This window comes from Aptenodytes patagonicus, chromosome 19 (genome assembly GCF_965638725.1).
Source record: "Aptenodytes patagonicus chromosome 19, bAptPat1.pri.cur, whole genome shotgun sequence".
Classification (NCBI taxonomy): Eukaryota; Metazoa; Chordata; class Aves; order Sphenisciformes; family Spheniscidae; genus Aptenodytes; species Aptenodytes patagonicus.
The window spans coordinates 8,131,232-8,202,248 of NC_134967.1; the positions used below are offsets into that span (position 1 = coordinate 8,131,232).

The 71,017-nt window shown below is 41.3% G+C and overlaps 3 protein-coding genes across 7 annotated transcripts in view; 1 reads left to right on the plus strand and 2 right to left on the minus strand.

Moving 5' to 3' along the window:
- The first annotated feature begins 425 nt into the window (after positions 1-425).
- On the plus strand, positions 426-14,605 carry TNFRSF14 (TNF receptor superfamily member 14). 3 transcript variants are annotated; one of them, XR_012996852.1, is made up of 12 exons: positions 426-524; positions 777-882; positions 1,377-1,502; positions 5,790-5,945; positions 6,366-6,456; positions 7,009-7,166; positions 7,483-7,499; positions 8,097-9,036; positions 11,841-11,938; positions 12,509-13,010; positions 13,200-13,307; positions 14,296-14,605. XR_012996852.1 is itself a non-coding variant. In XM_076356280.1 (8 exons), exons 1-8 carry the CDS (start codon positions 426-428, stop codon positions 8,199-8,201), a joined length of 858 nt encoding a protein of 285 aa, XP_076212395.1. In that variant the 3' UTR covers positions 8,202-9,895. The 3 variants fall into 3 exon arrangements, 1 of the variants encoding a protein (XP_076212395.1); XR_012996854.1 differs by lacking the exons at positions 11,841-11,938; positions 12,509-13,010; positions 13,200-13,307; positions 14,296-14,605 and adding an exon at positions 9,435-9,895; XM_076356280.1 differs by lacking the exons at positions 11,841-11,938; positions 12,509-13,010; positions 13,200-13,307; positions 14,296-14,605 and having other exon boundaries at positions 8,097-9,895.
- A 3,006-nt stretch (positions 14,606-17,611) lies between these two features.
- On the minus strand, positions 17,612-55,680 carry MMEL1 (membrane metalloendopeptidase like 1). Of its 3 annotated transcripts, none has more exons than XM_076356278.1 (23): positions 55,616-55,680; positions 47,475-47,638; positions 39,314-39,373; positions 38,300-38,461; positions 37,803-37,883; positions 37,213-37,308; positions 36,484-36,602; positions 35,707-35,772; positions 33,283-33,417; positions 32,571-32,660; positions 32,170-32,306; positions 31,571-31,664; positions 31,205-31,333; positions 30,824-30,922; positions 30,065-30,148; positions 29,681-29,784; positions 26,624-26,682; positions 24,381-24,500; positions 23,137-23,270; positions 22,499-22,564; positions 20,098-20,193; positions 19,084-19,160; positions 17,612-18,652 (listed from the first exon to the last, which is right to left on the minus strand). In XM_076356278.1, the coding sequence occupies exons 2-23, from the start codon at positions 47,626-47,628 to the stop codon at positions 18,553-18,555; spliced, it is 2,262 nt and encodes a 753-aa protein (XP_076212393.1). In that variant the 5' UTR covers positions 47,629-47,638; positions 55,616-55,680; the 3' UTR covers positions 17,612-18,552. The 3 variants fall into 3 exon arrangements, with proteins under 3 accessions (XP_076212393.1, XP_076212394.1, XP_076212392.1); XM_076356279.1 differs by lacking the exon at positions 55,616-55,680 and adding an exon at positions 47,776-48,301 and having other exon boundaries at positions 17,612-18,204; XM_076356277.1 differs by lacking the exon at positions 55,616-55,680 and adding an exon at positions 47,776-48,301.
- An 11,125-nt stretch (positions 55,681-66,805) lies between these two features.
- Positions 66,806-71,017, minus strand: part of TTC34 (tetratricopeptide repeat domain 34) — a 16,232-nt gene continuing 12,020 nt past the window's right edge. The window contains exon 8 of the mRNA XM_076356384.1: positions 66,806-67,324. Coding sequence (XP_076212499.1) covers positions 66,806-67,324 — 519 coding nt within the window. The remainder of the gene's footprint in view (positions 67,325-71,017) is intronic.

The following is a 71,017-nucleotide window of genomic DNA, read 5'->3' on the forward strand; positions in this document are numbered from 1 at the left end:
TTCACGTACGGAGACGCAGACGCGGGCCCTGAGCCAGGTTCTGAGATGTTTACCGACTCTCGGGCCCGGCGCTCTCCCGGCCAAAACCCGCGCTGGTCTCCCCAGCCGGGAGACGAGGAAAGCGGCGCCGCGAGAACGGGGCAGCCGCCGGCTCCTGCCCCGCTCAGCGTTTCCTCTCCCGCCTCCGTTTGCCGGGGTCGGGGGCCCGGGACCCGCGACCCGGCGGCGGCGGAGCCGCGGGCCGCCGCCCGGAGCGAAGCAGCGCCCGGCCCGCCCAGCCCGCGGCTTCCCCTTCCTCCCCTTTCCCCGTCGGGGCAGAGGTAATCTCGCTGCGCGGCCCGGCCCTCTCTTTCCCTTTCGCTTTCGCCCGTGGGTCCGGTGGCCGCTGGAGGCCCGGCCAGACCCGGCCCGGCCCGGCCCGCTGCATGGGGCGGCGGCCCCGGGCCGCGCCGCCCGTGGGGAGGCCGCTGAGGCGCCGCGGAGCCCCGCGCCCCCGGGACCCTGCCCGGCGGACGATGCGCCTGGTGAGTGGGGGCCCGCGCGGTCGGGCCGGCTCCCCGCTGGTTATCCGCCCGGCGGGGCCTCGCCCCGGGTCGGGGGCGCGGTGCCGCCGCTGTCCCGGGCGGGGCCGGACAGGGAGCGGCCCCGGCCCCGGCCCGGCCCTGCGGGCGGGGTCGCTCGGCAGGAATCCCCTGTGCGAGATGGCGATGCTTTCGAGAGGCGAGCGTCTTGTGAGCAAGCTGTGAAATGGAAATCCGTTCTTGTCGTGCCTAAAGGTTTTTGCCGTTGTGCTGGTCATGCAGCTGGATCGCGTGGATGCCTTGGACTGTGGGTTGGGAGAGTATCCCATAGGTGCCGAGTGCTGCCCAATGTGCGCTGCTGGTAGGTAACTGTGGGCTGCTCGCTCGCCATGTCAGCTGCGGAGGAAGGCTCCCTCCCTCCCTCAGCATGGCAGCGGGTCACGGGGGTGACCCACCTTCTCTGCTGTAGCCGGCTATGCTCCCTGCACCCTGACAGGAGTCTTGCAACTCACAGTTGTGAGCATCACGCCAGAATGTCCTCTTCTAGCCTGCACTCACACCCCACTTAGAACAGCGCAAGGGCCTGTCGCTTTCTTTGGAGCCTCCAGAGTGGAAGCAACACTTGCCAGAATCTCTCTGCTGTGGTATTTGGTAATTTCACAGTTTCCAAGGACTTTCATTTCGGGTCCTGGTTTCTGTTTTAGGATTATCTCTGCAATTGCTATTAGGATACTTCTGAGGTCCTTGTAGTTTATTTATAGCAGTTATGGGTGGTTTAATGCCAGTGTCAGTCCCTGGCCAGGTAAGCTTTGCTAATGGAGCCACTTCTGTGGGGGGGTTGTTTCTGGTTTTTAGGATTTCGGGTTTTCAAGCATTGCACTGCAGATTCCAGCACGACATGCATACCTTGTGTTGAGGATACATACACAGATCATCCCAATGGTTTAGAACACTGCAGGAAATGTAAACTGTGTGATAAAGGTAAGTAGGATGCTAAAGAACCAGTTAAAATGGATTTTTCATGCCTTTCGTGGATACATTCTCCCCTTCTCCTTTCTTGCCTCATTTGCTTGATGAATTGGTTAGAGTATGAAGAACAGTGAGGCTCATCTCACTGTGCAGACCTCAGAATGCTATCTGCTGGGTGATGGAAGGGGAAAACTCGCGTAGATCTTCAGCTGGCACCGGTGCAAGTTTGATCTGCAGCCTCTCTCTTAATGTCTCTTAACACGCCTCGCAGAGGCGATCAGCTCCGGTGCAGGCGCGTCCCGCAGCGGAGCGGGGGATCACGGCGTACAGGGGGGTTTCCTGAGCTGGGGAAACCCCAGGGGAGCGCAGGGACCCGCCGGGAGCTGGCAGCTCTCACGAGGGCAGCTGACGAGGCGTGGGTGGGGACAGCCCCCCCCAGTCCCACAAAAGGCAGCCCCAGGGAGCACTAGCGACCCGGAGCGCTGCGAACAGGACGGGCAAACAGGGCGTGGCGCGGCAGCTCGTGCAGGAGGGTGCCTCTTCAAAGGGGCATTCCTCTGGCCGAGTGGGAGACTTGGAGTACACATAACCCAGCAACCCAGCGCCGTTCTGTGAGCATCTGCACAGGTCAAGGTCACTCATCCTACCTGACCCTCAAGGCAGAATGGTGGGCACTCATCCGAGAGCAAAGGCTGCAGCTCCAGCTGGGGGGTCTGCACCATCTACCCCAGTGGTGGCCGATGCCTCCACCCAGTTGGAGCTGCTGAAGGGAGAGGCTGCAGCGCAGACCTCAGGCTGCAGGACGTGCCTGGACCTTTCTCCTGGGGCAGGGACAGGGGGCAGACCTGCCTGCAGAAGGTGTGCCCAGGTGGAGGACCTCCTGCCGCAGGTGGCTGAGGTGCAGGAGGCGGTGAGAAGACTGCGTAACATCAGGGAGGCTGAGGAGTTAAATAGCTGGTTCCAAGCGTAGTCTGCAGTGGACCCACAGCCAACGGCCGAACAGCCAAAAACTCCCCCACTGGCATACGCAGAAGGGAGCGGGGGGGCCAATAATGCAGAAGAATGGACGGTTGCAACGGCGAGGACCAGCAGGAGGAAGAGACTTCCCCGAAGCCTGAGGTGCCCTTGCAGAACCGCTTCACCGCTCTGCAGACTGAAGAGGAAAGACCCGTCACACCAGGAGAGACGCTGGAGCTGAGTAATGCAGCCCGATCTGCGCCCTGTATAACAACAACCAGCGCCACTAAGAAAAGGCGACGGGTGACAGCAGTAGGCAACTCTCTTCTGAGAGGTACGGAGACACCCATTTGCCAACCGGTCACACTCTCTAGAGAGGTGTGCTGCTTACCGGGGGCTCGTATTGGGGATGTCACCGAGAGGCTACCAAGCCTCATACAGTCCACTGACTATTATCCACTGCTGTTGTTTCACGTGGGTACCACTGACACAGCCAGGAGCAGTCTGAGGACTATCAAGAAGGACTACAGAGTCCTGGGACCGGCGGTAAGGGACTCTGGAGCACAGGTAGTTTCTTCATCAGTCCTCCCGGTCAAAGGGAGGGGGTTTGAAAGGGCCAGTTGAATCTGGCAAATCACAAATGGTTACGGGACTGGTGCCACAGCCAGGGGTTCGGCTACTTAGACCATTTGACTCGCTTTGAGAAACCTGGTCTACTAGGGGCTGATGGGGTCCATCTGTCAGAGAAGGGGAAGAGGTGGGGGATGGCCACCGTTACTCCTGATCCTTAGGGCAGACGAGGAGGGCACACAGCAAGCTCACTACCCTGGACTTCAAGAGAGCAGACTTTGGCCTCTTCAGGGATCTGCTTGGTAGAGTGCCATGGGACAAAGCCCTGGAGGGAAGAGGGGCCCAAGAAAGCTGGGTCACCTCCTCCAAGCTCAGGAGTGATGCGTCCCAACAAAGAGGAAGTCAGGCAAAAACACCAGGAGGCCTGCATGGATGAACAAGGAGCTCCTGGACAAACTCCAACACAAAAAGGTAGCCTACAGAGGGTAGAAGCAAGGACAGGTAGCCTGGGAGGAATACAGAGAAGTTGTCTGAGCAGCCAGGGACCAGGTTAGGAAAGCTAAAGCCCTGATAGAATTAAATCTGGTCAAGGGCAACAAGAAAAGCTTCTATAGTTATGTTGGTGATAAAAGGAAGACTAGGGAAGATGTGGGCCCTCCCGGGAGACCTGGTTACCCAGGATAGGGAGAAGGCTGAGGTACTCAATGGCTTTTTTGCCTCAGTCTTCACCGGCAAGTGCTCAAGCCACACTGCCTAAGTTGCAGAAGGCAAAGGTGGGGACTGGGAGAATGAAGAACTGCCCACTGTAGGAGAAGATCAGGTTCGAGACCATCTAAGGAACCTGAAGGTGCAGAAGTCCATGGGACGTGATGAGATGCATCTGCGGGTCCTGAGGGAACTGGCAGATGAAGTTGCTAAGCCACTATCCATCATATTTGAGAAGTCAAGGCAGTCCGGTGAAGTTCCCACTGACTGGAAAAGGGGAAACATAACCCCCATTTTTAAAAAGGGAAAAAAGGAAGACCTGGGGAACTACAGGCCCGTCAGTCTCACCTCTGCCTGGCAAGATCATGGAGCAGATCCTCCTGGAAGCTATGCTAAGGCACATGGAAAATAAGGAGGTGATTGGTGACAGCCAACATGGCTTCACTAAGGGCAAATCACGCCTGACAAATTTGGTGGCCTTCTACGACAGGGTTACAGTGTTTGGTGGATAAGGGAGGAGCAACTGACATAATCTACCTGGACTTGTGCAAAGCATTTGACACCATCCCACACAACATCCTTATCTCTAAATTGGAGAGACATGGATATGATGGATGGACCATTCAGTGGATAAGGAATTGGCTGGATGGTCGCACTCAAAGAGTTGCGGTCAACGGCTCAATGTCCAAGTGGAGACCAGTGACGAGTGGCATTCCTCAGGGATTGGTATTGGGACTGGCACTGTTTAACATCTTTGTCAGTGACACGGACAGTGGGATTCAGTGCACCCTCAGCGAGTTTGCCGACGACACCAAGCTGTGTGATGTGGTCGACACGCTGGAGGGAAGGGATGCCATCCAGAGGGACCTTGACAGGCTTGAGAGGTAGGCCCGTGCGAACCTCATGAAGTTCAACAAGACCAAGTGCAAGGTCCTGCACATGGGTCAGGGCAATCCCAAGCACAGATACAGGCTGGGTGGAGAATGGATTGAGAGCAGCCCTGAGGAGAAGGACTTGGGGGTGTTGGTTGATGAGAAGCTCAACGTGACCTGGCAATGTGCGCTTGCAGCCCAGAAAGCCAACTGTATCCTGGGCTGCATCAGAAGAAGCGTGACCAGCAGGTCGGGGGAGATGATTCTCCCCCTCTACTCTGCTCTTGTGAGACCCCACCCGGAGTACTGCATTCAGCTCTGGGGCCCCCAACATAAGAAGGCCATGGACCTGTTGGAGTGAGTCCAGAGGAGGGCCACGAAGATGATCAGAGGGCTGGAGCCCCTCTCCTCTGAAGACAGGCTGAGAGAGTTGGGGTTGTTCAGCCTGGAGAAGAGAAGGCTCCGAGGAAACTTTAGAGCAGCCTTCCAGTACCTGAAGGGGGCCTACAAGAAAGCTGGAGAGGGGCTTTTTACAAGGGCATGTAGTGATAGGACAAGGGGTAATGGCTTTAAACTGAAAGAGGGTAGATTTAGACTAGATACAAGGAAGAAATTCTTCACTATGAGGGTGGTGAGGCACTGGCACAGGTTGCCCAGAGAGGTTGTGGATGCCCCATCCCTGAAAGTGTTCAAGGCCAGGTTGGACGGGGCTTTGAGCCACCTGGTTTAGTGGAAGGTGTCCCTGCCCATGGCAGGGGGGTTGGAACTAGATGATCTGTAAGGTCCCTTCCAACCCCAACCATTATATGATTCTGTGATTTAAAGGCTCCTTTAGATTGAAGCATGGTGTCTAAAGAGCTGTCTTGGAATGCTTGGAATTTCAGGCCTGAAAGAGCTCCTGGTGGAGCTGTCCTGCTTCACCAGGACAGCTAATTTAAAAACAGAGTTGTGTTGGGAGTATTTTGCTTTTGCCATGAAGGTCACTTAGGACGGACGTAAATGTGACCCAAGATGCTGTGTCTGTGAGGAACTGGGCTCTCTTTATACATCAAAAAAGGAGTCATCTTCACTAATCCTATTAGTTCTGGTGCTCTTCACCAGTGCATCAAGGCAAGGCTAAATGTTCACTTTTGCTTTTGCATCTGTTGATTGTACCCATGTAAATACTGTGGCTGTGCATGTAAATTTCTCTTAGGAGCCAACCTAGTGCCAGAAGTAGCCTGTACCTATACGAAGAATACTGTGTGTGGCTGTCTGCCTGGGTATTTCTGCAGTTATTTTGGGACTGAAGACTGTGAACTTTGTCAACGCTACACTGTCTGCTTTCCTGGCACTATGGTAAAAGAGAGGGGTAAGCCAACATAGCATCAGTAACACCAAACTTTCTTATGGGGAGTGCCTTTGGAGTTTGATTTTTGAGGAGGCTGGCTGTCAGTTCATCCGGAAAAAAAGTAGTGAAGGATCAGTGTGAATGGATAGGGCCAGCCCATGCGAGATATGATGTATACTGGTCCACTGTGCTGACTGTAATTGTCAGAGCACCAGTGCACAGCTGAAAGCTTGCACGATCCATGTAAGTCCTAGATGCTGAGGTAGCTGATGTGGCCAAGAATGCTTTTTTTCCTGTCTGCAAAGACAGAAGTGTGTGAGCTTTGGTCTGTAACGAAGAGTCTCTGCAGCAATCACTTGGTCATTTACAAAGATCATGCTGAACTGAAGCTCTCCTTAGGCATAGGTGCAGATAGAAATCCTGCTGTCTTCTCCCTTACAGGCACGAAGACCACTGACAATGTGTGTGAAGCCTGTCCTCCCGGAACATCCTCAACAGCCAACATGTCCTACAGTTGTACACCGTGGCCCAGGTAAGCAGCTCTTACTCTTTATGGGTGTGGGGATATTCTCTTTAACTTTTGGGTCTGCATTTTGCTGTCTTCAAAACAGCAGTTTCCTGCTTCCAGTAAGGCACCAAGTGTGGAATCCTGTTCCTATGTCCCACTCCTTCTTGGGAACAGCTTAACTTCTCTCTTTATAAACTCACTAACATGACAGATTTTGCCTTCAGCCTCTTGTCATAACTTGTCAGTGCACAGGAGAGTCTCAGACAGCTCTAACAGAGCTGGATCTGGACCCACGAAGAGCAGTGGACTCCTCTGGGTACCTGGGTTTCAGCTGACACATCCCTTAGCTACAGTAGAACAGGTGAGAGTTTGCTTCTGAGGAGAATCAATTTGCATTTACAAGCATTGAAACAAAGAGGTAAAAGGCAGCTCCTTCTTGGATTTACCCACCAAGTCAGAAAGACTTTTGTGAATGCCCCTGGATGTGGAGGTGTGATGTTAAAAACAGTACAGCAGTTCCACTGCAAGGTCTGCTCACAGGCTCTAAGAACACAATTATTTCTTTTCTCACATCAGACTTAAGGAGAGCGGCTGGGTACCAGGAGGGGACGGGAATCCTTCCTCAGATTCCTCTGTTACAACAATTGTTGGTTCTGTTGTTGGAACCGTGCTGGTTGTTGCAGCTGGCCTTACATATATCTGGCAAAGGAAGAAAAGGAAAACTGATGTGCCACGTAAGTACGAATAGCATGTGTATAAAGGGGTGGTTTTGTAATAGCTTAGTATTCCGAAGAGCGGTCTTCGTTTCACTAGATGTTGAGCTGAAGCCTTAACAGCCAATTAGAGGTGAACTGCAAGGAAATTTCTACGTTTCTGTGTGCCACAGTTAACCTGTTGTAATGATGCCTCCCTTAGGGGGTGTGCCTATGCCGGCTCACCGCTGAACCACTCCTACATACATGTAAGGACAAGATAACACAATTAGAAAAATGCGTTAGTATAAAGTTCACCTTACTGCATTTTGATGGGACTGTTTCCTTTTCTTTGCAGCGGTGCAGGAATCAGTGGTGAGTATCTCTCTCTCTCCTTTCTTTTTTTTTTGTAATATGTTGACATCTGAAGTAGGTTTTTTGTTCAGTGTTTGCTTGTGCTATGTGTTTGATGGGCTCAGTGCGTGCTGGAGCAGCTTGTGGATACTGGGAGTGCCTGTGAGTTCCAGAATCCCCAAAACTACACAGGATAAACTCATTTTATGTGATTCTCATTAGGAGGCTTGGGATCTAGTCCCTAGGCCGTTATTATCTCCTGATGTTGTCTAAGAATGAATATTTAAGGGGATTTAGGAGATGGACTCCTACTAAGAAATACGAGTCTGACTTACATAACTGTGTTTATTTACTCTCCATCCTACAGTATTATGTATGCCCTAAAAGTTCCCGTTAGTGATTTGCAAGATCTGGTATCTGTGCAGACAGTGATGCGTTTCATAGGAAAAACATTGAATGGACCATATAATTTGCACTTCTCATTTGAGAGGGGACCTACAGTGACTCTTGATCTTAAGAAAGAAGCAAAAGTCTAACTGTTAGTAGTGAAAGTAGCAGGCATTTGCTAATAAAAGCTGACTCTTCATACTCTGTGTTTTCCTTTGACATGTTTTAAAGAGTGGACAGCAGGACCAGACTTTGTTATCCGTGGAGAATGGGGATCAAACAACTGTTCCTGTGCAGGAAACCAGTGCCGATCCTGAAAAAAACAGGCCTGAATAGCCATTTTTGTTTGAATTATTGTAGACAATGAAGGTGGTAAAAAAAAAACAACAAAAAAAACAACCACAAAAAAACCCCAAACCCAAAACACCCCGACAAAAAAAAGCCCAACCTTTTTTCCAAATATTCATGGAGAAAAAGACAGCTTGAAAATGAAAAGGAGGGTCTGCAAAGAAGCTAAGGAAATAGCCAAGAGGCATCTTCTGAAGCATCAAAGTTTGAAATAGCTGAGTGATCAAGGCATTGGTCAGTATCGTCAGGGCTTGTAAAGCGCTTTCCTTTTACATCCCTGCTTTATGGAGCTGTGCTCTGCGTGGTATGCCTGGACTTACTTTCTTACCAACTTGGACAGTTATCACTTGGTATGCCTGTAATTATTCCAAGGTATGTTTGTTAGTGGGAAAAAATAGCTTTTTTTCATTTTAAAGATTCCACATAACTAATACATAACACATTTTCCAAATGTATTTTGTACAAATTTTTCCTTTTTAGAAGCAAAGAAAATAGTAATGGGAAAAGGAATCTTGCACAGCAAGAAACATGTAGCTTTTAGTAATGTCATGAATCACATATACACAATTACTGTCTTTTGCTAGTCACCTCTGCTCTAATCTGTGATCATGTGTTAAAACAAAGAAAGTAAAAGGTCTTATGTGAACTATGTGCATAGAAATAAAGTTCTTACTAAGGAAAACACATTCTCTCTGTAAAAGGACTTCCCTGTTACCTGAAGAAGTGAAAACACTGAGTTGCTTGGCATGTTGGCATTATCTTGAGGAAAAGCAGCATTCTTAAAGAGCGTCATGGTGGACATAGATTTTTGAGGAAGGATTTGGTGAGTGTAGTAATGCTTTCTTTATCAGCTGAGCCTGAGGTGAAGAATTGTATCTAAAATGAGATGTGGAAGAAGATGGGGAGAGGCATGGAGAAGACACACGATCGGTGCAGTGGGAGGCCTGGGAGGAGGTACTGGGGCTGATGGAATCAGCAGATACTGCGATGTACTGTGAAAGCATCAGAGTGGCAGGGTGAGAAGCTTGTGTTGCGCAGGGTGCAGAGGGAGCTGTTAGTGGAATTAGAGAGAGGCTGACATGGGAGATGTCTTTGCATTTCCATTTTGAATGACTCTGAGGAAGAGCAGAGGAGTGGAAGAGAACAGCTTGCAGTAATTGATATGGGCTGCCTATGTTTCTGCTGCATTAATGCAGTCCCTCTGAATTCATGTTCACCCAGGCCACAGATCTAGAGACCGCTGCTCTTTGACCAACAAACTCGTACACCTCTTCCCCGTATGACTATGAGGAATGGAAGAAAATGGGAAATGGTTGGTTTTTTGCTTAGGGAAAATATGATAGACAACTTCTTCATTTTTTTTTTAAACTATGTTAGTCTGTTCAGCAGAATTAGTTCTGTATTTTTTTGCAAAATAAGGTGACATTTTAGAAACTCAACATTACATTTTATAAGAAAGGTAGCTATACAAAAGTACAGCTCTATTGTAAAGTCAAGCTGCAAGCAATGGACAGTTAAAGGTTTCAGAGAATGCTTTAAAATTCCTTTTAAAATTTCTGCTGTATACATGTAGATCTGTCCATGAAGAAATACCTTCTGTTGAAGTTCTAAGAATAAAAATGTTGTGCTTTTTAGTGTTTTTTTAAAAGTTCCAATAAAAGTCATGCTTATGAAAACCTTTACACTGCAGTAATCACGGAAGGGCAAACTGTCTACAATTCCTTTTACTCCTAGCTATTTTTATATAAAAAAGGATGCCCACAGTATTTACAATCCCGATGTCAAGGTTGTGAAAGTATCTGAAACTAAAAGAGATACAGCCTTCGTTGATTCTTGTGTGTCTGCTGAGAGTCGCACAAAACGAACTTAACAAGCCCTGACTTCACTGCGTTTTTAGAATCAGTTTTACTTTCACTAGTCAAATATGCGACAAGTCAGTAAGGCAGTTCTAACACTGAAAATATCAGTGGCACCCGGCAAATGCATTACTATTTTTTGTGTTTGCCAGTTTTGTGGCTGGTCTGATAGGATTTACTGAGTATGTCACAATGAACAGTGAAGACATGCATGGAGCAAACACAGTTTTCTTCTTCCAGCCTTTTTTCTCTAGATTAGTTCTTCGGTAGCTGGTTAATGTTTCATGGGGTTGGATGTTTGCTAACATTTGGCTGACTGTAGAATTTGCTAATTGTTAACCACTGCTTGTTCCTCTGCAATACTTGTGTATGAAGGGTTACTTCCATTGTTTAGTAAAAAGGTTTCTTGAGCAAACTTTAAAGATAAAAGCAAAACCCCAAATGGAGAGAGTTCAGAGAACAGCGACAAGGAAACTTCAGCCTTCTCTGTGCTACATGCCAACCTAGGGGTAAGTTCTGGCTTTTTCTTATCTTCTAATGACTTAATCTTATTGTTGAAGGCCTACTTTGGCAGCGGTAGCATCCTGCTTTTGCACTTGCACTAGTGATAGGTGTGGCTTTGAACAGTCTTCAAATCTTACACCTTTGCAACTCTCAGTACGTCTTTCAGCTTACAGGTAGCAGGTGTTACTCCGTACCTTGCTGGCTGACGTGTACATTGTTCTCTTCCAAAAACGGGAATTGTGCAATTCATGACCTGGCAGTAACATTTCTGACAGGGTCCCTGGCTTTTTGGCGGGCATAGAGCTTGCTCTCGATATGGTGGTATTCAGGTTTTGAAGGTTTCATTGCCGTTCATCTCTGCATAATCCAGATCTGTTAATTCTCACCTTGGGTTAATTAGAGTTCGTAAAGCACTTTGTAAACCTCAGTGGACAGGTGCTAGACACGTATAAACCTTTTATAGGTGCTGCAGGTGTGCTGACAGGCTGCTGCTGCAGCAGACATGGGCTGTCTGGTTGCCTTACAGTCTGTGTGATTTTTCAATTACTATATTGGCATACTCTGGATCTTAAGTTATTCAGTATTACTTTTCTACTGAGCTGAACTTTTAATTAAACAGCTGTGAAAGCAGATGAAGATCTTAAGAAGGGAGAGGAGTTAAATATTACTGTTCTTCAGTGTTGTCCTTTGGAGGAGGGATTTATTGTGGTGTTTAGGCAGCAATTGCTCCAAAGATGTTTTTGCAAAGAAATATCTGTCCTCCAGCTCCATAATTATTAGATGATCAGAAGCTTGAGATGCGTTATCTAAAACAGCACAGAAACTTTGCCGTTTCATTACTGCTGAGACTGGAGAGGCAAGACTTGTAGGAAGAGGTAACTGATTAGAATTCTGGGGCCAGCACCACAAAGAACATTTCAGCTTGTATTTCCTGTTGACTTGAGAAACCAAGTTTGTCCTGCTAACCATTGGAAAGACCCTTTAAAAGATACTGTCAGACAGTTGGGCCTGGGTAGGAACTCTTGGTTTCTGTGACTTCAGTTGCAGTTGGAAGAAGATGCTGTAGATAAGCCGGGAGCTTTGCAAAGTCAGGTAAAGAGACGGGATGCAGCATCAGACTAGGATCAGCGATCTACCAACTAAAAAAAAAAAGTTTTTTTGGGTGCCTGCCATAGCAGCAGTGTGTTTAATGTCTACAGCAAGTGTGTGTTTGATGGAGTCTGAAAAAACTTGCTAATGTTTAGATGTGTCTTTTGGTCTGTTTTAGAAGTTGGAGCCTGATTTGTCACGAGGTGGCAGCACGGGAGAAGGAAAGACTTCATTTTCCTCTCATTCTGGCAAACATCTGAATCTTTCTTTTCCAAAGTATGTAATAAAGCTTCTCTGACGCTTAATTGCCTACGAATCCAAAATGGAATCAGATCTGCAGGAAAACACCTCTGGGTACAGAATTTTCCACTAGGCTAAAGTATTTTCTGCAGGATCTGCTAATTTCTGTCCGGTTACATGTATTTGTCCACTATCTTAGTTATTGATTAAGGTGCTCTGTTGCGGGTGGGGGTGAGAGGTGTTAGAGGGGGCTAAAATGGAGGCTGTTCACCAGAGTCTCTGACTGAGACAGACAAACATGTTATACGTAACTTAGCCTGGAAGCAACGGTAAATGACAAAAGAAGTACTGTGTGTGTGTCAGTCTTGCTGTCTGACAGCTTGTGCTGGTTTGGGTAGGGCAGTATTTGTGTGGAGAATACTTCATGTCTGAAAGCTCTGCAGATTATGAATATGCATCTTGTTCCTTCCTGGAGTGCATAAGCCCTGTTTCAGTAGTGAAAGTTCTGGATTATTGGGAATTCCTTTAAAAAATATTACAGACCTTGTTCTGGGGACAAACAGTTTTGTTCTTACCTAACACTAAATACATTATTTACTTGTGCAGGTGGAGAAAAAGATGGTCTTGTACACGGCTCCCCAGGTGACTCTGTTCCTTTGAAAGTAACTGAAAAGTCATCGCAACTGCTGAAGAAAGTATGAAACCTCAGGTAGGGGCAGGTGTTGCTTGTAGCTGAAATTGCTGTCCTGGTTTGAAATGGAGAAACCAGTTGTAGCTTAAACTTCACCTGATGATGGGATAAATAATAATCACTGTCTTAGGAGCACAGCAAATGGTCCCTCTACTACCAACGCTGGCTCTCAAACATAGAATGCTCGTAAAGCTGTCTTCTGTCACTACCATTGGTGTTCACAAACTGAGTATGCAGCTGCTGCCACCAGCAACGTGCAACATAATGGTCGGATGCCAGGCAGTCGAGCAGAATGGCTGGACAGTACGATGGTTCATTGCACCACATGACACTAAGAAGCTGTGCTGGAAAATTTTACTTGACAGACTGAAGGTTTTCGAAGCTCCATCTGGTCGGGACCTGGATCTTCCTGGAAAGGTATTATCATCTCTGCTCTGAACTTTGAATTGGCAGTTGCGTTAAACTTAGATGGAAGGGAAGCTTACAGATGGCACAGGTGTCAGAGGGAAACCTAATGCCATGTGGTGAACTAAGTGCACGGTAACAGACCCTGCTGAACAAGCCACGATCTTATTTTGAAAGTCCTCTGCATTTATCTCTTTGTAGATGTTCACTCACTGATAGGCCAAGGTCAGTGAAACTCCGCTGCTGCCCCTGTCCTCACCTGGAATTGTTTCTCACTTACGGTAGCGCATCTCCTCTTCTGTGACCCTGGTGCGTATGATTATGGAAAAGTAACACAGTGGTCAATAGGGAGTGCCATTTCCTAGTTGTTTTGAGCCTCTCCCTTATCTCTATTCTTGTTTCATCAAGGTCATTGGTAGCTAGTGTGATGCAGGGGGCTGTGACTGGAGAGGGGAGGTGTGAATGCAGTAGGGGTGAAATAAAAGGACGTGTGGGACTGTACAGGGAGGTTGTAGCTTATGCACTTGGGCTGTGCTGGCACAGACACAAAGTGACAGATGGAGAGTCTCCTGCAGGTGGGAGGCGTAATAAACCTACATGAAAAAATAAAGTAACTTCCATGTGCTGTAATAATAACTTGGAATAAAACCTCCCAGGCACATTGTAATTATCCCTTTAGCAGTTGCATATGCCAGAACTTCTAATGGCACATCTCCAGAGCTTAATGATTTTGCGGAGTAATTAAATTGTCAGCCATGTGAACCTCCTCCACCTGACCTCTGCACGGTTGTATGCCGTTTCCCTTGCTTGGCATGTATATACTGTTGTCACTTTCCTGAGTTCCCTCATGGTAGGCAGTGACTGCCTAGCAATCTAGTATCAGACAGTTCCATAGTCCTTCTGCTAAGACTTAATTGAACAAATATAAAAGAATGCAATTCTCAAGGCCAAAACTGTCCTATGAATATGGTAACAAAGAACAGTAACTTGTACTTTTAGAGAAGGATTATATGCAAATCTGACTAGCCCTAGGACCATTTCTGTTATCTGTAGAGTACACGCTAATACGATAATAGTTGTAGTATACTTGTAGCTGTTGTAGTCAAATTAAAACAGTTAATAGCGCTGTATTACTGGTCACAACTTTGGTTGACTCTTCTTCCGTAATCTCATGCTTTTGTTCTTGCGCGTAACTCTCTGACCTGTCTTGTGAGCAAGGGACCCTTCCAGCATGTTGGGAAGGTACTGGGCTATATACCCTGCTCCCCAACCATAATTACTTCTGTATTTCTTACAGTGCAATGAAGAGGTCTACATCTGATAACGAAAACCAGGAGCATGAAATATCTAAGCAAAAACGAAGCTGGCAAGGACTGTCTTTGTTCTATTACTCCCTATTTGTGGTGAACTTGCCTTTTTGCATTAATAATATTGTATGATAGCTGGACCACTGCAAATATGAGTGTCATATGTAAAAGATACTGTGCCAGATTCTATCCTTGAATTTGTGGTATTGTTCATATTGGCAATCCATAGTTTGTGTTATTTCTTTTTTTTCCCTTCATATATTGTCTCTTGGATTTTACATTAAAAAGCTCCTCCTCAAATTCGCTTCTTTTTTCTGATATTCCGCCAAAAGATGTAGGCTACCTAATTTTTCCATCCCTAAAGAAGAATTCCAATTGTAGTTTATCCTGAGGTACTGTTACTGGTTAACTTGACAATAGACAAGTTAAACTTGTCTATTGAACAGTGTAGTATTTAAAATGTCCCCCTCTTCTTAATAACCCTAGAATAAAAACATTTTCACGATGGCAGGCAAACTACCCGAACTTGTTACGAAATCTGTGATTGTCAGGCTAATCTAGACCTGTTAGGATGAATCTCTGAGCAGAAGCTGGCAAAAGGAATTGTACGTTCACAGCACAGCAGGACTCCCCTGAGGAGTCCTAGGACAACTCCTTTTTCTCAGAACAAGCTGAGAAAGTAGGTGTCTATCACTATGATATGTAGGGGGCAAATACTAAAGGCATCTCAGGCCAGGATGCTTTTCTTGGAGAGTCCGTTGCACTGTAAACACCTGGCTTTTAAAGGCGTGTGAGGACAGAGGGAGGAAAGGCACTTTGGCCAACTTAGCTTACTGGAAGTGCCACGTGAAAATATCAGCTACACAAGGGTGAAAGTTTTTATTACCTGACTAAGAAATTTAGCTTTACTGTATGCATGCAATCTGGCATGGAAAATCTGAGTAAGTGAAGATGGACAAAATGCAGTTAAATAGAGTTTATTTTGCCTGCCACCATACACAAATAATTAAATAACAAAAGCTGATTTATCAGAGCACTTGACTGTCTTGTAACCAGTCATTTAGTGTTAAAACAAATTAAGATCCTTCCAATAGGAAACAGTAGTCAAATGATCTTTCTATGAACATCAGTTTTAGATGTGATGAGAAAGGTGACCCTCACTTAATGGCCAGAACAAAGCTTGGACAGCATTTCATACTAAGGAGGGCTGTAGATCATGTCTGGTTTTATACAGATAAAGAGCAATTTAGGAAAATAAAGTCCCTAGCCTATTACGTGCACAATCCAATCCAGGAGCAAATACAAACTTAGTCTGTATGACAGTCAGTTTTAACAAGGCATGGGACATGAGCATTTGGTTAATTCAAGAGCAAAAACTCTTTCAAAGCGAGTAAAAAACAGAATGGAACATAATTAGGCTTGTCTTCAACATCAAGTTGCAAACATCTTAAAGCACTGTTGTTATGCAGAACATAGGCTTCATAATTCTCACCAGATCACTGATATATTGGCCTCTTACCTCTCTAATGATGGTAGGCAGAAATAATATAATTGGCATGAAGCCTTTTAGGACATCAGAATCTCACCAATCCGCTGCTACATCTGCAATCTAACTACATGGTTCTAGTCCTGGATGGAGCCAAAAGCTCAGTTAGTCATAGTTTGAGTTGAACCTTCATGTCTAAATGAGTTACCGTCCATCTGTGCTTTACAGAGTCTGTGTTACCTCCTAACTAGCTTATCTTGTATCCTCTTTGTTAATCTTCGAGTCGCATGGATGATTTACTATGATATTATATGAAATTGCTTCTGTTGTGTTTTAGTAGCATTATTAAGTCTGACTTCAAAAGGTTTTGGTGTTCAGTATCAGAGAGAACTGGAAGTTACCAAAAGGGAGAAGCATTAAGTATAGTAATACTACTGTGAATTTGGGGGGGGTTGTATTCTAAACTAACCCAGCTCTGAGGTAAAGTACCAGGAACACACAGTACCTTATAAACATCTCATTATGTGTCTCAGTAGAACCAAAAGTTTTAACATCTGAAGCACTTCAAACTGTATGGAGGCCTGAGCAGGACACATACGTGCCAGCTTCTGTACCTCCGGGTTTCCTTTAAGGGCTTTTAAGTCACTTAAAGGGGAGCTTAATCCTAGTGTAGAATATTGTAACTTTTTTTTTTAAGAGGGCTCTCAGAGCTTGTTAGTGCACTCTCCTAGTCACCATTTTTTTTTGTTTGTTTTTTTTAGTGTGGGTCAATCCTAAGGTTTTCAGGCACTTATAGATGTGAATCCAACAATTCCCATCTGAAACAAATATCCTTTCCTCCCACTTAACCTGCCTTGAATCAGGATCTTTGTTAGAATTAATGTGGTCAAGTGCAGTTCTCCTCAGGTAATAGACATAGCTGAAATAAACACAAAACCAAACTGCAGTTCAGGTTGCATTCCCTTATAGAGGTCTGTATATATAGTATAGTCTGTATATATAGTCATCTGAGGTGCAGCACAGAAAAGAATTACATGTGAACCACTTTTTCTATTACTATTAACTGTGTTGAAAGCCAGATTCTATCCATTGTGTAGTATTTGTTTGCAGTAGGCAACTCTACCGGTGGGTGCTGAACAGTCTGCTCTTAGTCTTTTGAAGAGAGATTAAACAAATAAAATTGCAACTAAACCCTCTTACTACTTATTCTCCCTTCTGTACTTAACTCTCAGAGTTTGAAGGGCAGAGAAGAGTGGTTAATCCCTGAGGTAGCACTGATTCTCTGAGAAAGTTACCTTCCGAGATTACTTTTAAGATAGAACTAAAATGTAATTGAACTATATATTCTCAGCTACAGTCAAAGCAGGAATTTATCTGTAGACTGATTTCACTTTAGCCGGTGAAATTCATGCAAAAATCAGGAGGGTTTCATTCAGTGATTTAGCCAGCTCTTACTGTCACATGGCCAGAATAATTCAGTGGGCCATCTCTTATAGCAAAGCTGATTTTCATTTCCTTCCCTGTTGTTTAGATAATCAAACCTTTTGCTAGTGGTGCGCTAATGAAATCCGTGAAGCAAATGAATAGTAGGATTTGGCACTTGGTAAGCTAAGCACTAGTAGTTACTATCTTGCTTTCCAGTGATTTCTGTGCTAGAAGGAAAAGCATTTGCTGAAAGAATATTTAAAATTCACTATTAAGTGTTGGCAGTTTAAAATATTATCATTATATTAGAATGCTTACTGAGGAAAGCCACCCAGAACTCGCTATAGTAAAATGCTTGCTGAATTGGCTGCTGTGGTTTTTTTTTTTTTTATTAAAATTAATACTTGTTACATTTTCAAGTGTAAATACTGAAAAATAGCCTATGGCAAAATGAAAAGGCACAGGATCAAAAACAGCTTAATTGTTTCCATGGATACACATTTGCTATTTGGCAAAAAATATTTTATACGCTTTCTACAAGAATAAGCATCATTTTAAATATATCTCTGAAGGAAGGGACCCTGTAATTTTAACCATAACGACAGAATTTGTACTCCTAAAAATGTGATCTTTCTATCTAGTAATACCTCACTTTAAGGTCATGTTACAGTTGTTCTTTGGAGCAGAGGAACTCAAGTGCAGTAGGAGAGTGCAGCTTTGCATTAAGTTAGCAGCCAACAGGCATCTTAAACATACAGCTCACTGTGTAACATACCGAGACAAATAGCAATCTCTTACAACAAAGCGGTAATCAAAGTGCAAGTATACAGACAGCACGAGAGTTTAAACTAGCTCTAACCTGAATTTGGGAAGAATGCACCAGAAACTGAATCAGAATACTGGAAAACGGTTCAGTGAAACATCTCAAACAGGTTTGCTGAGTCTCAGAAGGCATAGTTGTAAGACATATTAAAATTATTGTTCCTTTCTGAAAAATAGATATATAGTTGTTCGTTGGTTTTCTTTTTTATTTAAGAATTAGTCTTTGTAACCCTGATGCGGTATCTTAATAACAGTCAGGACGTCATTTGAAACAGTCGTTTGTGTTCTGGAGCATACTGTGGCTCTCAGCACAGCCCATCAGTCACTGAGATACCTGTGTACTTCCCAGTGGAACTGTACGAGCTTTAGTGCTGTAGTTTCCTTGATTCTCACTACAGTAGTTGCACCATTAGCCTTGGCTGTGACTGACTGGGAGAACATCAGGCACGTCATTGGCAAGAACTGTTTGTTGTGTCACCAGAGTATGTGTCATTCTCGCCAGTGTTCTTTTTGGTTACCACACTCTGCATTTCTCTGCAGGATGCATGGCTGTGCCTTTTTTACAGTGGAACACCTCTGAGAATGCTTCAAAGTTCTGCAAAGATCCCATCACCCTAAACAAAGAGAAGGAACTTATTTACATGGATACAGTGCACGGAGATTGTTGCTCTGGAAAACAGAAAGCCACGTCCATAAAGTGATTTAGAGCCTCGTAACTCAATTACAGTCTCAGAATATGGGATACTTTATGCAAGAAAAATATAGCTAATGTGACTAATGAAATGCTAGAACAAACAGAGCACGTAGTAAGTGAGTTCTGGTCCATTCTCTATAGATTGGCAAATTTACCAGGCCAAGTAAAGGAATGTACTCTTCAGCAGTGTCCTACAAGCTATGGGAGAACTTCGGCCAAGTTAGTCTAGGTTTATCTTGTCTGTTAGAATATAGCTGCTAGCAATGAGCCACTCTCTCCTTTTGTGCCGTATTGGTGCAATGGGTTGAACCAAGTAAGTTATCAATTAATAAATCAGTTCGTAAAACCCACCTGTATTTCAGAGGGCTGTGAACATCTGTCTTTATTGACTGGCTAGCATATTCTGGTCTGTAAGAACCACACCAAACCTAGACAAGGAGGATTAATCATTAGTGGGTCAGTATTAAAGGGAATTCAGTTTGGGGACCTTCTCACTGTTTTTCAAAGTTTTTCCTAAGAGCCATCCCAATTTGTTACAATATAGTTGGAGTACATTTTCTAGAGAAGGCAGAATAGATACAATTATTTACTAATTAGTTTTTGTTTTATTGAGTTCTTCAATCAAGATCTGATGCTTTGGGATAGATATATTAGCTCTTGATTTCACCCATGTGTTTCTTCAAACAGATGAGCTGAAGACCAAGAGTCTGAGGCACAACGCTAAGTGTGTTGGCCTACTGTCAAATATTTGACCTACTGATAAATGTTTGTTACTCTAAGAGTGTAAACATATGGGAGTTTCTGATCCAGGCTGAAGGGTGAAATTCAACTCGGCAAACTTAATTGTTTCTGCATTGTAATAAAGTGGTATAGAGGAAAATAAATGGAATCTGTAGCAACATCTGTGATCTGAATATGTATTCCTATTTCAGGGCTGCTGGCTTGGTATTTCTCAGGCGTTCCGTTTTCTCCAGCACATATTAAAAAATGGATGAAACCCTGTCTGTATGGAAAGCAAAAGGAGTTTTCTCATAGATGTTATTGGAACCAATATTTACATGAAATGGCAAACTCTTGAAAGTTGTTGTCTCCCATGAGTTGTTGTCTGACACGCCTTTTTGTTGGTAGATGCCCTGTTTCTCTGTATCCTCACTCCAGCACGTTTCAGTAGTGCCCTCAGAAAAGTTATTGAAAACTCTTTCTTTTAATCACTAAACCATCTTTTTCACGTCTGTCTTGAGGACCTTTTGACAAGTGAGTGCAGTCAACGGTCAATCACTGTCCCAAGTAGAGCTTTCTAACCTTTAGGATCACCTAATTTATACTTTCACGCAGCAGGTAGTGGCTGCATCCAAGTGTTCTTACCTGGGCAAAGTTGAGGAAGAAAAGCTGTTTGTGGGACAGATTCAGTCCAGGCAACTTTGGCTCCTTCCCTTCCCATTCCAGCCATTTTAAGTAGGCCTAGAAATGATCATAGATTCAATTCAGGGAAGCAGCAGGATGGCCTATGCAGGCATGATAGGTATTTTGAATGTTATTTTGGGGTGAGAGATTTTAGTTACAATGTATGTGAATCCAACATGTCTTCCCTTCTGTATTTTTGTAGTTTTTATCTTTCTAATACAAATAGTACAGCTAATTTTATGAAAAAGCTGTCATCATAAGTACTCCGTTGACTTTTCTAGTAAAAAAATGAAACACAGGTAATTTGCATTCAGCTTCTTAAGTACAGTAATCTCTGAACTGAAAACTATTATAAAATGGGAAAAAATACCAAACTCTTATACGGAAGTGGAGTTTTAGAGCAGTAGTTATTGTTGGCCAGTTGAGCTTCCCTGCAATGAATGCACTGTGCGTGTTCTTTACAGAGTCACTTGGAGATCACTTGGAGATCTATTCTGAATTTCTTCCGCGAGGTGGCACACGCTGTTTTAGCGGAAGGTATGCCGCTACCCTGACAGACAGTTTGCTATTGTGTCTCAGCAAGCAAGCATGACAAAGTGTGTCTGCTAATATCATGTTTAAGTATAGCTGGTGATATATATTAAATCAATAATGCTACAGAGACTGAATGCCCATGACTGCAGTTTGAGGTAAAATCATCAGCTTTCACGTGACTTTTTCTATAGGAATTTGTATCTGGAAATAAAGTGTTAAGTCTTCTCCACAGTTCTGTAGTGATGATTTTTCTTTCTTCAGGTTACTACTCATAAAATAGCAGATAATAACCTTGCTCAATGTTAAATCCATTACCTGTTATTGTTACACATTAATTGGCCAATTTTCTTTTTTTAGGTATATTGACATAATGGAGACAAGTTAATGTGTCCTCACGCTGGTTAATTTCCAACGTTCTATTACCTTATCCTCTTAGTTGCTGAGATAGTCCCAAAGCACACAAAACATAAAAGGTAGAGCTGAGGGTAAAAATACATTCAGCACCACAGAACATCAGAGGATTCTGTGTGCAGGCAGTTTATGTCATACCACATGACTCTTCCACATTTGTAATAGCTTTTAGAACAAAGTACATATTCACTTTAACGAAGTAATTAATTTTAATGGTATCCCTCAGAGTCGGAATCGTCAGTTTAGACTTCTGAAAATTCAGGATATTCTTCTATAAACACCCTTAACTGTTGCTGTATTCAAAACACCAGAGAGAAAAAGTTTTACCATGACATCTTTTAGGATTATTCATAGAAAAGAATATTCCGTGCTGACACCTGAGCTCCATATGGAAAGAGCCTTTGTGCTGATAAATATTGTGTTCCTATTCATAACGACGGTTTGTAAACCTGGAGAATTAAAGATACTGGACTTCCCTGAGTCTGGAAGCTGACTTCCCCTGGTAGAGTGGGAGAAATAAGGCAATAGGCAATAGTGTTTGTAGCAGGTAAAACCATGCTGAACAATGTAGTTTTTCAACCACAGCATGGAGGTAGTGCTCTGATACATCAGTTGCATTTCTCTTTTTTTGAAAATAACTGACTGGTTGAAGCAACCTTTTACCTTGGAAAGAGGCAGGCAGTTCTGAGATTATCAGTCCTTGCATTTTTATTCTGCTTTCTAGCTGCATGAAAAATAAATAGCAGCAAGGTAGAAGGGACTTCTTTGTGTCATTTTCCTAAAGCTTAGAAAACACATAAAGCAAGCAATAAAAGGAGCTAGGCTTTTAGAGACAAGTATTTTCGTAGATCTGATCTGTATCCCTCCTGGGAAAGAGATGGTATTTTCATCTATTCTTTTCATGTCCTACCTGACGTGTCACTTTTGAGATGAAAGATGAAAAGCATGAGAGAAAGAAACTTGGAAAAAACAGTTGCTCTGCTTCATAATACCACCAAAGTGTGTTGCCAAGAAATTAGTGCTCTGTTGCCATGTGACAAGCCGTTTGAAGTTGTAGCTGCCATTTTCAGAATTAAGGGCTTTAGAAAATAGAGGGTGTTTTACCTTTTTCCTAGCTAATACTGTGCCTATTTATGAACATTGCCCTTGTTTACCCGAGACAGAAATATGCAGCATCAAGCATTGTAGTACACTGAAGTATAGCTAGGAGAATTAGGTGGTCTTCTCCTGGGTGCAAAAATGCCAGCAATCCTAAACTGTGATTGGATCTATGGGGAAATAAGCTTCTAGATATATAACCAAGGCTTTAAGTTTTTGAATATGGTAATAACATGTTAATTGTCAAATTTTTTATGACAGAGTAGGTAACGCCATTGCTGAAGGGGTAAAGTTAACTCCCAGTATATTTGAAAGTTACCTTATAAGCCTGTCGGACTCCTCCATTATCTGCAATATTTTCTCCTAATGTGCTTATTCCACTGACCTGTAAAAGAATAATCATTCATTTACTTTATAGTCAGTAATGTTAGCAACCCTAAGAACCACAAGCTGAAGTGCAGTCATACATCACAGACAGACAGTCATGTCTGGAACAGAAGGAAGCAGTGACTTTGTGCTGGGGAAAAGGAAGGAGAGAATCAATATAAAAAATTAATAGGGTAAAAGCTGTAGATTAGAATAGAGAGAATATATAGGAACATAACATGAACAGAATATGGGCTGCTGGGCAGAACATATGCTAGCAGGACTGGCAAAATATGGTAGCAAACACGAGATTTCCCTCCCCCTTGCAAAAAGAAAACCTCATAGGGTCTGGCAGCAAGAGCACACGTGGGCCCAGTTCACCATTAACCCAACTGCACACAGATATTGCTGGTTTTCTAGGCTACGCTAGTATCCCTAATTTACAAGAAACAACCCTTGCATCTTATTTCCAGAACAATTATCCTGTAGCATGAGGGGTTTTATGTTTATCATCTGCAGAGATTCTCCATTTACATTCATTATTTTTCTGTATAAAAAGCCAGTGGTGTGGAAATGGTTGTCTTTACTTACATTTTGTCCTCCAGCCAGCTCCCATGTGTAGTTCCCATACTGATAAACCATGCAACGAGACTGCTCCTTGAAACGCATAGCTGAGAAATTGCTCCACCAGTCAAACATATTTCCATCTTTATCAAAATTCCTACCTGTATGAAAATCCAAGAAAAAAGGAAAGTTTTGAGTGAGAGTATGTTAGAGCAACCGTTCTTCCAGTGTAGCACTTGTTTCTTTTTAATGTTAGAGCTGCACTTCCTCCCCTCTTTCCTCCTTTGGTTCAGATGGTCTGTGCTACAGAGATTTATCAGAAATGTTTTTGCCACAGTTGATTCTCCTTTGGCACAAGGGAACGAACAAGATGAATTGAGGTCCTTTCATCTCTATTCTCTATTATTCCGTGATTTCCTGTTCAGTCAGCAGCCCTGACTTCACCTGTAGCACTAAGGCCTAGTTTTATTTCAAATTGGATTATGCAGAGATCATGTAACAAAACTTACCACCACCTTTGAGGTGTCTAAGGTGCTTATTCTGTGTGTCCGTGTGACAGAACTGAGGTTCATAGAGAATTAATTACTTTGCCACAGCAGGAGAAAGCTGGAATTCCAGTTCTGGTGTTTGTGTTCTCAGCTCTCTGGCTAGAGCATGCTTTTTATTTGCTATGGAGCTAGATTTCTGAGGCTGTATTGTGTGCTTATGTGTAATCTGCACAAGCTTAATTAACATAAAAAAACCACACTGAAGAAAACCCATGTGTAAGAAATTTCGGTATCAGAAGTGAGTTTTTGCCCAAAACTATTTTACGTAGCATTCTAGAAAGATAATAAAGTCAACTTATTTCAAATGTTCGTGCTGAAAAAAAAAAGTCTCCTGTGATTTCAAGACACTACTGACAGCTCTTCTATCCCAAGAATGTAGTTCACAGATTTCATTTTACTTTAGGAGCCAGCATATCTGCTTGCATTGTATTTCCAATCTGACGGTGCTGTAAAAGTAACAGCTTTTCCTGAGAATTGTCATTGACTCAATTTATTTTTAACATCTGCTTGCTTCTTGTGTGACCTGCTTAGTTCATGAAACACTCACTGCAAAATGTTCAACAGAATGTTAATAGCGTGCCTGTATTGCTCCCAGATAGTCACTTAGCGGGTATGTGATCGTGTGCGCACGGATACTTCAGTCACAGCAGTGTGTAACTTTTAATTTCTTACAGTGCAATGAGTGCAACTGAAAGAATAATATTTTCTCAGTTATCTTCTCACCGTTGTCATCAAACCCGTGAGTAATTTCATGCCCAATAACCATCCCGATCCCTCCGAAGTTCAGGGCTTGTGGTTGGTGTTTGCTGAAGAAGGGGGGCTGTAGAATCCCAGCAGGAAAAACTGCAAAGAGGGGAAGAGAGAGGGAGATACTGTAAGGTAGCTTTATTTTTGCATGCTTTGCAGACAGATTGTTTGCTTGGTTTAAGGATCAGGAAGGAACATAAAATATAAAATGATTAGAAACAACATCATGCCTCCTCATGTGAAATTGTTTCTCTTGATAAATGGAAAATGACAAGTTAATAAAGGTTTAATTTAGCACATCCACAACTACAGTATCTCCTGGTTTGAGAACCAAGCATCATTTACATTTCAACTTTAGCCTAATTTGATCTATAATGTATGCTGCAGTAAGTCAAGAACCAAATGTTTAGTAACTGCCTCTTGGAGGTAAGTACAGTTTGTGTTTTAGAGCCATTTTATAGGGGAACTAATGGATGTTTTACTGCTTTATTTTTGTTAAAGAAGGGTTAGCAATCATATGCTGATTACCAACAATACTCGGTGTGTAAAACATGCACAGTAGTAATTCCTACAGACCACCAAGTGCACTTGGATGCCAGTCTGGGGCGGGGCGGGCGGTAGGAGGTCTATCCTTCAGTCTCCTGGCAAAAGCCTTTTATAGAAACAATGGGATTTAGGCTTCATCCCATGTACACAAGATGAAAAGCATATACACTTCTAGAGGAATTAAGACTGCAAGCAATTACTTTCTAAGGAGTGAGATACTGAAATTATATAGCAAATATTTCATTTAGAGACAAAAACCTTTTTGACTATATAGAAGGTTTTATCCATACAATTTTGGGGAGAAATATGTAAGACAGACTGCAGTAAGACAGAAGCAGGAAGCTGAAAGTAGTGTGGAAAATTATTTTCCTCAAACTACAGACAGGAAGAAACAGAATCTAACTGACATCTGCACTATTGTGGGTAGCTATGCTTGGATATTTGGCTCGCATATTCATCTTCAAGTTGCTTAAACCAGTTACTTCTACATTACTTGTAAGGGCAAAGTTGTAGAGGAACCAGTCTTCTTTAAGACCTGGGTTCCCTGCCTGGAAAGCTGGCTCACAGCTGATTACGATCAGCGTAAAACCACTCTGGCTAAATAGGGAGCCTGAGCTTGACTATGGGTATAGCTCCAAGATCACAGGTATGGGTGAGCTGAAGGAGTACCCTGCTATGGCTGAAGGACTAGTCACAGCTTTTACTGTACCTACAATATGGAGGTAAGTGGAAGCTACACAAATGGAAAACAGTTCTTTCTGATGAGGTTAGAGGGCTAAATTATGAACACTTTGAATGTTTCTGCTTTTAGCCAAGTTTTCCCTTGTGACTGCTGGTTGGTTGGGTTGTTTTCCATTGCTGGCCTTTGCCCTGTGAGCAGGATACAATTGCTGTCTGGCCTAAAAAAGGCATGGATTTTTCCTCTTATGGTATTTGGCAGTATTTGGGTAGTAGAGCTTCCTGGCAGTCAGGGAATTTGAATAAGCACTACTTAGTAGAAATTATTTGGTTCCTCTCCTGTTTGGGGTGCTCAGAATTCAGCAAGGACTCTACAGCATCTGCAGGCTTAACCTGACCTTCTGGCTACCTGCACCAGCTCAGAGATCAGCGAGCATGGGGAGCCAAACAGGTTCACATTGTCTTAAGTCCAAAGATCATCTTTTCTGCTAAGAGCAAGAAAGGTCAGCCTAGCAACTCTGCAAAAACTTGCAGAGCTGACGTTCTGTAAGCAGAGGCAGGTTTCTTTAGTCTGGTATGCCTCTTATCAATATAATTTCAGTACCATCTGTACAGATAGCAAACTGGAGAGCTGCCCATGTGTTTATCAGGAATGTGGAAACATGAGTACAAACAGCCCAGAACACACTGTGAGCATTCTCTGGTCTCTGAAGCTGGCACTCATATAGTGGCAGTTACTGTCTCAGGCTTTCAAACATAAGGCTGTTCCAATTACAGTATATAAACTATGCCTGCCAAGTGGGGGGGGGGTGGGGGGGGTGGAGCTGAATATTCATCAACAAAGCGACTGCTTGAAAAGAACAGCCTGTCTGCCTTGCCCGGAATTTCCATAAGGGCATGGGCAGGTTTGCCTCTGGATAGCAGACCTGCACCCTTGTGGTGCAAAAAATGATTAATTAGTTCCATGCAGCTGTTTAAAACTGTTGTAAACCTACCTATCTGGTTCCGATTGGGGGAATAGAATGCATTGACCACTGCAGCTCCAATTATCCATCTAAAAATAAATGTTGCACACAAAGTTAGTCATGACTTTTTTTTTTTTTTTTTAGACATTCTTCTTATTGAATTACTATTGTTAAAAAAACGCAGGCTGCATATAAGGAAAGGATTGAGGTAGGGAAGAAAGGTGCCATTGAACACAGCTGTAAAGAAATACTAATACCAGGAACTAACTGGTGTCTCATTGATGGGCACCTTTCATCCAAAACAATGCCAAGTTAAAGTGAGAAATGCTTTTGCTCTTGATTATTGAACAGCCACATTGGAGTGGAACGTGGTAACTGTTTACCAGCTCATCTCTATGCTATCTGAGCTTGAGAAGAAACGAATAGATTACATTCAAAAGAAAATTAGCATTTAGAGGACATTTTGAGCAGCAGAAGGCAGTTACTCAAATTGGAAGTTAAGACCAAACTTTGAAAAATTAAAACTGAATGATCACAGACATATATAAATGTCTGCAGTTGGAGTCCAATATTTCATAGATAATGAGTGTTAACTTTGAGAAGTAATTTTTAAGTAGGCTACTCCTGGAAACTCTCTCCAATAGCTTGATAACTTTTTATTCTTTGTATTTCTCTTTCTTCTCCCCTTCTCTTCTACCTCTGACATACACTCCTAGTCACCCTGCCCTAATGAACCACGCAATAACAGTCTGAAGCCATGAACTCATGATAAGTATTCAGCAGCCTCAGCCTAAGATATTCTTCTTCCCACATCTCTTGTCCTTATAGTATCTTGTGATGCCCTAGTTGCTCTATCTGCTGTTAATTTGACATAACTACTTGTGGGCTGCTCTGGAATGGAATCAAATTTCCTGCTTAAGAAATATAGCACATGTCTCTATCTTTCAGTTTTTGAAAAGTTGGTTGTTCTGGACTAACAGAATAGAGGACTGCTCATCACAGCCTGGGAACAGGAATAAGTGGTAGCAATGGGTTGTGCCGATATTGCCATGAACCTGCGTGTAACACATGCATAGAGAGGGAGTAGGAATTGTTCCTGAATTTGAGGGGGTACTTGAGAATTTTTCAAAACAGTTTTGCTCTGAAGGCCAGTCTGTTGGGAAGACACATTCTTGGTCCATAAGCTTCTCCTTGGCATGCCTGACACGAAATGTTTGTAGCTGGCTAGGTAGCTTGTAATAACTAACACCCCCCAACACACCCCAAGAAGGCTATGATTATGAACAATGGCTAATTTTCTTAATTGCAGTGACTATCAGCAATATTATATACTCTCCTTCAGTTTAATTAAACAGTGATCTGGAGTGATAAGTGGGTTTATGTCTCCTTGGGGAAACCCTTCAAGCTGCTGGAGAGACATCACTAGAAAGATGTAGTTCTTTATGGAAAAGGTGCAAATTATTGGTATTTCATATATCATCCAACTACCAGGCAAAGAAGGCCTAATTCATGAATCCATGAAAACATTCCCACAATGTGCTTTAAACCATGCCTACAATGAGCAGAGGTATTGGGAACTTTGGCTAAAGGGCTACCGTCCGTCTCTGTAGACAGACTACAAAAGGCAGCAGTCATCTATAACACAGTTTGTGGATTAAGAACACCAATGCTGTACAAGAATTTTTTGCTATGAAGAGCACTATGACTGATTCCTCAAGAAATGAGGAAACAGGAAAAAATGCTCTGTTATTTAGCTGACTGATCAGAAAACTCCCTTGGTGAATTATTCATCAGTAATTCACTGGAGGTTTCTAAGTGTCTGCATTGTGTGCTTGCATTTTGAGTTAAAACCACTTTACAGGAAGAGGGATAGAAAAAATGAATAGGCTTTACAACAATTAATTTGACTAATGCTTCCCTTTGGAGAGCGTTTGTTTGCTTGGTTATTAATAACTCTGTGTTATTTTACATTTTGTGAAGAGGTGTTTGAAACTCTTACTGGAATCTACTTTCCTTTCTCTCGAGACATTCTCTTCCAGCATCACACAGGCTGGAAGCCTACTAGTGAACAAAACATCAAGTTGGTATTAGCTTCCTTACTTCTGCCTTCCATTACAGTGTATCTGTCACTAATGTATTCAGAAGTAGCTTTGCCAGACAGCTTCCTGAGCTGGACACCTCCAACACTGCTAACTGGACTATTAAAAGTTCAGATTGGCAAGCTCATAGCTCTGGAAATCAGCTCATATTCCAAGGCATTTGCTGCTGAACGTGCAAGCCAGGGCTTCTGGGATGTATCCATGTCATGGACTTGGCAGGAGCTCAACTGCACTTGAAGGACTGGAGGGTCGTCCTGGTGATGTTGTGTAGTAATGCTTCTTGCTGGGTAGTGACACCAACTGCTCACCTTGGAGCTGTTAGTAACAATTTACAAGCGTGCTGCTTCTGATTTGTTTTAGGGCTAGCACTAGCTGAGGATTTGCCTAGGAGTAGAGAACTGTGAGGTAAGAGCTAGGGCAATACAGGCTAAGACCCGAGACTTACTCGGGATGCATTCATGGAGTCAAAGAAGGGCTCGTGAAGCAGCCAAACCTGCACCTATGACAGGCATTTCCTGAAAAATACATTTATACTTTACTAGGTGCGGTGTGAAGTAATCTGCTGGAAATGGACATAAATTAGATCTGGTGCTCAACTTCTCCAAGATTGGGCGTATTTCCAACAGAATTCTGGCCAGAATTTCTTAAGCTTTTTTCCCCTGATTATAAATTTTTAGAACTTCCATGATACTGCTTATCTCATCTCTTCCTTGCTGAGTTGTCAGAAAGATCTGTCGCTGCTTTTGTGTTAAATAGCTTCAACGTAGTATCTGAATGTGAAGCAGCTTGATGAAGGATTAGAGGGATTCCAAGAGAACTGTATAAATTCCTAACACAAGAGGCAATGAACTACTTGTTTAATTCCAGGAAATAACTTAAAAGATCTCAGACATAAGCATTCTTGGCTATCCACAGCATATGACTTAAACACGATAACAATTATTTCAGAATTTAGATTGTGTCTGTAGCATGCAGTCTGGAAACTTACATGTCTTGGTCAACTCTCTCTCGAAGTTTTTTCAAGCTCTTTTGGGCTCCAGCTCTCAGATTTTCCAGAATGTTTTCAAAGTAATTGTGTTCACTGAAGTTTAACTAAAGAAACAGATATCCAAGTATATTAGCAAGCTGTGTGGAAAGGGGAATTCCTCATGCCACTGGATGTATTTTCGAAAAAATGCTTTGATTGCAAAGTATCACTTAATAGTTAGCTCTCTGCATGCATTTATTTATAAAATGTTCAACACAATCAAGTTTGTATGCTGTTCAGTCACTTGGAAATGACAGTTGCACAGGCGTAAGTATTCCAAGTGGCAAGAAATAAGTCTAGGCTTTTACACTGAGGTACTTATTGAGGTATGCACAGCATACTTACATTGGCATATTCCTGATCTAGTTTTTCATTCTGATCTTCCAAAATATAATCTGGATAGCCAATTTGTTCTTTAATTGCCATTGCCTAGAAGAAAAGAGTTCAATGTTTCCTCTTAATTGTGGGGTTTTTGTTGTGTGTGGGGGTTTTTTTATGTTTCAATACATACAATAGTTCAAATTCTTTATTGCTGTTGTTCACCTGTTTGTAAGAAACTGGATGTAAATATTTAAAGACCACGTTCAAATGCACCCTATTGCCTAGTGAGACTTTCTTTTTAAATATGGAACATACAGTCTTCCCCTCATCTCCTGGTGTCCAGCCACTATGGCAGACTTGCAGACCCTACAGCACCATCCAACAGGAATTGGGCTTAACCCTCGTTTAGTACCTTCCCCCCCCCCCCCCCCCCCCTTGCTATTGGAACAGTGCTGATGGTCCTAAAGTCAATGAAAAGTTTGAAAAGTTTTCTTCAGGGGTTTGCATTGTATTCAGTTGTCATTCTAGTCAATGCATTGTGTGTAATCTTCTCTCCTCATTTATAACATGGTTCACAAGACTCATTAAAAGAAATAAAAATATATGTGAGCTAACAAAGGATTAAAAAGAAAAGGACAATGTAATAGGATAATGGATAACAGGATAGTGAACATCAAAGGTTTTTTTCCTCTCATTTGTAGAGGAACTGGGAATAGTGATGCTACAAAATTCCAGAGATTTCATATTCATGACAGAATACTGAAGTTCCTTATTATCTCTGACCTTCTCATGAGCTTTCTCTTTAGATGCCTCATCCATCCACTGTAGCTCATCTAAAGTCTCAATGAACACTTTGCGAATCTTATCTATTAAATCTCGGACCTAAAAGAGAGGCAGTAAGAAATTAATTATTTACATGCTATTTTTCCCAGGCACAGCTAAGGAGGGGTGAAAAGCTTCCTACTGAAAGATGATGTCTCCAAATTCTGTGCTCTAAAACATGGTATTCAGCATTTAAAAGAGCATCATAAATGAGTTCTTATGCCTTCTGACTCTTGGCTGATTAGTATCTTTACAGACAAAACAGGTTGGGAGATCAGATGGAGGGGAATGGGCACTGTAGACATTGTGGATATACAATAGTATGAAGGGTAAACTACATACCATCTTCTTGCTCTCACCAGCAAATGTCTCCCTGACATACATTGCTCCCACTGCGTTCTCCATGTTGTTGTTGACGTAACTCACACACTCCCTCCAGCGGGCTTCTTCCAGCGTTGTCCCATAAAGTGCCTGCAACACAAAACACCACAGGATTAATTCTGCCTACACATCTCTCTTCTAAATCATTGCCTAAAGAGGAGGTTAACCTAAGACAAAGGCTTCCGTTGTTGTGATTGCCGTTCTTAGATTTCTTTGGGGATTACATGACATAATAATGTCATTGTATTGACAAGGACTTGTTTTGGTGACTGTGGGACTCTCTTCCAGTACTATGCTCTATGGTCTCTTTAGGAAGAGAGGAAATACCTTCCTGTAGCTGGCCCGAGCATCCTTGAAACGCCGACTCAAGCTGCTGACTCGATCAATTACCAATCGCCAAATGAGGTAGTTCTGGATGGTGCTGTGTGGGAAAGAAAAGCGGAGTTTAATCCCCTGTAAAAAGCAATGCTAGTGCAGACAGTCAGAGCGGGATCTTTATTTTGAATGGAGGTAAGAAAGCAACTGATTGCTGCCAGTCACAGCATCTACAGGTGACTGTTCTTATTTAACAGGCTGGCTAACTAGAGAGACATCCAGAGTGAGGACTGTACTACCATGTCTGTTCAGGGATTAATTTATTATTATTTTTTTTTTCCCTTCTAGAGTGTAACAAAAGCTAAGCCTGTAACACATTTTTTTTTTTTTTCCTTCCTATTTAACCTTTTCTAAGCATGTGAGCAGGTGAGACACCTAGTACCACAGTACTTTGGGATCCTAAGACCTTAGAAGATATTACCCATATTTTACAGTGAAGTGGTGTCACTTTTCTCAGAGAAGCTCTGGCAGAACTAGCAAGCAGGCCCAATAATTTACATTTCCACAATACTTCTGTAACTTTTGTCTTGGATATTCTCCGGTTTCTTTACCTTGCTGAGTACTTTGAGATAATTGCTTTCAGCTCTTGCAGATAGGGTGTGCCATATACAACAACCTCTTCTTCTGGGTCAACCTGAACATCTACTGAAGACATGACACCTTGGATGAAGGTGGTCCAGTTAAATTCCTAGGCAGACAGAAAGACACATACCAATGCCAGGTGTTTAAGTGCCTTAGTAACTGTCTGGACTTTGTACAGTCTATGGGATTGAATGTAGTTGTAGTGTTGTTCAGTAGAAAAATGCTTTTTAAGAGACTCTGGAGACAAGATTACAAATGGGAATGATTTTATATCTCTCTGTTGCATCACTGATAAATTCACAAAGCCGTTTCCAATTGGCATGGTAATAAGAGGAGGCTGAAAGTATTAGACTGTTCATTAAACACTTACGTTCAATGCAAACTTTTCCTGTAGCTCTTTTAGGGTCATTTTGTTGTACAACAAGGTTACATCATGCCTTTCTTCTGCTGGGGTAGTTGCCTGAAGACATTCACAAGGTTATTACTAGAATCAACTGATGCAAGCGTCAATGGCTGAAATTGCATGCACGCATGTATACACACTCAAATAATATGCAAATAAAACAGTTTATTTTGGAAAAGAAAGCTCATTTGATGGTGTCCAGTGCTGCTTTCTAAATTTCAGTACAGGAACTCAGCCCCCCCCCCCCCCCCCCGATTCAATAATGTTTCAGTAGTATGTTGAGCCAAGTGGTTCCCTCTGTCCTCTTTAGAATGGAAGACTAAGCTCCCTAGAGATTTTTAGGGTGCTATAGACTTCGAAGGATGCAAAGGAGCTAGCCTTGGTGTTATCATAGTGTATGTCTGGCAGAAGATAGATTATCCTGCTTTAGAAGACTTCCAAAAAGAAATATGGCTAGGACTAGAGCAGACACAGCAGCCGCGTATACAGTAGGCATACACACAGAGGCTCTGATTTCTGGACTGCTCACGGCACAAGTCGTCTTCTTCCCTCTGCTTTCTTCTAGGCCATGAGTCTTCTGCTGTGTTGAAAACTGCTGCACAAAAGAGCAAGAGACTCCCCCTTGCCCCCCCCCCCCCCCCCCCCCAACATCCTGTGAAGTTCTTGATTTCGTACTCACATTTGCAATCTCTGTTTCAAGCTCCATAACCTTTGTCATTTCCTCTTGGACAAAGGAGTCATCTTTAGACATATTTTTGTCTTCCCGGATCATTTTGGCAATGGTGATCATGAACTGCAGGTAAGCTTCTCTCACCTGCACACAAGAAACAGAACATGTGTGTGGCATTGCAAAGAAAAGATTTGCTGTCTATCACTTCTCATTCAGCAAACCATTCTTTGTTGTTTTAGCTTTACAGTGTGCTGTGAAGAAGTTTGGCCCAGGGGTCACAGCCTCTACCCTTGTTTCCAATGCAACCCTCCCCACTCCATTTTTCTCATCTTTTTTTTTCTGCTATAATAGATACTACTGCAATATCCAGGACCTCAGTTCATCCTGGAATACCTTACAGTGCAGTTGCCAGTCTCAAAATACATAGTAAAAGCAACACTTTCTGCTTCCCTGTGCAATCCAACTCTCCAGCATTCTGGATTAGAATTACTACTTGAGCAAAGAGAAAGCTCTGTCCTTTGAGTTACACTATGAAAATAGTGATCCCTACTAGCCAAAATACCAGGGTAAATATGGAAGGTTTAAGTTCTCTGAAAGTAATACCGTAAGTCTTGTAAAAGCAGAGAGTTTACTGTCTGAAAGAAAAGTTCTGTCTCAGATGGTTCCCAGTGATATCTTTGCTTTATTTCTAATAGGAGGGTATGGCTGTGATCTTTTCAAAGCCTGTTCTGAGGCATAAATGTTTGGCTACTGAGGGAGCACTGATCTCTGATGCAGGAAACCTTAATACTACCTATTCTTCTTGCATACTTTTCTTCCTCCATAGACCCTGGAAACCAGATAAATACAGTAACTGTTGTGAAATTGAGCCTGGGCACTTACACGATGATGATTTGTGTTTTTAGGCTGAATGCTGAGGCCTTAATCAGGCCAGACTCCCACAGGCCTCAGTATAAGTTTTGCCAAAAGATGCTGGACTAAGCACACGGGGAGTTTGGGTCATCAGAGTTTGGTTCATTGTCTGTGGCAAGTGAGCTGTTAAATAGCAAATAAAAAGGGGTTGTGTCTCCTACTTATTCATTAAGATTAAAAACACAGCCTTAGCCCTTCTTCTTTATAGCTTCAAATTAAAACTGTATTAAGCAGTACTGGTTTTCTTTTGCTAATTTAGGATCATCTATGTACTGTACCTGATTTTCTACCTCCTACAAGTCAATCTAAGTCTGACTTTCATGCAACAATGCATAAATATCTCTTTTTCTACTGTAACTGCCACTATATAGGTGAAACTTGTAGAATAGAATCCTAGTTCCAGTAGCTATCTGCAGTTCCCAACACAACTATGTGGAGATTGTTTTGTATCATGAGACAGATTAACAGAAATTGGCAGTTTATAAAGGTGTCCAGAAGGTGTGGAAACAATCTCAGAAAAACTTCACAGGACTATATTTTAGACTATATTATATATGAGAATATAGTCAAATACATTGAAGAAAGAAGAAAACTAGTCTCACTGATGTTTTCATCTGCCTTTACAACCACTAGACAAAAGAGTCTAAAATGCTGATTGTTGTCTCTCTGTATTCCCTTCCATTTGTGTTAGGAAAATTAGTCTGATGTTAGGCTGCAAATACTCTTTGTTAGTATGACATAATTGAGGAAAATAAAACGTATGAAAAGAGTATTTTCATCTTGGAAACTGATAAATTATCTGGCTATGTTTGCAACAGCTTTCTACGTATTTACTGAAACCCTCACATTTTTGCTCTGAGCATTGGCAGAGAAAAGCAGCTAGAAAATAATCTCATGATTTTCATGTAATTTTGGGGAAAGGGGGGAGTAAGTGGCAGCAGATTCTTTCTTACTATCTGAGTATCTGTTCCATTGATACAGCTTTTGCTGCTCCATGTAAAACACTAACTTTTTCCCCCTGAATGAACATGTGAAAAATTCTGAATATTTTGGTGTTCAATAAAATGTATTTTGGGGTATTGTATGTTCAAATATAATCTAGTATGAGAATTCTTCTCCCATATCTTTCCAGTACCTTGTAAAATACTATCCAGAACCAGTGGCTTTAGAAGAAGATATAACTGACTCCAAAATAACCTGCACTGAAAATGTGAACTTATCCTTCAAAATCAGAGACTGTTTTAAGCTATAAAACATGATGATTTTATTTTCCCATAACCTTCTCATCTGTATGAATTGGCCAGTTCTGGGAGGCTTGATATTTATACAGTTGTTCGGTCCTTTTGTAAACTTTTCCTAATTATGCCAAAATTTTGTAAAAAATGTAGCAATGAATGTCACAGTCTAATTCTGATTGTTACATAACATGAAGTTTCATATATTGGAGTTTTCCAAAACACAGGGATAAGTAATAAAGTTGGTTTAGTAGCACACAGTAAATAAATTACAAGGAATACTTACTCTTTGATAGTTGCCCCCATTAAAGTAGTAATCCCTGGATGGCATTCCTAAACTTGGCTGGTCAATCTGAAGGAAATCATACATTTCTTTAGTTAGTGATGAACAGGAACTGGTGTTGTCCAAAGGCATCCTTGAAAGGCAACAGGAAATGCTGCATGTGCCATCCTTTCAGTGTTGGAACGACAATAGTACACTCTTACCAAACAATCAAAGAACTTTAGCTTTCTAGGAACTGGGGTGAGGTGGAAGGTACAACTTTTGTCTCTGGATTTCTAGATAAGAACAGGATGGATACTTAGTGTGGGTTATTAAGCAAAATCTTTCAGTAACCATTGAGATGTAAGAGTAAATTTAAGCAACTTAGAAAAGAAGTTGCTTGACATGAGGGCTAGACTTCATGCATAAGCATACATGGACAAACTCTGAAATATTATTTACATATTTTTAAAAACATGTTATCCTGCTATATATTAAACCTCACCATCATTTTGCAAGTCACAAGAATTTACAACCCTTAAATGCTGTAAATCAGCAAAGGTCCATTGATTTTTTTTTTTTTTTAAATTTCTTTAACTGAAACAAAAAATTATGCTACCGTAAAGTGTTTCCCAATGTGACTTTGAGACAGATCTGCCGCTTGGGGTACAGAACTGTTGCATACATTTTGCCAGTATTGTACATACCCACTGATGTATGGAAAGCTAATCTGTATGCAGCGTAAATAACTATCCATTATGATTCTGGCATATAAATAATTCCCTGCCATTTTTTTCTTACATAAATGATGTGTCTGCTGGAATCCCGGTCATCATTCCATACAAACATGTCAATGAGGACACGTTTGTTAAATCTGGAGTTCATTATGGAGAGTTTTTCTTCCATGCTCCAACTTGGCTCTGGGAGATAAAAGGGAAAATATACATATTGATAGATGATTTATCAGGACTGATTAAGTTGCATAGTTTGCAAGCTTATTGCTGCAATTGTTTATAACCAGACTGGACATGATGTGGGAATATTTGTACGGGACATTCCTATGGTGGCTAGAAAGTGCTAGACTGTTCTTACTGGCCCTATCTGTCTCAATAATGTAAAGTAATCAGTAATGATTTATTTTTTATATATAAATGCAATTGTCTATGCATAGTATAAATCACCATGACCTTGCCTAGTTAGGTAGTTATGCTCCAAACCCTAGTTAATATGCAAGCATTAGAACACAGCTATATTGGTTGTTACTTTTGTTTTCATTATTCATGTTGGTCATTTAGGCTTCTGAACTATCTTAAAATGTACACTGTTCGTGAATGAGATCTTATAACACAGGTATTACATTTACACTATCTTATTTATAGAGATTCCTGTGTGCTGAATATGTATGACACCCTGACTTTTGTTTATGAAGACAAAGTTAAAATGGAGGTTCTAATTCAGTGACAGTAGTCTCCTTAGTGCAGTAAATAATTCTGACTTAACACTACTGAACTCTTTCAGGCACAGCATTACCTTTGGTCTTATTCCAGTCTGCAGAAGCCACTGGCCAATCTCCAACCATCATTAAGGCCTCTAGCAGAGGCAATGAATCTCGTTGCTCTATAAGACCTGAGAGAGGAAAAACAAATACTATATTGTTTTCATAGGGGGAAAAAAAAAAAAAGAAAAATAGGTAATGGGCTTAACAGTTTAAATCTGAAACTGAATTTGTCATAGCAGAAAATAAGATACTATGAAATCATGTGTCTCCTACATTAGTCTTCAGAAAAGTAATGAAAATACTTCTGTTGACTTCAGTACTGATTTTGACTGAATCAATTTGGAAAGGATGAAATGGGACACATTTTTGCATTCAGAAGGGAAGGTTTTGCATTGATACCAGAGGTAGGTAACCAACATCCATCCTTTCTACATCCCAGAACATGTCTATTAAGCTCTAATGATGTACCAAGGCATCTTCATTCATCTGAAGATTAGCTTTCCAGGCAAGGCCATGCAGATTAGATAGATATTGACTGGACTTTCGCTTAGAAGTACTTTTGTTGGTACTTTTGTACATTTGGTATTGAACAAGAGAATCAATGGAACAAGAAGAGACTCACTCTCATTCATGCATGACTTGTAAAGTATTTTAGCTTTCTGAAATGCTTCTCTGTCCCCTTGATCTGAAGTCTCCAGCACACCTGGGGAAGGAACCGTTGCAGTGAGATTTTTGCCCTGGAGAGCTTTGATCTGTTCATAGAAATCACTGAGAATTCAGGGCTATGATCAATACTTGTTACTATAGGCTTCAATTACTGTGAAACTAGAGTGCTCTTTAAAGGAGCTATTAATGGAAAAAGTGTCAGGAAGGAGGACGTGCATACAGCTTGTCCTGCTCCTTTTGAAGTTAGTACCAAATCACCTATAGCTAATTTTTAGTGGGAACAGGATGTTCCCACAAAACGGGTGTAGTAAGAGATGTAGAGATTAAAGGACTAGAGAAAAAAATCACAATCAACACTTCTCTGGAAGCTTATTTCTCTGTATAATGTGCAGTAAATAACATCTGAAACTAAACACAAGTGCATGACCAAGGATAGAGTAGCCTCATTCCTACCTTTTAGGATGATCTCCAGCTCGTCTCTCAGGATGTCGAAAATGCTGTATCTGGAGCTAGTTTCTGGGATAACATGCCGGTTCAGCCAGCCCCCACAGGCATACTGGTAGAAATCCTTGCAAGGGTCAGCTGTTGGGTCCATATTCTGAATTATTCTAGCAGCTAGGTATCAGAATTAGAGAGTTGAATTCCACAGACTGCCCAGTAATCTCTGGGACTACCAAACACTGTCTAGAAGCTGCTTGGCAAGAAGGCACCTTGCTTATGCTGCTTATAGTGGATAAGACTCATTCTCATGTATTATGATTCAAAGGATCCTATTTTCTGCTTAAAAATGCAAGGAAGCACCTGACAGCAGACATCTGCACTGCAATTGTACTGCTCTACAGAGGAAGCCTCTGAATGGGAGAGTAATTCTCCCACAGCACAGTGTCTTACAGGCATGAGCCTGCTACCTGGGGCCCTCGCTTAGGTACCTACTGAGGAAGTCAGTGTTTCCAGGGGGCAATTGGGAACATCTGTGCTGGACTCTTACCTCTCTGGGGGTGTACAAGTAGATGCCAAAAATAAGAAGGTGAGTAGCCCCATGTGTGGAACGCATTCTCTTCAAGAGAAAATTCAGTCTAAGGGGATTCTTATTGTACTTCATAGATACAGATGGTGTTGGTCAATCCACACCCTAGTGGCTCAGGCCAGAGCCAGAGAACTGTTGACCACACTGGCAATTTTACTGTACTACTTCCTTATGAATGGTACTCCTGGTGACAAAGAAAACATACAGTGGAGAAGAATAGGGTTTTTTGCTCAGTGTTTACACATGGAGCTGTATTTGAGGACAGCTGTACTCGCTGCCTTTGACAGTAATAGCAATACGTATCTAGCCCAAGGGGAAATTTCATTCCTTTTCAACTTCTTCAGTCTTAAAGCCTGAACTATTGCTTACTCAGGTTCAGCAGAACTAACAACATGTAAAACATCACCTCTGCAGTAATCATTCATAGTAACAATCATTACCTGCTGTAACACATCCAGGTGTGGTACATTCGTTGCCTGAATTGGTGCCATAGTGAGTGCCTGCAGGGAAAGGAATAAGAAAGCAGATAGAATTAGTTGTTTTGGAAAGAAATTGCTACCAATGTCACTTGTTAGCAGCCCAACCTCAGTGACAGCTCTGTTTAGTTCTAGAGCAAGTGAGTGAATATTAGTGCCAGTAAAAGATACCAAATGACAACTGTGGGAAAAAATCTCTTATCTCCAGATTTATGAGGAAAATTTATTGGAAGCAGTATTACAACAGTCTTGACAGTGAGTTTTAACTCTCCTGGAAGGAGAACAAGACTTTTTTTTAACTTGCTAACTGTCTCCACAGTCTTTCTGACACATACTGAAAGTATGAGATCCCTCTCTAGATAATCTACACGGATGCTTTGTGCACCTGAGCTCTTTGATGATCTTCAAAGTCACCGTGACTGAGAGGTTTAAACAGGGGGCAAAAAGTCCATAGCTGGATTACTGCTTTCACACCGTTTTGAGTCAAAGAGCAAATTTAAGAAAAGAAATTATTTTTACTTCTGTAAGGGGAGGGGGGAAGCGGGTAACAGACCTGTGTTTGGTCTGTTCAGGTATGCCCTTTAAGGTTATGCCTTGCTGTTCAGCAGAGAGGTTGCTTCCTAATCATAATGTTTAAGGCTGATGAAATAATGTAAAATGAAGGAGACTGTGGACTTATGTTCAAGTCTGCGTTCTGCCTTTGAGATGAGCCTGGAAAAATCCAGTGAAGTTGTTATCAGTCATCTCAATACATCTCAGTACTCCAAGTAGCAGATCTGAGTAAGTTTAGTACAAACTGTGCTAAGAGCTAATGGGTGTACTAGTATCAGCTGTTCAGTTGTGACATGAGACACCTCTCTAGTAAAATATGAATTTTGTTGCATTAAGACCTTGGCTCAGTCCTGTTGATCACTTTCCTCAGTAGTCTGAAAGCAATCAAACTTAGGAATTCTAGGGACCTTCATGACTTGCTGGTTTCCACCCATGGAGAAGGAGCGATGAGTGATGTGACAAGGAATTTGAGAGGGAGCACAGGCAATGAAACCTTACCAGAAGCATTTTGCTGTGACTTCCAAAATAGAAGAAAATGATGTGTGCATCTACATGGGGAAATGGGTCTGCATGCTCATTCCAGCAGAAGCTGGAAAGTGTTACTCTTGGCTATTAATTTTCTATTTTTGACCACTTAGTCTTGGTTTGTGAAATTCTTCCAGAAGATCCACAAAAGAGCAGAAACTGAAACTGGAACAGTCCCTAGCTCTTACTGCTTGGTGCTCTACACTAAATACACTGCTATGAGTTGGATGACAGTGATTACAGAGGGTCTTGATGTGAATTCAGAGCCATAAGTTCTGCTGCAGACTTACATTGAAGCCTTTGTACGTGAACACATAACTTTTTACGCTGAATACTAAAGTAAATGTGTTTGATGCTGGTCATGTCACTCTCTTGTGTGCTGTTCACTATAGAACTGGAATGGGAGGTATCTAAGCACCCCAGCCTGATAAGTGGCCTTGGCCTGGGGCACAAGAAAATTAATTTCGCTGGTTTAATTTCCCTTTTACAAAACTGGACCAGCTTAGTATCTACTTAGGTTAAACAGGCAACTACTTGGTTCCACACTGGAAAACAAAAACTTGATACCCTTACTTTCCAACAGGATTAGCCATGTTCTTAAACTTTTTTCTTGATCCTTACAGTAGGATGTTTGCAGAAAAGAGTTACTAAAAAAATTCCTTCCAATGAAAACAAGTGTTTTACATGAGAGCAAACAAGATTACAGTAATTCAGATAAAAATAAAACAGTAGGGAAGAAAAGAGGGCTTTGAAGTTCATCAGTGGAAGCAACATAAAAAGCCCCCACTGTGATTGGGAATGTAACATTCAGGGTTCAGCCGAGTGCTGTCGTGCTGCGTGGGAGTAGATCTGCATTAGAATAACTGCATGCCTTATTATAGTTTACTGTCTAGCAATCTGAATACGGGATGAGCAAAATATGTGTAACAATGTGAAGCTTCACATAGAGGGGGTTAGCTATTTTTTTTTTTTGGTACCAGATGAAGCGAAGCCTAATTTTTGGAGTTTTCTAAACTCTCCAATAACTTTAAATAAATAAACAAACCTAAAAGCCCAGGGTATTTCCAAGAAAAAAAAATCCTTTTGGGGAAAAGAAACTAGTAGTTCAAAGGCATATGGAAATTTTCCATACAGGAGAAATATCAATGGGTAAGGTGAGAAAGACATAACTGTACTACAAGTATGCTGTATTTCTCTCATTGTTTCACAGGGACCAGGCAGGACTCAAATGAAGCTGCGCGGTTTCTTTGTTGGTGGTTTTTTTTTGGTTTGTTGTTTTTTTTTTTTTTTTTTTTTTTTTTTTTTTTAAATCAAAGCTTCTCTCTTTAATATAACCTGACAATGTAACTTCAGTTTCTGGAACCCAACTGCTTTCAACAAGATTCTAACTCCCCACATTCAAAAAAGCCCTTGTGATTGTGAAAATGTAATTGAGCTGTATGAGCAGGGAAGCCAAATCTGTTTTGAAACCTTGGTTGCACACTCAGGGCTCTGAAACTCTGCCACAAAAACAGATAATTAGAAATGGCTGGTGAGGGGCTCTCAAATTACTTCTAAAAGTGGCTCCTTTGTTTTGCTATCAATTCTCTCTTTTATGCCTCAGTACTATTCCTGACAAAGAACCAAGCCAACCTGACTCTGTATGAGATATGACCAACACTGCCCTGTTTTACTTTGCAATATATTTGTTGGGTCTTTGCTCACTTGACTGAGGCTCTGTCTGCTGCGCCTCTTGAACTTCAAATAAATAGAAACAAATGTAAAATGCATCTTCTAAAGCCTCAGCTAGACAACTCTATGCACTTCATTTTCTCAAACTACTTTGCTAAAATACAACTGCCCAAATTTTCAGTATAAATATAGGTATTTCTCTATAGATTTATTTTTCCTCCCTGGTTAAATATTGCTGATAGATTGAGCTATAATGACGTAGAGACTACTTCTTTGACATCCATGGACAAAGACTGCTGCAAGTACAAACATGGGAGGCACAACTCGGGTTAATGTCCTACAAAGCCTAAAAGTTGAAACAAAACAAATTTCTCGCAGGATTTGGATGGATGCGATGGGAAAATTTCTGAATGTAAAATCATTAAGTGGGACATGGGCTCATGTTTGACAATAATGTAAGGCATGAAGATAGTGATTTGTAGCAGAGGAAAACTTGTACAGATTGTTCAGCTCTGAATCCTGTGTTCCCCCTGCTGCATAGAAAGTAAATAATCAGCGGAAGTGTTTGTGGGGAATCAATACTCATTTCCTCCCATCAAACCTTACCTCCCACTTGTCTTCTCCCACAGCCAAATTCATCTAGGATCTAGCGTCTTACAACATTTTTTTTCTCTTTTAAAAACGAGTCACTCCATTTTCCCACCTCTTTCTTCTGAGATACCATTCCTTGGGTATACCTTTTAAAACTATCAAAGAAGGATGTCGAAAGAACAGAAATGAGCCAGACAGATTTCATCACTGGAGCTACTTTGTGCAGTACTAAGTTCCTTCACGGCTCTCAAAATTCAGGACCTCTTCAGTATTACCCTTGCATTTATTTCATTAAGAAAGCCATACTCTTGCTCTGTTGATAGTCTTGTAAGTAGAAAAGAACCACTGAACCCTCTGCAGATTGAGGGCTTCCCTCACTTTCAGTCTGACAGAGCACCATCAGAGAATTGATAAGGGAAGCTAAGATTTAAGGAAGCTAAATAAAACTACCTTAGCTGTGGGACTACTCCACATGGAAGAAAATGAGGGAAAATAAGTATTCTAGACACTACTTCGGAGGTCAGCTGCTCACCTGAAAAATGGCAGAGCTGGGACATGCTTCAGACCCCACTGGATTCACTGCGGAGAATTCTATTGTCTTAATTTGACTTTACAAGAAGCCACTGAACAGCATTACATTTACTGGGCAGCAGCACGATATAAGACTAACTTCTGAGATCTGTAGAGCACTGTAGTCCTCTTCAGCAGTTCTTTTGAATGACAATTTTTTAAAATACAAGTTGCTTTTCACAGCCTTATTGAAGTTCCTTTTTAGACAACAAAAGCGAAGCAAATAATTCTGTACAGTCTCTGAAGCACACAGTTTGTGTTTTAGTGTTTTCCCACTGTGCGTTCTGAGGACCACAGATGGCTGGGAATGGCACACATTGGAACAATTAGATCCACAGTTGTCATCAGGCAGTCAAGTGTGAGCTTTACCTTTCAGCACCTTATCTATTTCTGACACAGATCTCATCTGCAGAAGTGCTGTCAGCACTGCAAACTGCTTTTGTTGCTGTTGTAACAGTGAATTGTTTGCAACAAATAATGTAATTGCCAAATTTAACTTTTCTTCCTCTGAGAGGGCTGTCTATACCAGATGTCAGTGTCTTCAAATGGACTCCATAACACGTGTTTGGTTTTTATTCCACCTTTCTTATGATTTCTTACCTATAGTTTATCTATAAGCACAGCTGAGACAGAATTCCATGTGAGAATCAGTAAACCGAGTATTTGCCCACTTTTGGAGCCCTGTATGGCCTGTCACTCCACATTCATGCTTCACATTCACATAGCTCCATCTGAGTAGAATTTCCCACCTCTTTCTTCTGAGATACCATTCCTTGGGTATACCTTTTAAAACTATCAGAAGAAGAGTCTTGCCACCCAAATGTCATTTCATCATGACTTTTGTTAGCTGCCCCTTCTTTAAATTCTCTACTTCCTTTGAATAGATGCCTCACTAATGAACATTCACAAAGTCAAAGAATGACTAGGCATCAGTCTAGGAGACAAGCCAGATCTCAGCCACAACCTTTTCTTAGTATGCCAGTGACCAGTTTAGACATTGCCCCTAGTCAGCAGGTTCTTGCAAACCTATTATTCAAGTGCACATTAATTGCATTCACAGCATAGGAAATGCTGGAGCATAACGTGGCTCTTTTGAAATCCACTCCCAGAACAAGGTGCTTCTTAGTCCAAGTGTTGTACTTCTCTTTGTTTATTTGTTTGTAGCCCACCTAAAAGGGTAGAGCATAGGTGCAGAAGCATGCCCTCCAGCTTTATAACAGCCCGTATAATAGATGTGAATAGTGACAACCTGTGGGGATGCAGACACAAAAAAAAAAATCTGCAAATCTTACTTGTGAGAAACCCTACAAACTTGGAAGCCAGAAAGCGAATAAAATATCAATTAAACTAATAACGTGACTTTTGAGCAGTCAGGACCAGCAATTAGGTGAGAATGGAAGTTATTTGTAACTAAGTTGTCTGGAGAAGTCACTGGCTGTGACTTGATGCATCAGCTACAGTAAGTGCTGAAATGTTCTTCAGACTGTAACCTTTCCAACAAGTGATGAGATTTGGAGTTTAGTAAATATTTGTAGAACATAGCCGAGAGAGAGCTGTGAAAAGGCTGCAAAGATGTAAGTGTGAGCGTGATGGAAAGATTGAGGGCATGGTGTATTCAGATTCAAAAACAAATGACTTCAGTTCTGTCTGCTTCCCTTTCTATGATCACCCAAATATTACTCTGCTATTCTTACTGTATTTTCTCTTAGCTTATTTAGACAAGGTTTTATGGGTACAAAAACTGCTTTGGATGTCAAAAATCCCCAAACTGCTTCTAGAACTATATAATTGCATTGCTGTGAGAGCTTCAGTGTTTTTGTTGTCTGGGTATATAGATAAAAATCACCGTCGGTATTAACATGTACTGCAGGCATTATTGCTATAACCAGAGGCCTGTTTCATGCACCACAATGCTCTTCTGCAAGCTATATACTTTTTTTGTTCTGCAAGCAGAACAAAAATATACTCCCTGAACCACAAAGCCTATATCTACCCTCATATATAAAAAAAGAGAGAATGTAAGGCAGGACAGGTAATCTTTTTAATTTTCTGTTAGCTAAACAGAATTATTTTTTAGAAGCCTGTCTGGGTAGTGTCATTCTGATAAAGGATGTATAAAGATGAAGTGGCGAATCTGAATCTGCTCTTAGTAAACAATCCAGCATCCCATACGCATTTCAAAATTAACATTTGAGTGAAATTAGAAATAAAAGAATCCCAAGGATAACGTTCTTGGGAATTCTACCAAAAGAATGCTGCTCAGCTACATTTCTTTTTTTCCTGCTGTGTAGGATTTATATTCATGTTACAAAGCTTTGAGCAATACGTGCTTTTCACTTGGTAAGTCTAAGAGAAACTTCAGCCTTTTGCCTGAGCACTGGGCATGGGCCTAGATGTAACATCAAAACAGAACCAAGTGGAGTATTTGGACAAAATTTTTCAAGCCAAAAACCCGTTCCTGTTCTGCAGGATCATTCCCTGGTTGCACGAAGAGCTCTTGCTTTCTCAGTGTCAAACCCAATAGTGCGTACAGGCACTCGTCTAAAAGATGGTGTAGACTAAAGTTCCAGCTGCTCAATTCCCACCTGTGAATTACCTAAAGCTCGTGGCTACTCTAGGGTGTGACCACATCTTGGTGTCTCCTGTCGCAGTAGTTCAACTATGTACACTTAAATGGAAGCTGAGAGAGGGAGAAGCTGACTCTAGGTCAGTGCTGAAAACGCTCCTTTAAGGCATGAGAAAACAGCCGGGAGGAGCTGAACGCTGTACAGGACAAGCAGCGTATCAGCTCTGCAATCACTTTGCACTCACAGTTTGCTCAGGAATGTCTGCATCTGGGAAACCTTTCCAATGAAAGTTTAATTGCTGATACGAGCCTGCAAAATATTTAGATTTTGGAACTGCTTTCTCACAGATGAGCCTTTCATGAAAAATTTGTAAGCACTTGCTTTACATGCACAGACTCTTCCCATGGGTTTGGATGAGACACCAACATTTGGGCAAATATTATTAATACCTGAATCTTTGATTTGCCTGAACCCAAGAAGCAAGATGTAGAGCAGACTTCAAATCCTTCATGCATGCAAGCAACAAAATTCTGCGTAGCTCAGTATTTTGATACAGAAACTCCTACCCTAGGACCTAGATCTGGGGATTTTTTTCCATCTGTCTCCTGGGCTAATAGAATAAATATAAGTAACTTTCTGATGAGTATTATGAATACCAAATACTCAGATTTCATCTAACACTGGAACAAATGCTGGTAACGTTCAATTGCTGGTAGCAAAAGGAGTAAACAATAAAAAGGCTTTTCTCATGAATTATTACTCAGAATTGTGCAGTATTGTACTTACAAGTGCTGAAGAAAGTTCACTGCGGGCAGGGGATGCAGAGACAATGTAAGGAGAAAACAATGCCTTGCTTCAGTTTTGCTATTCATACTTCTCAGTGTATTCTCTAGTGTTTTAGCAAAGCTCTGAATCCGAGAGGCATTCATGGAAATGACAAACATGAGGCAGGTGCTGCTACCAGTCATGTTGATTGCTTCACAGAATTTTTAAATAGGACTTTGCATTTGGTGTGCTAGTGCAAAAACTTAGTTTTGAGAGTAAGCATGCTCTGCAGTTAATGTATTTAGGCAAAGCGCCTCAAAGTAATGTGCCTCATTGTCAGGTTCCTGGCATGACAGTTGCATGAAAGTCACTGAACCAAATCTCACCTAGAGATCAAATTGCCTGATGTAATACTAAAAAAGTCTCCCTTTCCTCAGCAGCACACTGGCTTTTTTTTTTTAAAGCTTTCATGTTGTAATAAGCAATCTCTCCTTTAGATCTGCTAAGCAGCTGTTGCTTTATAACTCCTGGCAATAATGAATCTTGACTCAGGCTTCTATAAAATAAGGAAACATCAAGCTTTACACACAGATGCACGCTTTCCCCTCTAAAATAGTGCAACACTTTTTTACCTTTGTCAAAACAATGCTGAATTCAATAAAATGCACAGAATTAATTAAAAACATAGAATCTTACATTACATAGTTTAAAAACAAAATAAAATCCAACACAACCCTCTCCGTGTGTGAGCTTGGAACAAGGCAGAGAGAGCCAAGTCCCTCACAGAGGTGACCTCACTGTCTCTATTTTTTTTTTCATTTAGCTCTGCAAAAAGACTTGTATGTTGTTTGCAGAGGGAAGAGAATTATTCACAGGTTCCTTACCTCTGCTGCTGGCATACAGGATCACCAGGGCGACCACTGCACAAGTCATGAGGAGCAGCAAGACAGACAGACCAATTGCCACAAAGCTCCAGGATTTCTTCCCAGATTTTGTTGATTTTTCCACAATATCCATTTGACTTTCTGATTTCCCCATTATTGTAACTCTAAATTGAGGAGGGGAGGGTAAAAAAGAATTAACAGCACAGCTAAATCAATATAGGGATAAATGCATGACAAATCAGGGAGAAAAAGGAAGCAGAATAAAAGCAAAGATAGATAAAGAAAACTTCCAAATTATTACATGTATTTGTCCATTTGATTGTCCACAGATTTGCCAACCTCATTCTCCATCTCCTGTGTCTACCAGATTGTCTGCACTCAGGGTGTGCTGCTGGGGGGCTGTTCTGGACTACGCTACCCTAGGCTCTCAGTGGTGCGGTGTCACAACTTCAGGAGCCTGCTTTGGGGAAGTATGGAAAAGTCTCATGACCAGGTTGGTCAACTCCTTTCTCCCAAATAGGGAAGGAGGGGAAAAACTGCCTCCTTCCACTCCCCACTTCGAAAGTGTCTTGCTGTTTCAAAGAATTTTCCTCTTTTTCCTCCGTGGATATGAGTAGGTCTGCAGAGCTCGGTTAACAGCAGCAGAATCAAAAAAGAGATCCTTCCAGGTGTGAGTGCCTTTGAGCTGTGTCTGCTCCGTCCTTAGCAGAGATGAAGGGTTTGGAAAGTAGAAGGCTCCTAGAACACGTGTCAGCTCCCAGGTCTGCAGGAGTTTGCGACCTCCAGCTTCTCAGCCTTCTCGGAGCCATGCTCAAACTTCAGAGCTCAGCCGTGTGCGGTTCCCAGCTCCAGGCAAATGCTCCTGAGCAGGAGGGGGAGGAGGGCTTGCATCACAGCAGCAGGCAGGGCTGTGCTCTTGGAGCCTGTGAGCAGCACACGCTCCACTCTGCTGCAGCTTCTCCTAAGTTTCCTCTAGCTTTCCTGAAATCTGCCGCCAGGTTATTTGGCTGCTGCGCTCGCAGGAGCAGCGTGAAGTCAGAGAGGTGCAAACCTATTGAAACCCTCTGGCTCCGAGAGTGCTGGCGGCTTTTGGGTGCAATATATGGAAACAGCTTCTTGTTTGGAAACACACTGATTTATAGATTGTTGCAGGCTATGCACAGAATTCTTCTACGCTACTGCTTGGAAATCTACCTGGTAACAACTGGGAAAGACAGTACAAACAAGGGCAGGACAGGCATGTGATTTCGCTTGGTTTCTATTTTATTCTTTTCCAGAACTGACTTTGGAATGAGGGAGAAGCAGGGTAGGGTTTTTGGTTGTGTTTTGTTTTGTTTTTTCTCCCCCGCAGGCTGGTTTATTGAGCTAGCGTAACTTGCTGCCGAAGTTCACGCTGTATAAATTTTAAGGCTGGTACCTCTCGACCTGAGTGCTTCACCAGCATCCCAAGTTTTGTGTGTATTCAGGAGGAAGTGCTGAGGGCAGAGCAGGGATTTCTTTGCGGCAGTCCTGTTTACTGGGAACGTACATGCAGAATGTTCCAAGAATGTGAACACAGACCTGTTTTTGTGAATGGGGTAGGAAACAATGAATGCCAGTTTCTTCTGCCAGGAGTCTAAGCCTCCTCTTCTAGTTAGTGCTCTGCCTCAAAACCCCTATGAGAATTGGCCTTTTTTTTCAGAGTCATGTTATCTTAGGCTTCTGTCAAGTGTGAAGGCAGCTGTTCTCATCCCACCACGTGAAGAGGAGTATAAGACCACAAAGATCTGAAAGAAGTTGACGCACTTGCAGATCCTGGGTGTCCATATGTGAAAACTAGCTACAGAAGGGAAGGTTGCCTATAGGGACAAAGCTATACATTAATGATGAGTTAAGTGATCTTTTATTTCTGTTTGCAGGAAGTTCTACATCTAACAAAAGATTAGTTTCCTATGTATGTGAATCCTCCTTTATTGCTGAACAGTTTTATTGTTACCTTACAATGTAGCTGGCTCTGAGGAAGGTCTACCTAGTTAAGGTCCGTAATATTGCAACAGGCAAGCGCCTCGCAGGATTTAATGTAGTTATTCTTGTAACATCACTATAAGATACTGAAGGGCATTATTTTGCCCATTTCACAGGTGGAAAATCAAGATGCCAAGAATCTAAGGGGTTTATTCCTACTGCTTTCTATGCATGCCTATTGTAGCCATTGTGACTAACGTGGTCTCTTGAGGCTGGGAATGCCACGAGTGATTCAGACTGCCTGCTACTCAGGGTGCAGACCCTAGCCCCCCGTGTGATCGAGAGAGAGGACTTTCAAAGTCCTAAGTAACATCTGTAAGAAATGATTTGAGCATGGCCCAAAGTGACTTAACTGAGGTCGTACATGAGCACCAAGAAAGTAGATCTCTTATGTCCCCAGAAAATTCATAGATTCCCTCATAAAAACATTAGCCTAATCATAAAGAAAATAACTTTTTTAATTTTGGGAGGAAGTGGGAACTATATCAAGAATCTTTTCCTGTATCTCTAATGGCTTTGCTTCCTTGTAGAGCTGAGGAAAAGGTATACTGTTTCCAATAGGAAGTACAAGGAACTTTGGGTGTAGCAATGGCATTGGTTTGCATTTTTTAAAGGTTATGTTAGGCCAATCTGAACATTAGATGGGAAAGTCAGTAGCGACAAAGATTTTGTATTTCTTCTACTCTTGCAGTTTAGCTCTGAAATGAACTGCTTAGTATTTGTAATGAAAATACTTCCATTGTCACTTCTCAGACAGGTATCAGTGACAAATGGTTTAGGTATTGCTGAGCCTGTTTGGGTTAGAGAATGTCGGAAAAGGGAGAAAATGGATTAGTAAGTTTATCACATTCCTTCAGGTCCTATTTTAAATATTTTTTTTTTACCTGTTTTTCTACACTAAGTCAGCGTCTGGGTGAGCAATAGCAGTGCACAACCCAAAGCAGTCACCCAGAAGTTTGCAGCTGTTGCAGAGAAGTAAAGGAAGTGCCTGTCTATTAATACCATTTTCTATTGGGAAAAGTTGTTTTTATCCTCTTAAGATTCAAATTTAGACTGACTGGCAAACACAACATATAATTTAAGTGTCTTAGGTATATATACATTGTCTTTCCCAAGCAAGTATAACCATGTCAATTGGAAGGCCATAGGATGTGCCTGGCAGTGAGGCAGAGCTAATACAGGCTCTGAATTCAATCAGAGCAGCCTGTAGGCTTAGGAGCAATTGTTGCAACTAATGAACATCCCATCAGTGTGTGCTTTCAGATAATTAAATGATTATCTGCTTTCTGTATATTCTGTATAAAATCCCATGTGCTGGACCTAAAGAAGCTGAAATTGGTCATTGTTCTTAAGGTATCGGTGAAATAAACCACTGAGCACTCTTGCTGCTGAAATACACTGGGGAAAGTTTGATGTGGACATTCCTGAAGAGAATCCTTTCATACCTTTTAACTCAGAAGGAAATATTTTTTTCTTGATGCATCTATTGGCAAATCCCCCCCCCTAAGGAGGGGCAAGCAGACCTAATATTAAAGGCAGTCAAGAGAGCTGTAATTATGTAGGCGAGAGCAGAATTATGCACTTAGTATAGACATGCTAAGGGTGGGAAGACTTGAATATTTTTTGTAAAGGACTTTTATGGGTGTGATAGGATCTTGTGACATGATACATTTCTGGTTTGTGCTGAAGTTTGTGAGGGGAGACATGAGCTATAAAATAGGCATTGGTAGACACAGAGATAGCAATACTAGACAGTATGATTTTGATTTAAGAATGATGTATCTTGGTTTTTTAGATGTTTCTCTTCATGATGGGAAATCTGGTAACAAGTATTTAAATTGCTGTGCTGTAAGAAAGTAAAAAAAAAACCAAAAAAACCCAACCCAACAAAAAAAAAAACCCAACCAAAAAAGCGCTCCTCTTCTGTATGAGGAGAAGCACCAGCAACTGTAAAGGACATATTTGCAGAATCATTAATTTTGATTGTCTTGAGCAACTTTGTGTGGTCACTGAAATAGAGTAATCCGTCATTTTGACAGTTCTCCTCTAGTGCAGTGAGGTCCCCGTTCTGTTCATTGCTTCTAAGGGGAAAGACCTATTCTGGTTTCTGACACAGTCTCAGTTTTGCCTTGTAGCCTTTATGGCAAAGGAGATCTGATGATGCGAAGTGGAAGTGTTTTGTTCCCCCCCCCCCCCCCCCAAATCCCACATTGAACTAAATTATTCATAAATTTTTTTCTTTCTGCAGTGCATTTCAACAAGACATTGCTAAAAAGTTCAGTTCCTTTATACCCTAATGTGGAAACTGAGGCACAGGAAAGTGTTGTGACTTGTCAAAGTTACAATGGCAGTCACTGCCTGCAGAAATTGTCATGTACTAGTCTTTCATCTGCTGGTCTAATTCGCAATCCATTAGACCCTTATTTTACAAATTAGCTTAAAAAGTGTAATCTCTATTTACAATAATGTGAAGTTGAACACTGATCTGGGGATTTCTTCTTCCAGAAATTGAGAAACAGTGTAGGGGTTTTCAGTTATTGGAAAACACGCTCTTCCCCCAAAGCCACGTAGATGCAAAACATATGAAGCAATGAGGTATTTGCTGTTTGTATTGGGCTACTTTGAAAGGATTTTTCCCTTTTAGTTTGCTTTGTAACTAAAGGAGGTTCTTCCGTTACTGGAATTTGGATTTGTAAGAGCTTGCAATGGCAGGGTTGCAGTTTTAAAAAAGCCTCAAATCATAGATTTTTAAACTTGGAACCTGGAGGGGTGGGGCTTGAGTAGCCAATCTGGATGACTGCCTCCTTTTAGGATGTTTTTACTGCAAACTTTAAGACTATTTACTAAAGAGGTGCTTCCTCGGGCACAAGGCATCCCAAACGGCACAGAAATATTGCGGTTCCGGCAGAGAGAGCGGGAGCTGGTCTGGAGTTTTTATGCAGTGCTTTTCTTGGGAAAGTTTCTCAAGTCTGGGAGGAATTTATGGTCACAGAGCTCCAGCCCTGAACAGCAAATAGTTGAGCTGGTGCCTCACTTGCCTGGGACACTACTTGATTCAGGGCTATGAATACTTTTGCTTTCATGTTTCCCTCGGAGAATCTGGAATAACCATGGCTATACCTGGGACGCTGTGCTGGGAGAGGATAGTATTCGAGGATACTACTACCTTTCTCAGAAGTTTGGTTGCTATGTCTTAGTTGCCTACAATGTCAAATTGACCTTCAACTCTTCATTTAGAAGGAATTGATTCTAAAGATAAAAATTGTGAAGGGTTGTGCATTTTTATTTTTTTTTTTTTTTACCATCGGTGATGTGTACCTCAAAAACCCCTGTGCTAGGATTATATGAGAATATATTACCTAATTTAGTTCCCTGCCATCCTGAGGTTTTGCACAGTCTTTCGTCAGTGCTGACTATGACCTTCTCCCAACAACTTATTCAGGTTGCACTAAGACAATTTGTTGTGTTTGGTATTGATGTAATTGAATGTGCTGGGTCATCTGAATAGGTGTTCTAATGGTTGCTGCTCTTTATATGCTCCAAGAAAATCAGGGACTGCATGAACAATAGGGTAGTTATTTCCCAGCCAGTGCTCTGGGGTTCTCCTGCAGGTATTAAACAGCTACATCAAAGGTATAAACAACTCAGTGTCCTAAAGTAATCAAAACCAAACAGGACATGGTGCTGACATCATCTTTCGTGTGATGTGTCTTAGGTATTGTTACCACGGAAACAAGGTATCCATCTCTATCTGTTAAACTTTGTGTCTCCTTATAAACTGGTCCATACTAAGATGTGAGAGAAAATCACATACCTCTGGATGCCAGGGTTTTGTACTTTGCCCTGAATACTTTGCCCACGCAAAAAGTCACATATAAATCTTGATTTTTAGGCAATCGTCCAAAGCCTTTCGAGTGATATGGGCAGGCAACTTCTGTCATGACGACACTTCGTACAAGGTGGTTAATGCAGAGGCTTTTGAAAGGCTCTTAATGGGCTGGCCTTGGCAACTACTTGCAATGTGACATTCCACAAGAATTCAGTACAACTCCTAGTGGAGTGTGATGTGGCTGTAATGCATAACTTTTCCATAAATTTATTCCCCTGGAATGGTCAAGCCTTCTGTTCTGGGTATTGCTGGCACATCAAAGCGTGAAGAGCTATCTCCGTTTTGATGCAGCAGCACTATTGCCAAACTGGCATAATGCAGATGCAGCTTCCAAGGAAGGACTGGAAAGGACCCTGTGCTTCATCATGCAATAATGTCCCTGAAAATTCAGCACGAATCTTGCAGAAAGGGTGTTGCTTTAGTACTTGTTGATCATATGTTTTGATGCTGTTTTTAGAAATGAGAACTGATTAGCTGGAAAACTTCTCTTACTGTTTCATTTCCCAATTCTATAATGTATGCACATATACAAACACCATACATAGATAGGGATTTTTGACTCACACATGCCAAAAGAAGGACACTGCAAAATCTAGCAAGCAAAAATTCTATAATGTGTGTTGGATGGAGAGTTTTATTCCAATAGTAATTCAACAAGAATTGCTCTGTGGAAAGATATTTCCCTTGTCTCTGATAAAAACAGCAAAAGCAGCTTGTTTTGAAAAGTCACCCATAGGTGAGAACACAAAGACAAGTAGTTTACCAATTAATTTCATACTTTTTTGTCCTACATGTCTGCTTTTTTTCCTTTCTGATTTCTTTCTGAGGCCTTTCCTCTTTCAATAGAGGAAAACACAGCAATATGGGATATTGTGTTCTATTTAACTTACGAGAGTTTTAGGACTGGGTGACACCTTAATTCTAGTGGGGACACAATGAAGAATGTAAATGAGCGTGTTAATAGGCAAAGCACGTGCTTATGCTACCTTGCATTGCAGTTTTGCATTTCACTTTGATTCTATTGCTTTGGATTCTGCTACTGATGGATAACAAATATTTCACACGAAGAACAGATGGGTCAATTAAGAGTGGATTTTTTTTAAACGTGTGAACTCTTTTTTTTTTTTTCCCTCCTTTCAGTCAGTTTTATTCACCGTGTACAAGCCAGCAACGGTATCTATTCCCATATCCCAGCAGAAGTGCAATACTAGATATGCAATCACTTGCATGTGAAATATTTCACATTTCTTCTTTAGTGCAGATTACAAATTACCACCTCCTGCATGTGTGTGTGAGGCAGGGGTATGGAGCGTAGCTTCAAAACTCCTCGAAGAGACTGCTTAAAAACTCTTTCGTTGCTTACCTCTTTGTCTTTAGTACAATAAAGAACCACGAGTCTGGAAAGACAGCTAATCTCTGTTGTGACCCAGGTTTCAATGTTCAGGTTACACAGATACAAAGATATATTTCTTCTGTGTGTATGAATTAATCTAAATAGGAAAACTCACCTGAACCAAGATTTATAATGCATGTCTAAAATTGTCAGATTTACTATCAACATCACTAGTTTTGTTTAGTAACCAAAACAGTATGCGCTATTCCAGTACTGTCGAATGTTAGTAAATGTCTTCATTAGCAACTGCTTAGACTGAGGTTTTCTGAAGAGTGAAAGGAGTATTTAAGAAACCGTGATAGAAATGAGTCTAGTATATGCATTTACCTTAAGTACAGAAGACAATCTGAAGCTATAGGGTGACATTAAAAAACCAAACAGCCTAGCCCCCAGTAAATCAGCACAGTGAATGACTCCAGGACAATGGCTGGATGCTACCCTTTGATTTATTGTAGCAGGGATGCCGACTACAGAGGATAACTCATTGTGCTCAGAAATAATGGGTTTGTCTTTGAAAGCCAGTGTAACCCTGTCATCTGTCAACTAGCATTAAAAAAAAAAAAAAAATCAGTACTCAAATATCTTCTTATAGCTGGTTGGCTACCAGATGTGTGTAGTGTAAGTAAGTCCTAGTAGATGCACATTGAAACAGATTAGAATTGGGAAAACCTTGAAGTTTAGATGATGTTTCAAAACTCTTCGTTCACCCTCCCTTTAGAGATAATGATCTTTTGAACATCATCAGAAGAAAAAAATATCAGACATTGGGGGTATTACGTATAAAAGGTATGCAATGAATTTCTAAATGCATGCACTTTGCACAGAGAAGCAGGTAAAAATGTGAAGTTGTCTTACCTCTGTCTTGTGGAGAATGTTTTTCAGCTGCAGAGGTCAGGTGGCTTGTGTAGTTTCTGGGATGTAATTGGAATGTTTACGTCCTCTGGCGATCAGAAACAAATGCTTATTCGTATTATCAGCATTGATCTTTTTAACAGGCTCTCCCCAATAATGGTCTTGCAAAGTACTCTGCCTAAATCTCCCCCTCTCTTTCCCTTGTACATTCACTCTCACACACAGGTGGCTTAGAATGCCCAATGAATTAAATGCTCTGCTCAGAGACTTACCAGGGAGAATTAACCCTTTCCACCATATTTGAAATCAGTTGATTTTATATCTAGACTGGAAAACAGATTGTGCAGCAGGCACGAGCAATGCTGTCCTTAAGTGGACAAGATGTTTTCCTAGCTTGTTAGCATTTAGAAAAGTCTCTCCTACTCATTCTTAGGAAAGTCCTCATTTTACATGACATGCTTTACTTCTTTCCCAAGATATTTTTTTCAAGTATCTATGGCAGGAAGACTTCTTCTGAAAGGCAGTGTCTCATTTTCCATACACTTAATTTCAGTACAGTGATGAATATTTCAATTACATTTTTAATGACACAATGCTTTAAAATTATATGTGCATGACAGGTATATTTTTGCATTATTTTGCTGTATGGGAAGATAGATTACAAATAAAATGAATTTAAGATATTTAACTTGAAATTATTTTTAGCTATGGAGCACATACAAATTTCAGCTGTAATATCCATTAAATGTACTGTTTATATCTTACAAATGACAGAAGATAGTTCCATTTTCCAAGGAAAGATATTCAGACGAGTTGAAAAATTTAGAGTATATAACCATAGTCATATGCATTTAAACACCACGAACATATCATTTAATTGAACGTAGAAGACCAAACCATAAGATCCTCTTCAATAAATAGTTACACTTGGTTTCGGCAAGACTGTCCATGGTGTGAAGTCCTGAATTATCAAAATGCTTATAAATATGCTTAACTTTTAGCAAATGCCCCCTTTTCACCCATACCTTACCTCTTTCTTGCATGCCCACTGACAAGTAGGACACTGTTGTGGAAGCTAGAAGGTTTGCATCATTCAGCCTGAAGATGTATTGAACTTGCATCCTGAATGAACAATTGGTGGTTGTGTGGAAAGTGGTTGTGGCAGTATCAGGAGCTGCAGGATAAAAGAAGGTAGAGAGGTCTGGTCAGTTCTTTCACATAGTAACTGCTGGAGGTGCCCTACATTACGAATGGGCCCTGGCTCTGGAGATGCAGAGAGGTACCTGACTGCCCACTAAAAAGGATTTGGATTCTAGATGCACCTCTGTGGTTAGAAGTTCCCGTTAGGCAGTGGTTGGCTGGCATATGGTTCACTCTCAGAAGCAGCCAACTCTGCATGCAGTACAGGGTGCCTAAGTGGCACGTGGGTTCCAATGTACAGCAAAGACTCTGGGGCTAGAACTTAGGTGGTGTCATGCCTATAGGAAGGTATCTAAATGGTTTTTATTGTTTCTTAACTCTTGCCATTGCTAACAAAGTAAACACACAATCTGTACCAGCAGGCTGCGTACCGTGGGATGCCCAGGATGCTTTCTTGTTCCCACTGTGGGCTGAAGCTCTGCTTTTACTTGTGCCAGAGACAGTTGTACAAATAAACAAGTGGGTATCGGACACAGAACAGAGGGGTGACCTTTACCAACATCGCTGACTGGGGAAAGGGTTTGATGACAATCCGCAGCTCTTCTACAAGAATGTAAAATGTAAAAATAATGTTATCCTCAAAGCACTTTGTACCTAAAATGAAGAGATACTGACAAGCATCTGAAACAGAGTATTATCCCCATTTTACAGATGAAAGAAAGTCACACAGAGAATCAAAGTCAAGACTAGATTAATAGATACTGATGCCAGAGGAGCTATTATGTCTTGTCTGGCATCTGGCAGAACAGAGCAGAGAATGTCACACAGATTACTCCATTAAATCTAACACCTCTGTTTGGGCTTAGAAAAAGACCTCCAGAGCTGACATAAAGACACTACGCCATCTTTAAGTAAGTTGCTTGCAGGGCACTACTGGAAGGTTGCATCATATTCCAGTGTGAGTTTATTTAACTTCTAGCTGCCCTATCTAGTTTTGTTTGAATATTTTTTTTTTTTAAGAGGCCCCCATATTGCCTAAAATCTCCTTTGCATTTCTGCTACCTAGAGATAATTATCAAGTTGCTACCTGCTCCAGGATAAGCTGACAACACTGAGTTTCTTTATTCCTTTAGATGTTCTAAACTTAACATGTTCTTAACTCATTCTTCTAGGTTACAGGACTTAGGCTTTTCAAAATTTTAAAAAATGCTAGATGATTTTTAGAAAGTGTCCATAGTACTTACTGTTAATTTCTTCTCTCCCACTGTTGTGGTTTAACCCGGCAGGCAGCTGAACACCACACAGCTGTTTGCTCACTCCCCACCCTGCAGTGGGATAGGGGAGAGAATCGGGGTGGGGGGGAACATAAAATTCGGGAGTTGACATAAAGACAGTTTAATAGGACAGAAAAGGAAGGGAAGATGATAATAATGATAAGAGAACATACAAAATAGGTGATGCACAATGCAGTTGCTCACCACCTGCTGACTGATGCCCAGCCAGTTCCTGAGCAGCGGTCGCTGCCCCCCGGCTAACTCCCCCCGGTTTATATACTGAGCATGAGTCGTATGGTATGGAATATCCCTTTGGCCAGTTTGGGGCAGCTGTCCTGGCTGTGCCCCCTCCCAGCTTCTCGCTGGCAGGGCATGAGAAGCTGAAAAGTCCTTAACTAGTGTAAGCACTGCTCAGCAACAACTAAACCATCAGTGTGTTATCAACATTATTCTCATGCTAAATCCAAAACACAGCACTCTACCAGCTACTAGGAAGAAAATTAACTCTATCCCAGCCAAAACCAGGACACCCACCTTGTCTGTTTTATTTCTCTGCTGCTTTTTTTTTTTTTTTAAAGTTTTGGCCCCTATTGCAATGCCTATAGTATGAGAATCTTTGGAAATAGGAGTGGTCCAGTGTTTGTAGAATTAGAGCCTTCATTAATAAGGTCTTACGTGCATTACTATTTGTGTGTAATATAACAAAAATAATAGCAATACAATCAACTTGGGAAACCTTAACTCTACAGTTGGTACTCAGGTGGCTGATCAGAGTTTCACAGTTTTCTGGTAAAATTACTACTTAAACTAGCTTTTACTTTAAGCTTAGCTTAAAGTAAAACTCCTAATCTTACCTCTAGGACTCTTATCACTTCACATATTTGTTGAATAAACTTTTTAGATGTCTATGAATTGAACAATTTGATGTCCCTATGAATTTGAAAAGTCTAGAAAATAAATAATTTCAGAAATGGCAATAAATTTTAGCAAATGTTATGGAATGGAGAGGACAATTATAGGGGAAGCTCTTGTGAGGAACCTGTCGGTAACAGACTTATGCAGACAGACTGGAGAAGGTCCAGAGGAAGGCCACGATGATTGAAGGGTTGGAGAACCTGCCCTATGAGGAAAGACTGAAGGAGTTAGGTCTTTTCTCCCTGTAGAACGGAAAGCTCAGGGGGCACCTCATCGCAGTATTCCAGTACTTAAGAGGTGGCTACAAAGAGGACGGAGGCTCTTTTCAGAAGGAGCCACGTGGACAAGACAAGGGGCAACGGGTACAAACTGCACTGGGAAAGGTTTCATCTTGATACTAGAAAGAATTTTTTTTTTCTTACAGTGAGAACAATCAATCACTGGAACAGCCTCCCCAGGGATGTGGTAGAGTTCCCATCTAGAGGCTTTCAAGATGCGATTGGACAGGGTGTAGATAATCTTGTCTAGGCTCCCTTTCCCATGAGAGGTTGGCTCAGATGATCTTTTGAGGTACCTTCCAACCTGGGCTGTTCTATGATTCTATGAAAAATGTTTTGTGGATAGGAATTGGCTTAAGCATGTGCTTAAAAGGTGTGTTGAATCAGGTCTTGGATACCAAATCCACCACAGGTTACAGTCAATTAGAAGTTTCCCTGTTGAGAAGTGATTTGGGTCTTTTAAAATGACACAGTCTATTCTAAACTGTCAGTTCTGTGGCATTTCCCTCTACATCTCTACTTGATGTGTGATTATATTGCAGTTCATCAGTCAGGTTTATTAGGAGGCTTAATTGGATTGCATTAGCTGGCATTTAAGCCATCCAAAACAGTTGAGAATGCAATCAATTAAAACATCCAAACACATTAATGATGTAGACACAGGGCAATTTATGTAGATGGCTAATTACCTGTTTTCTCCAGTAAGTAGATTTTATTGCCCAAGAATGGACAAATGATGCATGAGAAGAAAAGAAACAGCATTGCAAAAATACTGTTGGCAAGGTTGCAAAAAAAAGAAAAAAAAAAAAGAAAATGGCAAGGTATAAATGTTTCTATTGTTAAAACTCTATACTAAAAGAACAAACCCTACACCGTTACCAGCACTCAGAGGTGTTCCTAATATTTTAAGGTTTTAATGTGACTTTTAGAGAACATACTCATATATTACCAGTGTTTGAATGTCTTATAATACGACATCTGAGGTTTCTAAGCAATCAAGATGCTCCATGAGATGGTCATTTTAAGTGGGAAAATACTAAACACTGTCAGTTTTTAATTTCATCCACTACTGATCTGCATCTAAAAACGTGGCCCCCTTGTGACTTCAGATCCCTATACATCACGCTATGTGACACCCATGAAGCATATTTGCTAGGTTGCATTAGGTGTACGCAGCACTGACCTGGAGATGAAAGTACAACTGAGGGGCATAACAAAATGCAAAACAGGAATGGAATGGAATCATTAACGTCCTCCTGTGTTTCCTGCTCCCTCCCACACTCCCCCTCTGGCTTTACAGCTAAATTTTCTCATTTACTGTGACGCAGTTCAGGAATGAGACATGCAAACTTATTTATCAGATACTGTTCTTAATTTCCTTTACAGTCTGTGGGGAAATCCTTATGCTAGTTTATTTTCTGTAACTCTTGACTTTTTGGAATCGTGTAGGGAACATACAAATAAAAAAATGATCAGGTTGGATGGTAAGACAACTAAAGCCACAGCTAATCTGGCAGATCAAACTCAATCTTGCATTGCATGCAGAACAAGTACTCAGTGGTTCTCAGGAACATAGAGAAGACTTGTCAAGGTCTTAAGGTTTTGGCCATGTATCATATGCCCAAAATAAACTTCGGAAATTGAATCCATTGAAAATTAGGTAGTTGCATGCGTCTTAGATGTGTACGTTATACATCTGTATTGAGATGTGGAACCCAGAGGGTCAGTGGCACCAGGCTGTGACAAAAGGGAAGGCCAAGACTGAGCAATGGCAGCTGACCAGAATAGAAGCTATGTTTTATCACTTGCACACCTATTGCCAGTCCATTGGCGAGAAACTGAAAATAATATCACTATGATCATGATTGTCTGTCACTCTCTGCTGACATATCTTTGGGACTGGCTCATGTTCTCTAACCTTGCCATTTGGGATGGCAATTTGTTCCCCACCTGTCCTCATACATTTTCAACTGCCGAATGCTACAAACAGCAGTATCATCCTGTATTTGTCTTCTACCCTCCAAGCACTTTTGTGACCAAATAAACCACCAGTCCTGTGCTTTGGGTGTCAGTGTTTAACACATCTGTGAGGCAGGTGCAGGTCTGCAGTATTCTTTGGCATCCTACGGAACAAATGAATATGAAAAAGTCATTCCTGGAACCCACAACAGGAGTAGGAGGAGAAAGAGCCTTCCGAATCCCACAGCTTTGGAGTGCTGTGCCTTCTAAGTAATGATTCACTTTCCTTAAGGTGTCATTGAGTAATGGCTGACTGAACCAACAGATTCCAACATAGACCAGTTTAGCTGAAATATGATTGAAATAGCCAAGACTCTAAAGGCAGACTATATGCCAGTGATAATTTCATGTAACACATTAAATTAATGGTGACAGCGACTCCTCAGAGCCCTGGCAAATTGGAAATTGCTTGATGCAGAAGCAGTACAATGATAACACGGTTAATCTTCCGCAGGGAAATGGTAGTAAAAGAAATGGCTTTTCGATTAGCTGTCATTAAAGTGAAACATCTGCCTCTGCAAGTCAAGTGGAATGTCCTCACTTATGCACACGGAAACTCATTAAAGTTACTGGGTTTGCATGGCTGTAAACCAGAGCCAAATTTCCACCGTGATCTAAATCTGGGAAGCACAATGAATTAGACTGAAACTCCGGAAGATGACTTCCCAGGCACTACGTCAGCTTCAAAAATGCAATTGATCAGTTGCTGAAGTTGGCTGATGTGTTTAGATTCTCTTAGTACCTGGGAGCACATAACTAACTGAAATAGGAAAAATAAATGGGAATGATACGATTTTAAAGGAAATAAAATCTTTTGAGATCACAAAAGTTCAAAGTTTAGCTCTGTCTGAACTCTGAGGAAAAGCTTCCAGTTTAATATTTAATTCTAAACAATTTGCCATCATTTCTAAGCTGTTCTTTGCCTGCTGGACTGCAGAGCATAAGGTCGGGAAACTTTACTTGTGTAACTGTATTTGTGAAGCAAATATTCTCAGATCTGATTTTCCTTTTATATTCTTGTAAGGAATGTTGAATACTTTGTAGAGGCAAGACTGGCAGGCAATCCTTTGTGTAGAAACATTCTCAATCATGATTTCAAAGTTTTCTTTCATTGTTCATTACCTGGTGACAATGTCAACAAGGTAGTCTTTCTGCAATTATTACAGCCTGACTGGTGCGTTACTACGGTTGCAGAATACTTTAAAGGAACAAAATTCATAGGGAGCAAAGAAATATTTGGTAGCGTCTGTATACAGCTCAGAGTTGAATAAACTACAGATGTTTAATCTTTCCTTGGGATGAATGTAGCTTCAAGCTGGTTTACAAATCAACAGGTATCCAGTTCCACTATTTACATAGGTTATCTGGCCATATTATCTTCTTGATTACATTAGTGTTGATTCATATAAATATACTTGAATTCTTCACAGTTATCTAACATTTACAGCAGCACGCCATAAGAATATGTCCTAAAGCACGTTGCACAAGAGACTTTCAAGGAGCAAGTGTTACAATAGAGTTCCTTTTCTAAATAACTTCAACCATCAGCTGCATGCACAGAATGAGCGATGCATCTCAAAGCAGCTGGAAACAGCTCCACAATCTTGATGAATTGCAGCTTAACATTAAAGAAACATACAGAACTGACCACTGCAGTTTTTCTATCCAGATCCTTCAATCTGGAGGAAGTGGAAACAATATCCTGTTAGAAAATGGCATGAGGTAGGTGATTCAGCTGAGTGGTCCCAGACGCTGACATGGGTATGGCAACAGATAAGAATGAGATTTATCAGCCTGGAGGGGAGGGAGATGTTTGTTGATAAATACTGATGGATTTCTGGTGCATAACTATTGCTGGCAGGGGAGACTGGGCTGGAAGGAAAGCAGCCAAAGCTAGCTCCCTAGCGAGAACAATGCCCTCTCTGCTGATTGCTGTGATAGCTTGTTTAACATAGCAGCAGTCTGGCTAAAGCCAGACTCAAGTGCAGTGATCCTATTAAGGCATCTTAAATGGTCTTCATGGCCTCACTAGCACTGAATGAAAGATCACAATCAGCCTGAGTTATAACCAAAGCCAGTGATGGTGACCGTCTATTAAAAATGCTGGGTCCTCAGAACGGACTCCTTCCCTGCAAACTGCAGCATGTTGTTTTTTTTGAAGATACCATCTTCTGGCAAAGCATAGTGTAATAGAGTGGTGGAGGTATGTGAATGTGCAGGCATAGGGATGCTTTTGGCCATTAGGTGCATGGGCCGGGCAGTAGTTGAAATAAATGGGTCACATTTAAATTCGTCTGTTCCCCAGGACTCCAGGAAATGAGTGTCAGAATGGGTTGTGGTGAGTGTGAAATTGTACCAGGCATGCATAATGCAGTGATGCTGCTAATCAAACCCCTCTCACTGTGACTAATCAGAAAGATCTATTTGATATTCCAAGAAATTAGTTGGAAGAGCGAGTACGTAATGGAGAAATAAAGAACAAATCAGAAGCTTAGGTACAGGCAAAGATAAGGACTTTGATCACAATAGTTTAGCAGGCACAGAAAGAGGACAGAGAAGATAAAAGAAACAAATACAAATGCTGATGTGAACAGTGAGGATCTGCTGAGAGAAGGAGCCATTAATCTAGACCATGAGGAATAGGTAAGAAGTTATGTGCCTTCCTGGTGCTTAAAGAAACAGCAGCTATAGGCACCTGAAAACACGTTTTTCCTCAGCATAACTCTATAGCAATCTTGCAGGGATGCATGTGGTCTGTAGTTTTAAAGAAAAACTTCTTTAGGAGCAATAAATGCGCTCTATTCAGAGTAGCAAGAAGAATATACATTACTTAACAAAACATGCCGAACGCCCCCAAACTTCCGAAGAGGCAGCCCAGGCCAATGGATGGAATATTAGCCTGGGAGACAGGACAACTAGATTGTCCTCCCAATACTTTCCATGACTATCAGGTGGTGTTAGAAAAGTTGAGTATCCTGTTTTTACATAACAGAAAGGCTTGGGGCTTTAAGAAAAACCTCAGTTCACTAGAAATTACATAGTAAAATTCAGAAACTTGGTACTACTTCTCTCAGCAGAGGGGCTACTAATCCAGTAGGCGATGTGGACTGTTTTCTCCTCTTTTTGATTTAAACCCTGATTCTTTCTTCATACAGTTCTTGTACTGATATTATTCCTATCTGTCAGCATGGATAAGTGGGAGGAGAACCAGATTCATGGTCTCTCTGTAATGAAGTTATTTCTCCTGAGTGCAGCTGAGCATCTTGTGTGTCTGTTCTTTGTGTGTCTAGATTTCCATGCTTATGTAACATCTTCAGCAATATTAATTGTGGCAAAGGAGACTATGCGTAGTCTCAATTGTCTATACAATGCGAGCACACTGTATTGACATAGACATCTCAGACTAGATGTTAGGAAAGTTTCTTTACCGGGAGGGTGGTCAAACACTGGAACAGGCTCCCTAGAAGTGGCCGATGCCCCATCGGCATTTGGACAATGCTCTTAATAATAAGCTTTAACTTGTGGTCAGTTCTGAAGTGGTCAGGCAGTTGGACTAGATGATCACTGTAGGTCCCTTCCAACTGAAATAGTCTATTCTAAAAGCCTCAGAAAGATGAAACTGCTAAAGAGATAAACTGTTGGCTGACTGACTCTGAACCAAACCTGCAACTAAAAGAGGGAATGCTAACAGAATAGCCCATGTGAAGCTGTAAAGAGATTTATTATTCCAGTCAATCAAAAACCCAAAACAAAAATCAAGCAAAAAAAAAAAAAAAATTCTGCTTCTCAAAAATTTGATCACGAGACAGACAGAAATCCCTATCTGTTGCTTACTATTTGAAGAAAAATGAGCAAAGTTATTTCTTTCAGCTTGCAAATGTAGCCAACAGTTGTTTACGGATGTAATTTCACGCTTGGAAAGAAACTCTCCTGCAGCATCTTGATGCCAATGGGGAGCAAAAAGTACTCATCAGTGTCAGTAGGATTAAAATCAGAGGAACTTTTCTTGAATTTGAAAGGAAAGAAGCCCACTCTTACCTTTACTCTTATGGAAGAAAAAAAGGAGCATGCGGAGGAGAAAAAAAAGATGCAAGAGTACAGGTGGTATCATTGCTTATTGGGCTGATTGCATGGCTGCCGCATGAAGTTTCACTCTGGAATGTTGCCTTTCAGAAAACAATGTAACAAAAAAGAAAATGTTCCATTTCCCTTTCATCCTAATCAAAGCAGGAGAGCAGTTCTCAGTATTGCTTTAATCTTTGTTTTCAATAGCAGTTTCTATTTTCCTTCACGGTTGTATTATCACACTCCAAAAGCATTGGAATTCACTTGGAGCAGTCAAAACAAATATACAAGTCTGTTGGTTTGGGCCCCACCTCATTGTTTCCTTTTTGTGCTGCATAGGCATGCTGCTTCCAAATTAAGCTATAGACTCCCATTGCACAGATGAAACGCCAAACCATGCAGAAATGGGTATGTTGGCACTATCTCTGTGCTGCCCTCTAAGTCTAGCTGTCCTTACAGGTGGTGAAGCTATATATGTGACAGAGGGCAAAACCCTTCAGAGCATGTGAGGTGTCGATTCCCATGCTGTCCAGCATGGATGATGAAGAATGAGTGCTGAATCGCTGCAGAGCAATCGCATTACCATCTTGGCTGTTGCCACCAACCCCAACCTCCTACTTGTACATTGATCACTTCTAGATTAGTTCATGCTCCGGTGCTGTCTTTTTGTGCACAAGTGTCCAGGAGTGTGAAAGGTTCTTGTAGACACCCCTACTGAGAGATTATCTCCATGACTCTGCACTGGCAAACTCAGACACAGGGATCTGGCAGTCCAAGGTGAAGTCTGGAGTATAGCTGCCTGTGTGTCCCAGATAACAGGGTATTAGTCACTAGATTGGATGTTTCATCTCTGTTGAGTCTCATCCTTCATATTATCTGTGTTCCCTGGGACAGAAAAACAGTTTACTTGGCATTCGTACTGCTCCACTCCCCTGTATTGGTGCTCATCATTGCAAATCCACTAGATTATGACAAGGGGAGTTCCTTCCATTCAGGAGTGGGTCATCTGAGTGGTGTAACACATATGGTCTTTCACAAACACATTACAAATGCTACTTTTGACTGATCTTTTTGACTGGCCCATAAAAATAAGGCTACTTAATTTAACAGTAGGTGTTAAAGCTCATCAAATAAATAGCAAGGAAATATATGGTTATTATTCATAAACTGCAAACTATCTGAATGTTTTCCTTCACTGTGATTGGAACCCATGTGTTAGAATTAGTTCAGTTTAGCCAGACAAAACACTCACAAGGGGGAGTTTACATACATCCACAATAATTTTAAAGAATACTGAAAACTGCAATTTGCCTTTTTCTCATAGCTCTCTTGGTCAGTTTTGTTTCACTACCTGAAACTTTCTACTTCTAATCTTGCTGTACCATGTTCAGTGCCATGTCCATTGCATATTTATCATGAGCTTCTCATCTTTCCCTTATTCTTGCAGCTTCACAAACAAACTAGAAAGCAATCAGACACTGGAAAATCCCAAAACAGATAAATTAATGTATGCTACAGCTTGATGCCTCTCGCTTAAGTCTTGTTTTCAGCTTTTTAAGTTCAGCATTTTTATCAATTTTAAGACCATAGTCTGTGATTTTCCAGGCCTCTTCATAATGCTGCATTTCAAAATTATATTGTGCAATCTTATGAAATGCTTTGGTTAAAATTTCAGTGCCAGGGCTATTCATGATGCTGCACAATGCCATAGATTCATCTAACTGCAGTGCCTCAATATACTGCTTAACTGCTGCTTCTTCCTCAGACATGGACAATAGCAGGCGTCCTTTTGAGCAGTGGTCCTCAACGCGTGTTTTAAGACTGTTACAGCCATGCTTCTGGATCACCTTCTCCATATCCTCTAAAGCTTTGTCGTATTTTTTCAGGTGCGTAAGGCAAGCAGCCCTCTGTCGGAGATACCTGGGATTATCTTTGCTTGTTAAGATAGCCAGGGTGTAATAACCAAGAGCCTTCTCATAGCGATATTCTTTAATCAGCGCATTTCCTTCTTGGGCTGCTACCTGTGGACAGAAAGTTACTTAATATTAATTATTAAAAATGAAAAAAAAAGTAAAATATCTAGTCTGGACTGGCCACAGGTAGACACAGACACTAAGAAATCTTGGATACTTTTTCAAATGTTGAAATTGCATCTAGTTGGAGAACATATAATTGGCATATTTTTTGCATGCAGATATAAAAATCTCAGATCAATGGGCACTTGCTGTTATCTCAAGAGTCTCTGAACCACTCTTCTTTGTTTCTGCATGTTTTGCTAAAACTTTCTCAGAACATTTCTTCTGAAGTTGTTTACATTCCTTAGGAATGATACGTGAACTGAAAACTGAATGGACCAAACTCTAAAAGTGGAGAGTGTTCTCTTCATGCAACCAAATTTCTGCCATGGTCCACGCTAACAGGTGACTATGGAAATTGCATCTGCTGGTCAATAGATAGTTAGTCCCATGTACTGCCCCACAAATATTTGCACATGCTAATAATGAAGGTTGGTCTCTACTGAAGTTTACCCAAGGTATAGGAAAAAATGGCCAACTGATGGCTTTGCTAATTAATCTCCAGTGCAAGTGAACTATCTGCGGTCATCTGAAGGGAAAAACAACAACAAGAAAATAGAGAAGGCAGAAAGAGCCACATAATTTTTAGGTTCATAAAGGTCAATGAAGAAAACTCCATTAGAACTATTTGCCTCAAATGGATTTCTCATTATTTCCCTTTATTGGTAATAAACAAAGCTTTTAACATGCTGCAGCAGAGTGAATATTTAAGTTATAAACAAGGCTGCCACCAGCAGCTCAGGTCTTAGAGAAAGCTGAGCCAAACAAGCTGAGACTTCAAGCACAGGGTAAATGTTTTCATCAGTCTCATTCCATGGGATATCACACATTGCCTTTGGATGCTTGTGGCTCCCCAAAATTCAGTTAGCCCAGCCACTGTCTCAGTAGCCGCACTTGACAGCCGGCTCAGGTCTTTCAGTCTCTTTGTGTGCCTTGTCTTTTTATTTTGGTTGACTTAGATTAGAATTGATTGCTGTTTAACAGAACTAAGGAAAACAGGTTCTGGATGAAATGGATCAATATTGCAGGTCAAGTCTGAGCACCTCATCTGAGACCAGTGGCATGAAATAATTTAGCCATTCCTAACAGTTTATGAAGAATTCTACCCCAGTTATTTTACTATAAAGGAATGTAAAATCCTTTATGTAGTTATATTTATTAGATAGTCTCTTGGCTTCCACACATAGAAATAGAGATAGGACCTCTCCTCAAATAGTGTCAATTGCTGGCTTTAATAGTTCTGGCCATAAATTGTAAGGCAGCCTGTCCAAAAACATCTCAGATGTCTGTTTGTGTATACATTTAAAGAGTAGCAAGTTTAGTTTGTCCTTTCAAGTGTTTTTAAGGCAACTAGTCAATGCAAGTGTTTTCTCAGTGGCAGGATTTTAACAAGAGATCAAGGTGGAATTGCATCTGCATGTGAGGAGCATCCTGACAAGAGATTTTTTTTTTTCCCCCTAGAAATTCTGAGGTTCTAGATCACGTTGTTCTAAAGAGCACAGTGTGCTTCCTCAAAATACCTTGCGTTTGTATAGTTAAATTGTAATTTTCAGCCTTTAAAGTGCGTTTGTTGTTTCAATGGCAGAAGAAAAATATAATTTTTGTTGTTCTCCTGAATGACCAATCTAATGCTGAACCTGCTGGTGTGCTAACCAGGATCATTTTGGTTTACTGCACCACATACGATGTTGCCACTTACTAACTCAGCCACTGCTTTGACTTCTTCACATTTCACTGATGGTCCCCAAAGTAAGCAAGCCACAGGATTCTGGATTTCCTGCTGTACTTGGAGGAAAAAGGCGCATCTGAGAATAAATGATTCTCTCTCATCTTCACCGATGGAGTAAACATGGGTATTAGGCAGCTGGGTTCTCTTTTGGCTCTGCCTGACTTAAAGGAACTGAGCTGGGACCCATTTTTGGTGTATAGCACAGCTGGATTAATTAGCAGCTTACTTGCACATCATCTTCTGAACAAAGATAAATATGGAAAGAAGATATAGAAGGATATTGCACAACTGAGTTCGGCTGTTCTCTGCATGTGGCTTTTGAGAAGCACTTTTTTGCCATTGGCCTCATGGCAGGTAACTTTGGAAGACCAAGAGCGGGCTATGTGGTCCATTCACAGATGAACTGTAGTCCATCTTCAAACTTGTCACTAAAGATTTGATTATGGCTTCCAGACTGAAATAATTCTCGTGCCATCTGGAAAGGGCTTGGCAGGCCATAAGTGACTGGTGATCGGACTCCTTCCTGGATTAGGTCTCTGTGTCCCTTTCTACCATCTAGTTACCTCACTGTATGATAAAGGACTGAAAATACACATACTTTTGTTGCATTTTTGGTTCCAGTCCCTAGTGACTAATCTTACGTTGAAATTGACCAAAGCTCAATTCCTTAGAAGGAAAATAAGCGAGGAGTTTAATGGACATGGAATTATGGCCAAGGGTTAGTCTCTGAGCAGTAAATAACAGAAGATGGATTGATAAGCATTGAGCTTTGGAAGAGGGTTGGATGTTTTCAGAACAGTGTGGAAGAAGTCTTTCCTTCTTTACCTGCAGACCCTATTTGAAGGCATGTGGGATGGCAACTTCTACCTTGGGCTGAGGGCCTAATTCTAACACAGACCATATAGCTTTTGAGATCATTTCTGTAGGAGTCAGCTCTGGATATCCTATGGCATGTGAACAGCCAACAGAAAGTGCAGCTCTGAGGATCTGGGCACGGAGCTAGCAATCAGTCATGCATTTAACCTTTGACATAGGAAACTGAAGGGTTGAAGCTGCACTAGCGGCAAGCAAACTCCCTTCCTCTGACCTTTTGCAGTTTAATAAATCTTTCAGATTCCTATTCCCATGTGGCTCTCCCAGTTGTTTACAAATTTCTTAGCATGGGACCCCTTAGACTATAAATAATGAAAGAATTTTATTGCTTTGTTTTTCATGAAAAAAATCAGTACATCAAGGAGTCCTCCTTCCTCCACCCTTTCCTATTCAGCTTATGTAGAATTATTTTTAGCTTTTCAGACCAGACTCCAGGATAATGATGACACATTTCTATAGTGCCTGTAATCTCCCAACACTCTAAAACAATGTGGCAGTAATGCTTTTGTGCATGGAGTGCTGAGACTGAGGGCTGAGCGTAAACCACTAAACTCTTCTCTGCTTCAGTCTCCTTACTTGTGAAATGGAGGTAACAGAAGGAACACCCTCCCCTAGAGTGTAGTTAGGAGCCCGTGGCAAAGTAAGGTCATCATTGGGGTTTTTGGCACTAATTCTGTCTGTAAGCTTTTTCACTTTTACTGAGAATAACCTTGCAGGCAAAACTGGAAAATCCTTTGAGACACCGGGCAGGTGGATTAACCAATTCCTTCCCCACCCCAGCAAAGTGCATACTTATCCCCTTATCACAAAATACATATTAAAAAAAAAATATTTGTGATTCTGGGCTAATCAGTAATAAAACTAATCACACTCAGTAAATCTTTGAAGATTAGAGAATATGGAAAGACTCCCAGGTGCTTGAGTCCAAATGTTTACTCAGCTGAACAAAAGCACAAGGTTAAAGATTAAAAAAAAAAAATTACTCTATTTTACTTCCAACACTGGTATTGAGTTCCAGTCTTGAAATCAGTCCAGCC

Excerpts from the sequence above, each read along its gene's own strand:
- MMEL1 (XM_076356277.1), bottom strand. The coding sequence starts at position 47,825 with ATGGAGAATGAGGTTGGCAAATCTGTGGACAATCAAATGGACAAATAC. Across the intron at positions 31,665-32,169 it reads ATCTCAAAGTACTCAGCAAG|CACCATCCAGAACTACCTCA; the intron begins GTAAAGAAACCG and ends TTTCCCACACAG. Across the intron at positions 30,923-31,204 it reads CTGGTGAGAGCAAGAAGATG|GTCCGAGATTTAATAGATAA; the intron begins GTATGTAGTTTA and ends CCTCTCTTTTAG.
- TNFRSF14 (XM_076356280.1), top strand. The coding sequence starts at position 426 with ATGGGGCGGCGGCCCCGGGCCGCGCCGCCCGTGGGGAGGCCGCTGAGG. Across the intron at positions 525-776 it reads CCCGGCGGACGATGCGCCTG|GTTTTTGCCGTTGTGCTGGT; the intron begins GTGAGTGGGGGC and ends TCGTGCCTAAAG. Across the intron at positions 6,457-7,008 it reads AGTTGTACACCGTGGCCCAG|ACTTAAGGAGAGCGGCTGGG; the intron begins GTAAGCAGCTCT and ends TTCTCACATCAG.